General features: G+C 29.5%; 4 protein-coding genes across 17 annotated transcripts; 2 read left to right on the top strand and 2 right to left on the bottom strand.

The window, feature by feature from the left end:
* The first annotated feature begins 17,320 nt into the window (after positions 1-17,320).
* Positions 17,321-19,762, top strand: LOC108338305 (protein LATERAL ORGAN BOUNDARIES). Of its 4 annotated transcripts, none has more exons than XM_017575103.2 (2): positions 17,321-17,702; positions 18,751-19,762. In XM_017575103.2, the coding sequence occupies exon 2, from the start codon at positions 18,760-18,762 to the stop codon at positions 19,318-19,320; it is 561 nt and encodes a 186-aa protein (XP_017430592.1). In that variant the 5' UTR covers positions 17,321-17,702; positions 18,751-18,759; the 3' UTR covers positions 19,321-19,762. The 4 variants fall into 4 exon arrangements, with proteins under 4 accessions (XP_017430592.1, XP_052726424.1, XP_052726419.1 ...); XM_052870464.1 differs by having other exon boundaries at positions 17,321-17,753; positions 18,756-19,762; XM_052870459.1 differs by having other exon boundaries at positions 17,321-17,753.
* Positions 19,763-29,138: 9,376 nt separating this feature from the next.
* On the bottom strand, positions 29,139-35,412 carry LOC108333707 (tryptophan aminotransferase-related protein 2). 6 transcript variants are annotated; one of them, XM_017569198.2, is made up of 7 exons: positions 35,331-35,412; positions 34,841-34,899; positions 34,557-34,703; positions 31,394-31,697; positions 30,072-30,352; positions 29,499-29,800; positions 29,139-29,403 (listed from the first exon to the last, which is right to left on the bottom strand). In XM_017569198.2, exons 3-7 carry the CDS (start codon positions 34,643-34,645, stop codon positions 29,213-29,215), a joined length of 1,167 nt encoding a protein of 388 aa, XP_017424687.1. In that variant the 5' UTR covers positions 34,646-34,703; positions 34,841-34,899; positions 35,331-35,412; the 3' UTR covers positions 29,139-29,212. The 6 variants fall into 6 exon arrangements, with proteins under 6 accessions (XP_017424687.1, XP_017424681.1, XP_017424674.1 ...); XM_017569192.2 differs by having other exon boundaries at positions 34,557-34,899; positions 35,331-35,397; XM_017569185.2 differs by having other exon boundaries at positions 34,557-35,391.
* Positions 35,413-55,351: 19,939 nt separating this feature from the next.
* Positions 55,352-57,810, top strand: LOC108338424 (short-chain dehydrogenase TIC 32 B, chloroplastic). Of its 2 annotated transcripts, none has more exons than XM_017575303.2 (8): positions 55,352-55,593; positions 56,082-56,313; positions 56,397-56,476; positions 56,645-56,798; positions 56,909-56,987; positions 57,148-57,235; positions 57,313-57,359; positions 57,454-57,810. In XM_017575303.2, the coding sequence occupies exons 1-8, from the start codon at positions 55,464-55,466 to the stop codon at positions 57,634-57,636; spliced, it is 993 nt and encodes a 330-aa protein (XP_017430792.1). In that variant the 5' UTR covers positions 55,352-55,463; the 3' UTR covers positions 57,637-57,810. The 2 variants fall into 2 exon arrangements, with proteins under 2 accessions (XP_017430792.1, XP_017430800.1); XM_017575311.2 differs by having other exon boundaries at positions 55,568-55,657.
* Positions 57,811-59,599: 1,789 nt separating this feature from the next.
* LOC108324656 (kinetochore protein SPC25 homolog) lies at positions 59,600-63,874 on the bottom strand. Of its 5 annotated transcripts, none has more exons than XM_017557605.2 (8): positions 63,550-63,874; positions 63,345-63,410; positions 63,094-63,240; positions 62,271-62,366; positions 62,097-62,186; positions 61,888-62,010; positions 60,830-61,062; positions 59,600-59,962 (listed from the first exon to the last, which is right to left on the bottom strand). In XM_017557605.2, exons 1-8 carry the CDS (start codon positions 63,680-63,682, stop codon positions 59,945-59,947), a joined length of 906 nt encoding a protein of 301 aa, XP_017413094.1. In that variant the 5' UTR covers positions 63,683-63,874; the 3' UTR covers positions 59,600-59,944. The 5 variants fall into 5 exon arrangements, with proteins under 5 accessions (XP_017413094.1, XP_017413088.1, XP_017413100.1 ...); XM_017557599.2 differs by having other exon boundaries at positions 62,271-62,384; positions 63,550-63,872; XM_017557611.2 differs by lacking the exon at positions 61,888-62,010 and having other exon boundaries at positions 62,271-62,384; positions 63,550-63,873.
* Positions 63,875-72,089: the final 8,215 nt, after the last annotated feature.

Here is a 72,089-nt window from a genome sequence, read left to right as displayed (position 1 = left end):
TTATCAAGAAAAAAAGTCGATCAAGAATGAAAGGAAGGAGAAGAAAATAAAAAATAAAATTATTTGGATTAAGAAAAATAGTGAAAAATAGATTAATTCATCTAATCAAATAATTTTTTTTTATATTTATTAAGTTTTTAAAACCTATTTTTACAAATAATTTAATTTAAAAGTAATTTTAAAACATAAATTATAAATAAAAATAAAAAATTATTATAAAACAATAATTTTAAATAATAATATATTCAAATAAATTATTTTATAGATTATTACAACTTGAATTATTTTATTTCATCATTTTAATTAATTAATTATTTAATTATAATTATTTATAAATTGTTAACATATATAGTTACTTATTATTTATTTATAGTCTAGTATATATGTAGGTTTGTTATGTTCTCTCTATATTCTATACACAATTACCATTCAAGAGTTTTATATAATAGTTTTCTCTTCTCATTCTCTCTTGTTATCTACATCCTTCTTTCTTTTCACCTCTGTTTCATTGGTTACCTTCTTCATGAAAACCAATATCCTATAACACTACACTGTTTAGATAATCCTTTGCTGATGATCGAGATGTTTTAAAGGAGTGATAGCTTGACCCGCCAAGCTAAAGCATTCAGGAGATCTTTAATGTGAACAAGATATTCATTTATTGATTTATTTTCAAGAACAGTGAAATGAAGCTCCTCTCGTAAGTTTCTTTGTGAAATAATCATTAACTTTTTTCCACAAACTTGATAGACATATTTGCTTCCAAGAACGCGCAAAAGAAATGAAGATAGAGTAGAAAATGTCGTTACTTCCAAGAGATATACACAAGATTCATTGCTTCTCATGCTCAGTATTGAAGTTGGTAATTTTGTGCCCGAGAACATGTCTTATTGTAATATTGCAACTTTACATATCACTTTATATTCAGTACACTGAGGACGTATCAACAATGACATCATAGAGTGGAGATTCCAGAGTTCGAAGATAAACTCGAACAATGAATTTGTGTACTGGTTCCAAGTTGTATTCGACTAAAGGGTTAGTTTTTTTAACCCGTGAACAGTGATAAAGGATTAAAGGGTGAGTTTTTTTTAACCCGTGAACAGTGATAAAGGATGATGAGTACTGATGAAACCTTAAAACCACCTATTATTACAGTAGTGGCAAATCATTAATGCACTATAAAATGACTGTTTTATAGCCTCTTTTTGTTGTCAAAATCTTTAATGTCTTTTTTTGAAGAAAATAATCCTGTAAAACTAATATAAATAGGGTATTTTATGGATGATTTTCATCTAAGAATGGAATGAAATTGATTTTCTTAGCGTTTTGTCTTTAACTGTATTGAGTTTTGAGGGAATTCATTCTCACGAGGGGACAGCCGGAACAGAAAACGACAATAAGAAAGGTGGAAGAGTTCGTAAATGGTTTAATTATTGTATTTGCAGGGACGAATGAAGACTACGGTTGATAGGGGTGCCCGTCTTCGACATGTCGGAGATTCTAGAAACACTTTTTCCACAATACTGTTAAATGTTACTTCTCCTTGGTCTTTCCTTCTTCTACTCAATTTCTGTCCCTCTTCTTTTTAAATATTTCTCTACCTTCTCTTTCCCTCCTTTCCATTTTTCATAGATTGAGATGAAATTATAAACCTAAGATAGTTCTTTAACTTTGTTGTATGAATACATTCCCACAGAATAACTGTATTCTCTGCTTTGTAGGCTGAGTTCCCATTTGTTCACAAGAGTTGTGTGCATGTGCTTACTGCATATTTAGCAATTTTGTGAATCGATAGATAGCCTCCATGTCCCTTCACATGATTAGATCTTCCAAGTTTCACTACGGTATCCCTCAAATACGTCGTGTTTTACAGCGATTCAGCTGGCCTCACGTGTCCTCTATCGAAAAATGCCCAGGATCGGCTTGTCGTGCTCTATTTGCAAGCTACACAGAGATTCTGTGGACCTGCTAAGCTTGTAAAAGTTAAACACTTCATTATTTTACTCTACATTTTTTCTTTTTACTTTTACGACTCCTCGTTACTATTTATAGTTTCCTACTTTATGTAAACTTGATTTACATTAGCTGTATGATAAAACATGATCAATTCTTTTCTTGATTATAGCAGAAGCCACATGACAGAGGAAAACTAACGTTAGTAGATCAATCGATTCAAAATCTTAGTACTTCAAATTTATAGATTCTTCTCACATATATATGTTACTCACTTTTCTATTTTACACAGCATCAAACTTTATATTTACAATTGTACTTTGTCAAGTGTTTCAAGGGAACACGTTCCGAACGTTATCTTCCAGTCCCACACAACATCCTTATGATTTCCAACAATTATTCATATTTCTACAAATAAGGGAGATTGTGTTGCCAATTTAAAATTTCTTTAATTTCTCCGTATGGAGAATGCAATGCCACCGAGCAAGTTAATTTCAAGAGGAATCTACTAATGCTTTCTGTCCTGTATTATTGGGTAAAGGATGTTATAGGTTCAATTTATTTTCTTAGGATAAGTTGTGACTTATAGTTTAATCTTAAATCAATTATATTAAATATATTCGTTTATATATATATATATATATATATATATATATATATATATATATATATATATATATATATATATATATATATATATATATATATATATATTTATAAATCTTAAGTGATAAATCTTCGCTTTTAATTATATTTCATATAAGTGTACAAATTTATCCTTGAAAAGAAATACGATCTATCACTTAAGAATATAAACATTTCACTTTTTAAAAAATGGAATAGTAATGATTTTTAAAGAATACAAATTGAATGTAATATTTTACCATATTTAAATTAACATTTTCAGAGAAAAAAATTACACGGTAATGCCTTTTTTTTTTACGAAAATGTCTTAAAAGTAGAAGGGAAAAAACTAAAAAATTAAAACGCCTTACATTGAATAGTTAAGTATTTTATTTTCTTTTTTATCAAAGTGTAATAACTTTTTTTAAACTTATTTTTGTAGCAATTTAGTCTCGCCATGGCTGAACATAAATCTGACTATAGAAAGTCACAATAAACTACTAAGTGGTTTTCAACTAGCAAACATTGTGATAGTAATACCATGAAAGTAATAATAAATTATAATGATAAGCTATATTTTTTATTTCCTTAAAAGATAAATTCAATGTACTAAATTTAAATTAATTAGTCAATGATTCAAATTTATTGTCATGATCAATGTTTTAGGTACACATTAACTTTATTCTCTCAAATACTAAGGAAATGATGCAAGAAATTATTAGGTGCTAATGTGATCTAGTTGATCTAATAAGTCACCTAATTAGTACTATTATCATTTTTTTCTTAAATTGAAAATCCTAAATACCATTTACATAAAAATTGATAAATATTATGAACAAATGGTGGTGATAATAGATGTCAGGCCTCATTAAAACGCACCCAAAATCTCTCTTGTTAGACTCATTTAAAATGCACCCAAAACCCTCTACGCGGACGCCAGGTGTCAAGCAACAAAGATTCGAAAATCAGATAGTGGAAGGCAGGTGTCAGCGAGTGAGCGGACGTTCGTTTTAACGAGAGAAGCAAAATCTGATTTTTCTGAAATTCTCGTTTCACTCACTCTGCATGCACCCTTCTTCCCCAAAACTCTGAACTTTTCATCTTCTCCTACTTCTCTCTAAAAACTTCCCCTTCTCTCTACCAAAACTCACATTTTCTCTACTCTGATCTCTGTTTAGGCACTGTGGAAGCACTCCCGGCGTCCCGAGCTTCATCTTGATCCGAACAAGTTTCAAGTTTGAACGGGTAAGTGTATTTGTCTTTAGTCGTTCGTCTTCTGTTACATGCAAACCAAGTTCTGGTTGCATGCGGGCGTGTAGTCTAAGTTATTTTTGGTTTCATGATGTTTGGTTTAGTTTGAAGAGTTGTTGATCGTTGAGAGTAGAAAAATTATAGTCGGGCGAACCAAAACCTACCCTTAGGACGTTCAATCACGTATTCAGGTAAGGGAAGCTTATCTAATTTAATTTTATGACATTTTCACGTTCGTTGATATTGAATGCATGTTGCTGAGTGATGAATGATTTGAAGTATGATTGTTGATATGTGTGATTATATGTAGTATGATTAAATTGGTATGATATGGATTTATAAAGTTATGGAATTTTATATTAAGAAATGAGTTGAAGATAAGTGAGTTCTGAATATGATTTCCCTAAGAAAATGTACGTACGTTACTAAACGGTCCTGGACCGTTCGGTCTAGCGAAACTGGGTAGTAGTGGATTCTTTCATTTGGGAAGAATCCTATTTGAGGACAAGCGTCTATATTTCGAATCACTATGCTTGAGCGGTCGGCCAAGTATAGTTGTGTCTTGATATTTTGTTATGAATTTTAGTATATATGTATATATATGAAATCTTATACTGTAGTAATTCATAAACACTATCCCCGTAGTATCTAAATATAATTATCAAGCCTCTTCCTTTCCATTTTAGTAACATCTGGTCTTATACCAAGTGTTCGTCCCAAGCAAGTGGTTGATATTATATCAAGCACTCGTTCTACCCCTTTAAGTTAAATTTCTCCAGACGAGCGTTCGTTCAAAGCCCTATAGGGTTCGCTCACTATAGTGTTTAGTCTTTGACTGTCACTTGGATTCTTGATACTAAACTCAATTAAACTAAGTATTCACAAGCGTTCGGTTTCTTCCTATGAGGCAATTCTAAGTATTATTTTTCGTGCATTGAAATATTATTATTCATTGGTTTCAATCTGGAGTCCCCGTTCTTAGTCTGGTCTTTTGATGTTCAGATAGAGTTCCCAAGAGTCGGTTCCTCTAACTGGCTCAACGTTGAAATCGACGTTCATTCCATTCGTTCTTGGAATATATTATTGTGCTCGCTATCTTTTCTTAAAACCCGATGTCCACCCTTGGTCTTAATCCATTCTCAAATTTGAAGGTCTCTCGGTCTCGCTCAATGTGTTCAGTCCCGTTTTAAGTTCGGGTTGAACGTTCGTTATTTGTAATCCTCATGAATCTTTATACGAGGTGATTAAATGAGATATGTATTAGTGAAAGATGAAGAAAATGTGATATGGAAAGGTTGTGATTTATGGACGAGCGTTCCGGGGAAGAACGACTCATGTATGGATATTTGAATGGGTAAAGTATGACTGTGGGCATGCTAAGCTGGTTGTTCATCCTGATGTTTCGTGAGTACTCGTCTTTACGTAGAGGAGGCTAGGTCATGTGTGGGAACGACAGGAGGTCCTAGTCCTTAGGGGTACTTTGGACAGATAGGGCTAACCTCGGGTGGCAGCTGTTGAGGGCATCCCAGTTACTACATCACCCGGGTGCACGAACGCTTGTAGCTACATAGATTTCATACAGTCCGGACAGTCAGTCTAGTAATAGGCTTTGTATGATTCGTATGTTGAAAATTCTCTTGTGTGATTGGATTGTTTGAAATATATGTTTATTTGTGAAATTAAATTACATAAGCTTACCCTGTATTTCTGTCGTGTCTCGTTTTGTACGTCTGTCTTGTTGTTGCAATGATCATCCGTGTGGATGTGAGCAGAAGCGGACGCGCTGTTGGAAGATGCGCTGGAAGAAGAAAATTTGGAGGAAGAAAACCTCGTCGATGTTGAAGTCAAGGCTGAACCGTAGTACGTTCGGTTAGTAGTATAGTTTAAATAGTGTAAGGTGGTCGTTCGATCACCTTTCCTTTTGTTAGGAATGACCGTTCGGTAATCCCTTTTATAAATCGTTCGGTCAGATTTATAATAATGTATAGTTAAATTTGAAACTCTTTCTGTTTATGTCGTTCGGCCAAAACCGAATGTTTTCTTTAGTGTAAGACTGAACTGATATTTTAATTTATGTAATTATTTTATTATATAGTTTATTACTGTATTTTTGGGATGTTATAATAGATTAACTAATTATTTATCCTAAAGTGCATATTACATTTTAAAGAACTCCATTTCGGATTTTCATAGTCAAAAGTAAAAAAAAGAAATGCACTTCAGAAAATAAAATCCATTTACAATCATTGGTTAAAAATAAGTAATGGATAAAAATATATAAAAACAAAAAATATATAATCAAACTTAAAATTAGTTATAATTTTATTTTCATTTAATAATTTAAAAAATGCAACCTGGAACAATCTTTTTCACAATAATTATTTCATTAAAAATTAAGTTTTTGAATTGTGATTTCACTTGCTTAAATTAAAGTCACAAGATAATTATACAATTTACAATAAAAAATTTCTAAAATTTAATGCCAAATTTTTTAAAAGTTTATACTTTTAATTGTCCAAAAATGAAGTAAGGATGTTGGAGTACTTAACCAAAACATAGAATAACGGAGAGGTGATAGCGACATATCCTTGAACATGATATTTTTAATATACGATATATCTTAGTGTTGATCTAGAAGATATATATATATATATATATATATATATATATATACTATTTATTAATTGAAAGTTATTAAAAATTAAAATAAATATTATTAAATTAAAATGAAATTGATATAGATTTTAATTATAACTAAAAGACATTTTAAAAAATTATTAGAAAACTTATTTTTATCATTTCTCACTAGTATGCCTTTTATTTTATCTACTGGAGCGAGGCACATAGGTGTGGGTGGCAATTAGATTCCATATGTAGGGTGGGACATGCTCCAACCATATGATGAATATTTAGATACATTTTCTGTGACATATTTTTCTTTCTCCGAATATCTTCAATTATTTAATACATCTAGAATCAGTGACGATGGAGATAGATGCTACTGGAACTTCAGAAAAGGTGCACAGTGTGTGTAGGAAGTGTTTAGAAAAGTTTTTAAGGTGAGCTTATTTCAATATGTTTTTCTTTATAAATAATCAAAATAAACTCTTTTTAATTTATTTTAATAAAAACTTTTGTGAAATTTATAATATTATCTAACGTGATAGGATATTATTAATACATGGTTAACTGAATTGTTACACCTTAAACTTAAGTGTTAAATGCTAAGTGAAGTTGTGATTGGAGTGGCTGGAGTTGTTGACACTGCAATGAATGGGACGCATGGGATTCTTCTCTGAAAACAGGAATCAGAATCTTGTTCAATTGAAAACTTCGCAGCCTAGTTGAAGACATTTTACACCTTCTTGTTGGCTTAGGCTACCCTAAGCTACAAATATAGAAGCTATCTAGCTAGAACTAATCATTCCGCCAAATTATCTATGTCCCTAATTAGTGGGATCTGTTTTAATTAATCGCACATTAAGGCACCAACATTCATTTTTAACCATCACAGCACACCCATAACAAGCTTTCTCTACACTTGCAAAACATAGGTTCTACGCTAGGCTTTTAGATTAATTAATCAACAACCAATTTAAAATATGGTTACATTTTTATATTAAATGAAAACCTTTAAAATCATTTTGAAATTTAACTATTATAGAAAAGTGCTTTTTGGATCACTTATCTTAGACATTGAGCATGCATTTTTTGTATGTCAAATAAGTCTTATAAGGTGAAGGAGTGGGATATAAGAATGTAACAGCGTAGGAAGCTATGAATTATCCATGGGATGCATGGTTGGCTGGGTTCAGTCACATGTTTGTATAGTAAGGAGTTAACAGTGTGTTGGTGAAAAAGGAGGAATATTAATAGTATTCCGAAGCTATATAAAGATAACGTGTTCCTATTCTTAAGTCTACACAAACCCTCTTTTTGTTACATAGAAGATGTTCATCTAAAGTCATAATCTCTCCCAGGAATATACGAAAAGGAAACAACAGTGAGATATGTCGTATCGTGCAATCTCATAATTCCTTTGAACTTCACAGCAACACGTTCCAGAGGATCAAATGAAATTGCTATGCACGTACAGGGTTTCAGCACAAAATTATAGGATAGTATTATTTCTCTGTGATGAAGAGACTTGTAAAAGATTTATGGTAAACTGGTGAAACGGTTTGACTAAAATATCTCTAGAAGGTCAATGGCGGGGAAACAGAGTTTTGAATCTTAAAAAATTATATTTTAAGGATGGCTGCAACATCCTCTATATCTATATCAAAGATTGATGAAGTTTTTGACCTGAGAGATGGGAAGGATAATCTTTGGGAATTGAAATTTATATTGAGAATGAAGTTAAATGAGAAAAATTACTATTAAACAAGTTAATTGCAAAAATTCGTTGAATGAGTATAAAGTTAAATATGAAAGATGAGTGGATCAAAAAGGAAAAGAACAGAAGAGAGTATTGTACATATCTACACGTTAAAAATTGGTAATCAAATGGACAAGTTCTAAAAAGTATGCGAAATTCTTCCAAAAATTATATTTTTATGTGATACTATTTTATATTAGATTACCCACTAATCACTTAGTTAGAAAAATAAACATTAACAATAAATTATGTTTGTTCTTGTGGGTCTTCATTAAAGTGAAGCGAAGAGATTTCTCTATTTCTTTGTAGTTTTACATTCTCACTTTAATATAAGATAATCTTTTTCTTTTAGGTTGGTTACTTGATCAAGGGTCAATTTTTGCATCATCTTAGAAGACTCACTATTTTCTTATAAGAATATTGTTATATTGTATTCTTTTAGAAAAACTAGAGTTATGGAGGGTGAAAAATAATCAAGTCAAACAATTCTTGTAATAAATAATAATAACATAAAAGTAAAAATTTATTAACAAATAAATTATTAGAAAGAGTACAAATTTATATATACATAATGTTGTTTACCGTAGATAAATAAGTTAGCCTATCCCGTTTTGATGTGTCTTATTGTTGGTTTTGTCTAATAACGATGACAAGTTGAAAATCCTGCCCGGTTTAAGGCGAGCTGATGTTCCAACTTTTTTTTTTCTGTGTGTATGTATATATTAAAAGTACAACGTAAATTTTTAAGTATTAATTTGATTAATTAATACATTTAATCCAATAAATTAAAATAACTATACCTTAATTTATAAATATTAAAAATTTGAATTATAATATTATTGTATATTTGTATCATTTAAATAATATAATATAAAACATTAATTTTTTTAAAATTAATCTTTATTTTTATTTTTATATTTTAAAAAATCAACAAGTTAAACACTCCAACCCAAGCACTCTTCTTGGTGATAAAATACTCCTAGAACACACAACAATATATAACAAGCTATCATGAAATATCTCTAAACATTATAAATATCAATATTTTGAAAGATAATATAAATCTAGAAATTTTATGAACCCATTTTAAAAACATAATATAAATAAAAGATTGAAAATAATTCTATATAAATTGGTGTGGTTTTTGTTATTGTATTTATAGATAAAAAAAAGTAATTAAATCGTAATAAATCTAATTAGAACAACATAAATGTAATAAAGTTAAAAAATGTTCACCTATAAACAATATTTACATGTAAAATTAATAATCCATAAAATTATTAATAATCATAAGTTAAACTTATTATATATTTGTTTTTAAAACTAAAAAGTTCTCAATTAATATTAAATAAAATTGTCCAAAAAATATTATAGTATGAGTTATAATAACATGTAATCAATTAAAAAGTACTTTCTATTAATGTAGATAATATTTATAAGATTATTAATTCAATTACATAATTTATAGGATAAGACCTAAAAATTTACTTACTGACTTGATCTTGTTTATTACAAGGAGATATACCATTTTATATGTAATTTTTATTTATCATTCTTTCTTGCTTACATATTAGTTTGAGTTAAAAAAGACATTCATAGATAAATCTTAATTTAATGTTGTTCGCAATTTTGAATATTAAGACATAAATTTTAGATAATAAACATTGAAAAATATCAATGTCTTAGAAAAAAATTGAATAAAAAAACGTCTAAACTTTTAATTAAAACTCTTGAATATCTTTAATTCGACTTCGTGTTTGATAATATATTTATTTCAACTTAATGTTTAAACTTTTTAGGTTGACTTCTTTGAGCATTTCTAGCTTCTCTCTCCCAAAATATATATCTATAAATATAGTTATTACAAATATTTATTCAGATATTATTAGTTTATTTATAAAAAGCTGTAATTTGGATCTCATTTTTAAATAACAGGTTCAATTAAGTAACATGATAATTATTAAAAGTTTAATTTTATAAAGTAAAAATAAAAGTAATTGTGTTGAAATATTTTCCTTTGTACTACTATAAAATAATAAGCTGAGTCAATTTACTTTGATTATATTATAATAATTATGTAAAATAAATTAAAAGAGCAAAACATTTTTAAGTGAGTTAACTTACTGATCCACCAACCTCGTATAGATTGAGTTATGTTACAAAAAAATTGACTTACCATAGTGTAAGCTGAGTTAAATTTATTCTTTTTTAACTCAACGTAAGTAAGATTAACTCACATTTACACTCGTATTTGTGTTAACTTTTCATCTTTCTTCTCTGACAACGAAAAAAAAACACTGAATTGTGGAGAAAAAACTTTAATCAAAAGAGTGTATGCTCCTGTAAACAATGAATAAGAGCGAGTTTTATATTCAAGACTCATTCTTCACTAATTCATTATGATTTTTTTTTTCATTTCATGATGCTTTATTATACTTTATTGCTATATTTTTCGGGAAATAGCAAAATTAATTTAAAATTAAAAGTCGAAGCAATATTAGAATAAAAAAAGGTGTTCGCTCTATTTCTTTATAGCCCACAAAACTATTATTGTAGCATCCTAGCATATTAAATAATTAAAATAGAAGCAGCGGATTGAGTTTTTCCATATAATAATGAAAGTATGGTCTTAAACAAGTGGAAGTTTTTACGTATGGGGCTTTAAATAGATAGAGCATATCGAAAAGGAAAAGTCTCCTCACAATGCTTAATTGGAATTTGTGGAGGTTCTCTACTGCCTATTTCTTTTATTCAAACACGTTTTCTGTGTTTTTTTTAAGGTTAGAATTATAAGTTTAATTTTATCTACAAAATTGATTTATAAAATAAACTTGGTATCCATTTATATATTATATTTTATTTTAGTTGATAATAAATCTTTGACATATTTTTATAATGCTGAAACATATTTTTTTTAAAATATTTAATTAAATATTTTCATGTAATTTGATAAATGAAATAATAAATTTAATAAACAATAAATTTTACTTGTAACTTAACCTTATATAATTGATTTTAAAAAAATTACACATAATTATATATTATAATTTGAATTTATATTTAATAAGTATGTGAGCTCAAATCATTTTCATAATATTCAGTCGCACTGTCACGAAAATTTTAAATTCCTCTAGAAATATAAAAGATACCAATATTTTATGCTAAAAAATTTCCTCTTTTTTTTCGTAAAAGGGATTATTGTAGGACATATAAGTTTTGTAATCAACATTTATGTTTTTTATTATCAATTTTATATTGACATATAATATCATGTGTTGGAGGATAAGTCTACTACAAAAAAAAAAAAAAAACTATGATCGCATTTATTTAAAAGTACACATGTTATAATCCTACAATTTCTAATGCATTTTTTATAACAATCTTTTGCGATATAATTAACTTTCATAATAATTATATGTAGAAACAAAATAAAAATGAATTTTACAAATTTGAGTGTTCTGCCATAAATATTTATAGAATATGTAATATATTAATGAGTTAAATATGTTTTAGAAATTAAAATTTATTTTTGTCTTAAATTTTATATAACTTGATTTTCAAATTCTAAAAATACATTAATATAGTTTTTCTAATTTAATTACGTTAAATTTTTTTTATGTGTTGAATAATAATTAAATTAATATTTAAATTATTTACATTATTTAATATATTTTAATTCAAATATCAATTTAGAATATAGTTTAACATTAAAAAAATAACATATTTAAATTAAAGTAATTCGTTTTATTTTTAACGTATTTTATTTTTAATGTGTTTTATTTTTAACGTATGAAAACTAAAATATATGCGAAAAGCGAATTTTAAATTTATGTACAAATTTAAGAACTCAACATATTTAATTTTATATTAATTTACTTTCACATGTTATATTAATTATATTTGTTTTTGTGATATGATTTCTTATGTTGCAATGATGTGAAGACATGATCTGTTAGTGGTGGCAAAGTGCCAATCTGTTAAAATTTAGTGAGTTACTTTGGAGCCAATCTGTTATGATGTAAAATACTAACCTTTTAAATTATGATATAAAGTGCCAATCTGTTAAAATTTAGTGAGTTACTTTGGAGCTTTAAATCATATTAGTTTATTATGACTAGTTGCTCTATTTTTAAATTAAAAATTAAAATAACAAATAATTTAAAAGGTTAATATTTTATATATCATAATTTAATTAATTAATATTTATAAATCAAATTGAAATTGTTAATTATATTAAAATATTTCAATATTTATATAAGTAATAATTTTAATTTATCTGAATTGAGAAACTAATTAATTAAAATTTTAAAAAATATTTATATAATTAAATATATTTGTATTATATATATATATATATATTTTAAAATAAAAATTAAAAAATTATGAGAGTTTGTCTATTGACTAGAAATATCAAGATTTTTAACTTGTTTTAATATTGGGAACAGTCATTTCAATAAGGCAAATCAGTTCCTTTAGTACAGTGTATCAGCTCATCCTATATTTGATGGGTCAAGATAGAGCAGACTCATTTTATCATTTCTAAGATGTATTTTTCATAGTTCTATTATTAATAAGGATTATTGAATATATATATATATATATATAGAATATGAATGTTTTGAATTTTAAATATGAATAGAAAATTTATTGAAGTTTCTATAACCTTTATTTAAGAATTTAATTAAATTGAGCATTTTAATATATTGTGTATTTTTCAACTTAAAAATAAAGATTTTGGGTTGCGAAATGAATGCGGTGCATTTAAGAGAGATGTGCATTTAAGAGAGATTGAGGAAAAGAAAATTGAAAACAAGAATTAAATGTTCATTCAAGTGTCGTAAACAAAATAAATAGCATGGCTCACTTAACAAATATCAAATGCCGGCTTAAGTAAGAAGTTTTGTATCAAAATCCTAATTTTTCTTAGTTTATTATTGGGAGTAGATGTAAGTAGACTTAAAATCATGTAACTAATTTCTGGTTTCAGTTTAAGTTTTATTTAGTTATATTGTTCTTTTCTACAAGTGACGCTTATATGAGATGTGTTATATTTTACTCATTCTATTCGACTTTATTGAAATTAATATTTTTAAAGCTAAAATAAATGAATAACACCTCATGAAATTCATACTAGAGATAAATTAATTTTATTTATACATTTTTAAATCTTTCATCAATAAAATTGATATAGAATTGAAATTACAACTTTAATTATTAGTAATATAATTTGAATGTAAATTGTTTCTACCACTCTACCTCATTAGCATGATTACACTAATTGTATTGTATGAATACCTGTCATGTTAATGAATTCAGCAATTAATAATTCGGTAACCGGTTGGTTAAGACAGTTGTTGATGTAAATAAAGGAATAATAATAACACTAGTTGACAATTAATTAAATAATGAAAGTCGTTTATTGGTGATGACTCAGACCTAAGGGTAAGCCTATTTTAATATATATATATGTTTGACAGGAAAGTAAGATAACAAATTTTGAGTATTCATTTTCTATTAAACATTGTTACACAAAATCACTAAATTGAGCGTTGGAGTGTCTTTGACATGTATCCTTCCACACGGTTTAGACAAGGAGAAGAGGGAGCGAATAACACAATTTAATGAAGGATCATTAGGAAGTCCATCGAGTTTTCAGAATAACTTAGAGTGCTTTGAGTAAAGAATCTCACACAGTTTAGACAAGGAGAAGAGGGAGCGAATAACACAATTTAATGAAGGATCATTAGGAAGTCCATCGAGTTTTCAGAATAATTTAGAGTGCTCTGAGTAAAGAATCTCACCATCTTACCCGAAACAATAAATGTTTCTATTTTGCTTTATATATATAGACACACAAAGTTATTATTTGTATCACGTTAATTTAATGTTTTCTTTAAAACAAAATAATTAAAAAAAAACATGTGTAAGTTCACTCTAGTTGCTGACAGAGTTACTTAACGCGACACATGTCTTAAAGGATGTTAGATAACAATTAGGACCAAAATGTAAAATTATTATCGAAACAAAAGTTATCTTATTGAGAAGAAAAGCAAAATCCATTAGTTTATTGGAACCAAAAACCTACTTAAATTTAAAAAAATAAAAAAATACATGCATAAAATGCCTTTCGATAGTTGATGCAGTTATTTAATAAATAATTGATTACTTAAAATAAAAATAAGAATAAAAGTACAAATAATTTTGTATAAAAGACTAAAAGATAATATTAAGATCAAAAGTATATTTACAAAATTTAGTTAGAGTAAAAAATCTTTTTAAATTAATCATTATGGAAAACCATTATTATTTTACGCGAGTATTATACTAATTCTTCAAGATTTGATATTTTGATTGATATTCATTCAATTACTTGTAAAATCGGTATACTTGTTAAAAAATTTCCCAAGAGCTACAATTAAGAAAATCCTAGTTAAGAAGATAATGGAATAAATGCGGTAGAAAACATACCTTTTTTAAAATAAATATGTAGGAGATAGACTGTTGAATTTGTTTAGCATAATTGATATTATTTTAGCTCGATGTGGTTTGTTTAGGATAATTTGTTTTTAATTATTAAATTTATATATGTTTACTTCAAATTTGGGTAGTTTACAAATTACAATGGTTAGAATTAGTTTATAATTGTTAAGGACCTTTTAAAATGTAATTATGTTTTCATGCATGGAATAATATCTATTAATCTTATTTCAAATTTATCACAATATGTGCAGCCTCAACCAATTATAGAAAGACATTATTCGCATAATCATGGTTTCTGAAAGCGTAAATATTATTACTTTTTGCATCAAATGTTAATTCAATCAATGTAAAAAATAATTTTCTTACATTCATTCTAGTTACAATGTAAAGAACCTCTAACTTTCTATATACATAAATAAGAATTGGAGAAAGGAAATCCTTCAATTACTAGGTGAATAACCAAAAATATCAAACCACAAGCTGGAAATTTGCACATCATCTCTAATATTATGGGAGATTTATATCTCATTTCTTGCTCTATTTTCTAAGTTTACTTACATTAAGGAATAAATTCATCAAGAGACAACGATATGCTAATAAAATTGTGTGATGACATCTATAAATAAATAAAAAAATGCAATATTTGTGGATTAGCTATACACAGCAAACAATATATATATATATATATATATATATATATATATATATATATATATATATATATATATATATATATATATATATATATATATATATATATATATATATATATATATATATATATATATATATATATATATATAAAGTTTGCTATAACAAATGCGCGGCTAATATTTTATAAAATACTTTTTAGCAAAGAAAATAATTTTACTAAAACAGAGTATCCTTCTCTCTCTCTATATATAGAAACAGATTAAGAAAAATCACTAAATTAAATTTAAGTATTCAATAACTTTTAATGAACTAATTTTAATTACTGAATTGAAAATTTCTTTTATATAAATCATGTCTGTAAATATAAACTCAAAATTAATTATATACACGCAAAAATGGCCTAATAACTTTTAAGATATAAAAAGTTCATGATTTTCGTGTTATGGTTTAATTTTCATAAAATTTGACAAAAACAATACAAGGTATAGTCATAATTTGCTATTACGTACTCGTGTTTTTAGAAGAAAAAAAAGTGCATCGGCAAGTGACATTCTGGGTGCATTTTTCTATGATTGCGATTAGAGTAAGTTACTAAAATAGTCATTTATTGTCAACAAATTAAGTGTATATGGTTATAACTTCCTAAAAGAATTATTCTAAGAAAATTAAGAGAGACCAGGCTAACGAATTTCGTTACACAATAAATATAAACAGTTCAGATCATAGTAAAATGATAAAAGTTAATAGAGATGTGACATCGACTTAATTTATACATATATTATAATGGCATTGTATTTAAATATAAATATATAAAATAATTAATAAGGTATAACTTGTATGGGTTGTAATAAAGGTATAACAATTTGATTCTATATATATATATATATATATATATATATATATATAGACGGTAAACGTTACATCCGTAGATAAGACAGAAGATTGAAACTGGTAGCCGCAGTCAATGCAATTTGACCTAGAGCTTCAACTCCGGCAGCATTTATTAACGTATATACGAAATGATTCATCACTCTCATGGAAACATATTTTCTGGCTCCATTACACTGCCTTAAATTCACACCATCACCTTCTTTCAATATTCTTCCGTCAACGTAAACATAAGACGTACTTCAATATCAAATTTAATTCCATTTTCCCTATTCACTCCTAAGTACTGTTAATGAACCTCGTATGATATATTAATTCATTGAAACGTTTTCTTAATTAATTGACTTATCTTAATTTCAACTAAAACAACCATCGATGGCTTCTGTTTCTTTCTATACAATCTTTTATTATCAAACTTAGCATAACACATATATAGACAAAGCTCTTATAAGAGTGGAAACGAAGGAAATTATCTAGCATATATTCTGAAATTTTATCCTGGGTCAATCTTCCCAGCTACTGTAGTAATCTGTAAAAATAAGCTACTTCTGTCATTACATAATTAAATACTGAGGGCAGTTGGGTGCAGTGTACTCAAAATATCACCATGTATACAATGCTGATTTTTGCAAATATAATAACAAGCACATCATCATTGTTTAGAGTCTAGGGAGGATTATGATCTATTGAAACACAAAAGTCCAACCATCTCTGCTCCTGGTATGAAAATGATCGTACACACACGCATTGTTGTTACCCTTTGTGTCCTTATACAACAAGATGCTAAAGCAAACCACTAAGTATTTCCGACAGCCTTCAAAATTTATTAGTCACCGTGTTAATTATTATTATCAATTTGATATTATGTGACACCACTTCCATCTATTTTACTATTTTGTGTGGTGTCAGTTAATTTATCTGTGTCTGTAATAATCTATTAACCCTCCTATTCATTTTATTTTCAGAATAGCATTTACTGGCTTTTTCTTACATGTGTTGTGGTTTGATGTTTTCTAAAAAAATATAAATCTGTTTCAGTGCATGAGTTGGAGTAGGATGGAGAATGTAAGACATCCCCACCCACATTCCTGATAGATATTATTATTGGATACAAGGTCATAGTTATTCTTTCTAGTCTACCTCCATTTATTACCTTTGTCTTTTGCATCCATTCCTTCTCCATCCACTCAATGCTGTTTGCCTTCCCCCCTCTACTATCACCTTTTACCACTTAATTAACAGCTTTTCATCGTTCACTCTCTCTCTCTCTCTCTCTCTCTTTCTCTCTTTCTCTCTCACTATATCTGTTTGTCGTTCTCCCCTTGTTCCTCTTTTTAATTAGGGTTTCCTCTTTAGGAGTGCTTCATCCTTTAGCAATTCTGAGGCTTATACCTCTCCTTGGCTTAGGCTACTTTGTCTCGGGAGGAAAAAAGAGAACAGCTTCCGAAGGACCTCCAACAAGGGAAAAAAGGTACTTCCCTTTTAGTTCATCTATTACCAAAGAAACCTACATCAAAAACAGGTAAAATCATGTTTGTGTCTTGCTTTCTTCTCTGCCTGCTCCCTTTCTTTATGCATATATAGTTCTTTCTCTGTTTTGTTTTCTTTCAAGTAAATTAACGGTTGATACAACAAAACGATGCTTTTCTAGGGCTTTTCTATTTTTATGTTTTTTTTTTCTATGTAGTCATGAAATAATAATCATGGTTTGTTGCAGAAGCCAGATCTCTTGCTGGCTTAACTTATTTAATATTTTCAGAAGGAAATTATGACTGACTGCCTTGTCATGCAGCTGAGTTAATTCTTCAGCAGAAGAAAGATTTATACAGATAAAGTGTTCTTATCTCCACCAGTGTAAGAACATTAAATATAATGTTTGTTCAGATAAGGAAATGAAGCAGAAGAGGAAAACATACCATGAACTTCAGGAGGAATTCAGATCAAGATTTTACAGATAACAGGCTTAAAACCAAGAGTTCTTTACTGTATTTTTTTAGTCATGAACAGAAAAAGAAAAGAAAAAGAGGAAAGAAGGAAAACACATCTTTTTCAGAAAAGGAAACAAGAAAGGAAAAAGATAATCATATTAATATTATAATTGAAAGTTACAAAGAATCTTTGAATTTATGCCAGTCAGCACATATGATCTCGTTGCATGTATGTATGTGTATGTAAAGGAAGAGGGGAAGTTAAGGGTTGTTTGTCTGGGGGAGATTTATAGAGGACTTAAGGGTCTATCATAGGACTTGTACTATTGCGATTGTAAGTACTTAGAAAAGCTTTTTCTATATGTATTCTGTAACCATGATAATAATATCAGAGAACAAATCAAGGCTTGTTAAAATAAGTGGAATACATATTAAGAGTGCAACTGGGCGAACTTGCATCAGATCCAGTTTTCGGATCATTCATTTACTTCGTCTTTGATAAGAAGTTTGAATCTAAAACTGCCTCATGGAAGAACTTAACAAGGAGTTTGATAAGAAGTTTGTTAATTGGTTTCATGCTCATCTTTCTAGTGCAGGCAAATGGCATCATCCAGCTCCTACAATTCTCCATGTGCTGCCTGCAAATTCTTGAGGAGGAAATGCATGCCAGGATGCATCTTTGCGCCTTACTTCCCACCCGAAGAGCCTCAGAAATTCGCCAACGTCCACAAAATTTTTGGTGCTAGCAATGTGACGAAACTCCTGAACGAACTTCTCCCTCAGCAGAGGGAGGATGCAGTGAACTCACTCGCATATGAAGCAGAGGCACGCGTGAGGGACCCAGTTTATGGCTGCGTAGGAGCCATCTCTTTCCTGCAGAGACAAGTTCAAAGGCTCCAAAAGGAGCTTGATGCTGCAAACGCTGATCTGCTACGCTACTCTTACACTGACATCCCTCCAGCATCTCTTTCTGTGCCACCAGGACTTGCTGCATTTCAACATGTGCCCCAAAGGCAGTTTACTGCAAGATTTGGTAACGAAGGAACTGGGTTCTATCGGCAAGCTACTGCTACTGCTTATTCCTTTCCTTATGCCCTTCCTTGGACTGATACCTCTTCGGAGGACATCAGTGAGGGAGGAGGTGGAGGAGGTAATTTGTGAATTAAGATTGCAGTATTAACCCTTCTAGGGTTTATACTTTTTGAGGCGTGGCCTGCAATATTCTGATGGCGTGGTGATATTATATGTGTCTATTATGGACTCTTGGCTATGTAGCCTTAGTTGGACTCTTCTAGCTAGGTGACTCTGAACCTCTACCGTGTCTCTTAATTTTATTTGTTGCCTTTTCTTTCCTAGATGATGACCGTGTATTGTTTTAAACTTATATCCAGAGACTTAGGTAGTCTTTTCTTTAGAGCCTAAATAAGTTGGTAGAACATGCATACTAATGTATGTGCCTACTAGACCTCTTATTGGGTATTGATGCAACTCTAGGCATGTGCAATGTGAAGCGGAATTGACATCTTTCTCGCTCATTATTTCTCATTCACAATAAGTAAGCATTAACATTAGTAGGTTATAAAGCCTAATAACTCTACATTCCAGCCTGTTTTCTCACTTTATAATTTTCTCTTATTTGTGGACCACCTTTTTAATAGGTTTTTTTACTCTAATTAGTAATTAACCCAGTTTGTATAGGTAAAACTACTCACTTATTCGAATATTGTTTTCCTTTCTTTTACTATCCTCTTTGAGTTTTTACTTCACCAGCCTAGTTCTCATAATAAAATTATTATTCCTTGCCATATTCAAGTCAATGACACTGAGGGAATGGAATTAATTAGATGTCACAGTCAAAGACACAAAGACAAGATATTAAGCTTCAGTTCGGCTATCATGTAGTGTTGTTGTATGTAGTTTTCATGTAAAAGGATGTCCCTGATCGTAATCCAACACATCTTTTTGTTAGCCCGCCATATCTTCTTAAATTTTGCTGAGATATACGTTGGGCATTGGGTATGGTGTTTGATGAACTCAACTAACAGGAAAAACGAGCAGTGTTTTTCAGAACTCGTGTCTCTGCTGTAATCTAAACTAGTTTGAATTGTAGTTTTCATCATGTACTGAAAAAAAGGTAAGATAATGAATAGCTCGGTCTAAAACATTGTCTTCCCGTGAGACTGAGGCTTAGCTCCATCTCCACTTTTCTTTAATCATAAAATATCTGAAATAGTGAGCCACAGTCGCTGTCCTTGTTGGATCCCATACATAAAGTAATAGTAGTAGTTCATTCATCCTTAGGTTTTCAGCTTTTCTTTCTCTCTCTCTTTCATCTATATCCTTCGAAGTGTACCCTGCAGGCTTGCCCTACGAAACTGTTGCTATCAACCACCAACACCTCCTCCACCTCCAGACAATACTGGGAAACAGTATGAATGACCCCGTCTTCCTCTCTCTCATAGACTGCAGCTACATTGACAACAATTTGCATGCATTCCAACTTATATAAATTATTTTAGATGCTAACTATACAGACACAGAAGTTTATTTATGTAGCTTTTTATGCTGATAAAAAAAATGTCTGTAGCTTCATTGAATGGAATTGGTAAACATTAATAGCCTCTATACATCTTCTTCATTGGATTGTTTCTATCTAGGCAAATGTTAGTTTGCAATTTGGCAGGTAAAATTCTGATCCGATCCTGGTGAGATCAGAACCACAGAAGTTGCAGCATTTAAAAAAAAAAAAAAAAAAGTCTTAATCCGAGGAAATATCATGGATAGGGTTAGGGTTTTTTTCCACGGTCAATTCATTTCCCTGAAGACAAGGCCTTTCTTACCCAAATAAAGCAAGCGGACATCCATGTTATCTCATATACGAGTAAATATAAATAATAACGTTAAAAAGGAAGCCTAAATGTATATTTTTTATGAATATAAAGTTGAATTTGAAATCATGAAAATTGAGACAATCCTTATATTATTCATCTATCTATCTAAATTGTGAAATGATAATATTGAGGTGTTTGCAGAGTGAGTGTAAGTACTGAGCTAAATGCTGAAAACATGTTCTGTTTCTCCCTTCAGTTTTGTCAGTCACTTTATTAGTCCATCTCTCAGGACACAGCACACAGACACTGTTACACTCATTAAAATCAAGAAAAGTCAGAAGGGTCACAGCCCTCCCCCCCTCTCCCCCTCTCCTCAAAGAATATGAATGTGTATGAGGGACACGAGGGCGTTGGCAGCGAGAGAGTCACGTCCATATTAAGACCTCCAATTCATAACCTTCTCTTTCTCACTTTATATATGATAATATGACTGTGAGAGTCACCATGACCCCGCTTTCATCCTCGAGATCACCAAAGGCCTCAACCTTTTCTTTCTTGGAATTTTTGGTGAACCAAATCTAATCCCTGATCAACTTTCCCTCAGAATATCTCCCTTACAACGTCAAGTCCCTTTTAACGAGTATAAATACGATTAGATTATAGCATTGGAGATGTTCGCGTTGGAACTAACAAAACTAAATAATTTGTAGCGAATAAATAACCAAAGGAAATTAGGGGTGTGATATATACACTGTTGTGGCTCAGAGAAAAAGTGAGTATGGCTTTCTGAACTTGTTGTTTCTCTGAATGAATGCAATAGTTATAATTTCAGAATCCATCAAACCCATCAATCTTCTTCACTCTGCACTAAGACGTGGAAAAGAAGCAAAGAGCAGGTGAAATTGGCAGGGTGAAGTTATTAGAAAGGACAAGCATGTGGGGGGTCCTATCCCTATTTAAGCCCCCACATCAAATTCTTTATGTCCTCGTGCACCTAATAAAAGCCCACAATGGGTCCAGGGACTTGTATCTTTCGCGTTATGTGGTTTAATTTCCATTCTCTCTCTCTCTTTCTACATACACTCACAGACCCAAACATGTACTAATGTACTTTCGTCATTCGTCACATTATGGTCAAGAGAGACAAACAAGTCTATTGTCACCCTAATAGTATTTACAGGCAGTCGTTGAGACAAGTATACGTGCACATATGATGTGTCCCCTTCAATTGTGTGTACCAAAAATATTCCAAGTCTGAAAAGCATAACTCAAACTGCTAATGAACTTGGTCATCATTCATAACTCAAACTGCTAACAAACAAGTCTATTATCACCACTCAATTATATTTCTCTTCCTATCTTCATTTCACCATCATCTGTCATTGTCAAGTTCTTCATACCCTTGCAATCCATTTCAAATATCTCAATTATAAACTCCACTTCATTAATCTCTACCTTCTTCAACCTGCCCTTCTCCCACTTTCATTTCCTAGTCAAGTCCAACCTGCGTCTAACATATTTTCTAAGCCCTGTCTGAATGTTTATTCATCGTACTATTAGTTATTTTACTTCTTTATCCTTAAAAGAGTGCTAAAATTTGGTTAAACAGAGTTATAATGAAAACGAAGTACACCCTAAGTCTTTCAATAAACTTTAGAACACTCATGCATTAAAATATAACTTGCATACATATATATATTGATGACAATAAGGAATGTCAAGTAGAAAGTTTAGGATTTGAAGCCCACACGAAAGTGTAGTATTTGAAACGTGCACAAAAATGGAGTGAAACGAGAACGAAAGTCTAGAGTTTGAAATATAAAGAAGAGTACCTCAAAGATTTGTAAGTATGAAATCGACTTTAAAAGATAAAAGATCATTGTAGGTGAATATTTATCGTGCGTGTTTGAGTTTATATTTCGTTTTCTTAGACTGTTTTCATGTATGATTTTTGAGTTAATTACACCAATTCAGAAGAACCATTTTCTTTTTTGGCGTTGTAAATAGTGGGGATCGTTTTTTGTATTATTTGTTGTTGTGAAACCATATAGAAATATAACTTAATTTGTGATGAACTTTATGGACATACACCACTTTAATATCGAAATACATGTTTAATGTCTATACTAGTCCTATTTTTTAATTTTTATTGCATGATAATATAATGAATGAGTCATGTAGACAATTTTATATACTTCAATGAAATTAATGTATGAGCAAATAAGATAAGAAATGTGGATCTTGATTATTTTGGAATGCATGCACGTGATGCATTTAACGAGTTTGCTAATGTAGAAGGACTTACACCTTGTTTTTCTTTTTTCTTTTTTCTTTTAGTTCTTAAGTACTGGTAGTGGTCAACTTCTATCTCTAGTGAGAGAAATATATGTCGGTGTTTTAAAAATGTTTGGCAACAAAAAAAGATGAAGTTTACATTCCTACGTATGTGAGAAGCCTATAGAAGTAATGTCGAGAGCAACATGTTAGTAATGCTTATATTATATAGTTTTGAAGGTTAATGTAATTTTTAATTTTCTTTTATAATTTTTATTATATTTTAAATTAAGAGAATCAAATGTTATATTTGGAAGAATCGAAATACTAGATTTGTGTGATAAGTCTATTAAAATATATCAACTAATGTTACTATTTTTTATATGTTGATGGAGACATGAATCTAATATAAAGATAACATATGAAGTTCAAATAGACAGATCTAGATAAAGATTTATGGGATGGAGTTTAATTCAGTACTTGACCTAAATAATTCTTTAATTCCATTTTTATCATTTTAAAAGTAATTTTCGTATTTCTTTTTATTTAAATATTTCATGTATTTTAAAATATATAGGTAAGTTTTTTAATATTCTTAAATTTCCTTAACAAGTGAAAAATTATGAGAACATAGAGCATCTTACATAATATAAAAAATATAATAAAAATTATAAAAAAAATCAAAATTACATTGATTCCTCTAAATTATATTAAGTATGTGTTCGTTCCAAACTACATTGATATTCATGCTTTAACTTCACTATAAGAGATCTTTTACATTTTTAAATATATATCTATTCACTTAGTTTCAATAATAAGAATATCAACAACAATTACAATCGTGAAAATCATCACAAATTATTTTAACCATTTAATAAAATTAACTTTCACGAGTTTCACAGTTGTCTTAAATTTATCAACTCGTTTTTTTAAATCTTTAATTTTCCATCTTCAACTTGTCATATATTCATCTTTCACATTATACTTTGTGGATTCCTATAATAAATAAAATTGTCTTTTCTTTCCACTTTTCAATTGTCAAATTATTATTTACTTATAAATTAAAAATTTATCTTATTTCTAGTTGATGTGAGATAATATCGAAACATATACATATTAAGTATAGAAACTAAACACTAACGGGTAATTTGATATCAAGTTGATTCAACAAAAATTATTATTGATATGAATTTTAAGATACTAGTATAAAAGTCAACAAAATTACTACGATTATTTGTTATGAAATAATAATGTAAAACAATTTAAAATTGTTAGCTTATGTTCTATATAAACTCCCCAACTTATGGAAAATGAAATGAATATATATTATTAGTTCATTTGTGTAGACCCATAATATTCATATACATACAATTTATTTCTTTTAAACAAAAAAACAAAGCTAAAATCAATTACAAGTATGAGAATTTCATTTTAGGGAGAAAATAGAAGTGTATATAAGGAAGTATAATAGTTCTAATACTATGCATAGTTTCTATTCTGTTGCATTTGTGGTATTTTTACCGCTAAAGCTAGAGCAATTATTCAACTTTATTTTTAAAATGTACACGATTGTTACTGAAATTTATAAGTTTAATTTGATACAAAGAAACACATATATGTTTTGTGATTATTTTTCTCTTAAAACGACTGAACTATTTAAGGGAACTCCTATTTGGTATAAGTGAAAAGGGAATACATGTATTGTGCCCATGAAGGAGGAAAGGGAGAAAGAGAGCATTCGTGCAGTTCTTATCACACTTGTTTAGTCAAACTTTTTTCTTTTTCTTCACTTGACGGCTTACAATGTTTTTTTGGTTTATGAAAGAAAGACACAAAGTACAAAAACAAAAAGTGAAAATTGACCTAATTATTTGCTAAGTAGTTTTGGTAGAAGTGGTAAAGAAAATGGTATATTTATAGAATGAAATATCAGTAAATAAAAAGAAGATGTAATAATTGTGTGTGTGTAAACATTAAAGTTACAATGATACTTTTCAAATTATGTTCCCTTTTAATATAGTTTTCTGTCTAAATTGAAATCAACCTATTTTTGTGTCGCGTTTGCATTGTCTGTCTATAGAGTAGTCCAAAAATCTTATATTGGTTCATGGAAGAAGTCTAAAAATATATTAGCTTTAATATTTAAGAAAGTTGCGTTTTTATTAAAAAAATTACTTTTATTGTGTCAAAATTAAAATATCCGTCCGTAGTATTATTATTTTAAAAATTGAAAAAAGATAGCTTTTACATTTAAAATGTAATGTTTACATACTAAAACTAAAATTTGTATATACAATAATCTTTATTACCGTTTTGTCATGCGCATACAAATATTTAAACCGCTCTTTGGCGCTCTCTACTTCGTTTTCCTTTTCTCCTCTTCTACACACAAAATTAGGTATTTTATAATTTTATTTTAAAAAAGAGTCCTTACATATTACACTTTTTTTAAATCCTATCACTTAATAATTTCTTATTAATATAATAATAATAAAAATAAACGTAAATAAAAAAATATAAGATTTTATATTATTATAATATTCTTAAAAGGAGTTGTTAAAGGGTTCTAACTATTTTGGAAATAGGGTTCAAAATATATTTTACCTTTTAAAAGCGAGGGCGATTTTAAATAACAAAGGCCACCATGTTACTGTAATGTGGTCCATTTGAATTGGGCCTACAAAGAAAACGCGGTTTGACAATACGGGATCTGCAGCCCATCAATTTCTTCGCACACCACCTCAATATTTATTTAAATAAATATTTTATTCTATTTAAAAGTGACTTCCGAAACACAAGTTCGGTTAAATTTTCGTAATAAATTGTCCAGAATTTACGAAATAAAATTTTTGAAACGGAATTTTTTGAAATTTTTTTCGAAATATAATTTTTAAAATTGAGATTTCCAGAATAAATATTCCAAAATGCATATAATAGTTTCCAAAATACTCTTATACAAAATATGTTTCGGAAGTTTTTGGCCGAACTAAACAGAATATATTAAATATGTTTCCGAAAAGATTCTCCCAAACGATTTGTTTTTTCACAATTTCCCCTCTTCTTCTGGAATAAAACTGAGGTTTAATATAGTAACTGGGCAGATATAAATAAAGGATTAGGTGCGCTAAAATATTCAATACTCTTATTCAAATGTTGGCCTAGACCGTCTTTATCTTTACAGGGCCTTTTCATCCTGCACCCTAATTTTTTTTCCTGCACTCATATCAAAGTTGTAATCTAGAAACTATCCCTATTAAAATTTTAATAAAATTCTCTACACCTCCTTATATTTTATTTTATCATTGTTTGTTTTGGAAAGTATTTCTAAATCCAAAAAATATCTTCTAAAACTAATATTCAAGTTTTCTTGTTTTTTCAACGGTTTAACAATACATTCCTATTAACAAATATCATAATCAGGAAGCTAATGCATAAATGAGCAGCGTATCTTTTGAAGATATGAAGTTAGGTTACAATAGTTTACTTTTAATTCTTTTTGTTTTGATATTGATAACTTTAGTTTTTAGATTTATTTATCATAGCTTTAGTTGTAGTTTGAATTATAAATAGATAAATTCTAGATATATCAAATGCAAAATTTGATTTTCTGATTTTTAGGTATGGTAAAGTTGAAAAATCAAAACTTTTATAAAGAAATGCACTAAAATGATGTCAGAAGTTATACTTCTAGGAGTTAATTGATGTTAATTAATGTTAATTAATGTCAGAAATGTTAAATTTTGATGAGAAAGTACAAAGTTCCACGTCAAATTCTTTGTAGTTCCATAGAGAAAATTTTGCTGAGCAAGAAGGTGTGGCTCAGCTATATTGACGTCATTGTGATCCCAATTTCAGACATCAAATATTCCTTTTCCACTAACCACATACCACCATCTGGATCTTTCGCTAAACATGAAGGGATTGCGCTGGACATCATAGGACGTCGATTTATATAGTTTTTCAACGTACTTTGATGTTGGTGATATAATCTGACGTGAAATTAACGTTTTCCAATATGATACCGGTCTGATTTTGGACATCAAAAACTAAAAAACATCAAAGTCGTAATTTTTTTAACTAGTGTGAAAATCTGAGTAAAACTAAACAAAGTTTCACTGCAAATATATAACAACAATAATTACATTGATGTTTCTGAAACTGTGTAGAGAGATAAATAATAGATAATATTATTGAAGTTTATTGGGAAAGATAAGAGTCAATACACTTTGCATTATTTACATAACCATTACAAAAAATAAACCAAATGTTGGAATTAACTTTAGGTATACCTAGTAGAATTGATGAAATCAATACAGCATACCAAGAACAGTTGCGTGAATTATCTATATGTTATTCCTTGCATCATAGCCAAAAGCAATTCAAAGAAGGTACACTAACTGCGTTATTTACAAGGAACCTGATCCATTTGTTAATAATCTCCAGGCTACGTACTTTCTCACTTATGAATTGGAATAAGCAAAAGACATTGAAGTAAAAAAAAATATTAAAAAAACAAAAAAGATGTTGAATAAGCAAAAAAGCAAGTACCTCTAATCCACTTTTTAAGCCAATGTCAGGTAAAGTAACCCCAAGTCCAATTTACAGGACATCTTTCCTTGTATATCCAAATGGTGTCTTCTGTAACATGAGAAAGAGAATAACCATCAGGTGCCTCATTTTCTTAAATGTTTGAGATGGCAAGGCTGATAAAGCAAGCAGAAGTCTAGTTACATATAAATCAGACAAATACCACAAGCAGTCTTTCTACTCTGCATTTATTGAACCTATTTCCACAACCAAATCTTCATAAAATATCATAACCTCATTAAAATTATGCTATCAATGGTGCACTCGATGCCTTAGGTATTCATAAAGCTTATGATTCAATTCAAATCAATCAAGAATTGAAAAAGTAAATAACATCAAAGAAAAAAGATAATGTTTATAATTAAAAGACCAGTGTGATGAAATTATGTAATGCATGCGCACAAGAATGTTCCAATCAGCAGGGGAGTGTATTCGATGGTAATCTCCTGGCTTCAAGTAAAGCACACAGTAAAAAATTCCTCTCTCTGGGTTGAAATGGAAAATTTAATGACGTATGAATTGTGATGACACACATTCAGTCTCTCCGACAATAAAAGTATAGCAGGTACATTCAGGGCCAGAGTTCAATCAAGAAAAAATAAAACAATCACCATTTATTTGTGAAAAGGTCACATTCTTGGTAATAGACAAGATATGTCAATACGGACTGCATGTTCCTTAACCATGAAAGGAATTCAAACTACTCTTAAGTTTGCTTTATAATGGTAAAAATAATAACCATACTGCGATAGAAGCAGGAATCATTTATTGAAAAGTTGACGAAAAATACTTTTATCTTGAATTCTCCTTTTTTCTGATTAAGAGTGCTGCTCTACCTCTCGTCCTTTATTATTTACTTTCGGTTCTTTCCTTCTAAAAATATTGTTGTTTTTCACGTATTAAAAATCAACTTTATTTCTTTATCAGGTCTCTTACGCTAAAATTACTCATAAATTGTAAATATTGTTTCTATTTCCAAATACTTACTACCAGTAGCAACACCCGTTGTGTAACTACTCTGATTTCTGAAGCCTGTTATAAGAAGAATTGAGTGTTTTGTTTTTTTGTATGCTTCAGCAAATAATTAGACCCAAATAGGGTTTAAATTCAGTGTAATGTTTTACGAATTGAATTTATGTTGGCGTCTTATAAGATCAATCTTACGGTATTTAAGGTAAACTTATTAGTCTAGTTTACTGGACTTCGTTTTGAATGAGCCCCAAGACCGATATTGCGTTTAAGAAAACACTGTTATGCATGGATCAGCAAAAATTGCACTCACGAATATTACATATGAACTATCACCTTTTATTTGTTGTGCATATATATATTTACATATGATATACACAAGGGGTAAATTTTCATTCTCGCTCCTGTATGGCTGATAGTCTCTCTATAAACTGTATAAAAGTTTCATCTGTATCCAACATGCTAATTCTTACATATTTTGGGCTAGCCCCAAACTGTGTGCCACTTCTGGTTATAATTTTGTGTCCTCGAAGGAAGGTCTCGCAGTCCTCAACATCTCCCTCGCACTTCAACCACACGAAAGCTGCAACATAGGTACAATATAACAAAGGGGTAAAAAATCATATCCATCCATACATGAAAATCTAATAATGTACAATTTGTTAATCAGTAATTTACCAGGCTGAGGCTCCGTCTCTTTACCAAAGAAGGTGCAGAATGCGGGAGAAAATTGGGGGATTGTGAACATATCACCGGCATCAACTACTTCCCTCAGTTGCTTCCACCTTTGTGCCATGAGGTTGTAGCTGTACTTGAAAAATGATTCCCCGTTTTTGTGGTTTTCTTCTCCACAGCTCTCAGAGACAGCCTTTAAAACCTTGGCAGCTCTCAGTTGAGAATCCTTCGAGACACCAATTGTATTCAGCTCTATGAATTTAGTCATTTTCTTCGCTACCTCTTTATCTTTCACAAGAGCCCACCTACAATTATGAGAAGAAAATTTCTAAGAAAATTATTTATATGATCACTTGATATCAGTATAATTCACAAGCATTATCACATGTTCTTCATTTGATATAATTTCAGAAGGTTTTAGCAGAGAAGTTTTTAAATGGTATAACACACGATTGAATAATTGTTTAAAACTACATCGTTATAAAGTGGAGAACTTTTCATTAATCAACACCCTCATTTCCACCAAATAAAAAACTATGCCCAGTTGAGGCAGGTCAAGCATTGTTATGAACTTACCCTATGCGCATTCCAGCATGACCAGTGGTTTTTGAGGCAGTAAAAAGCGTGAGATCATGATCTGAAGGGGATGATATTGGAGTGTATTGTGGCCAATAATAGGCAAGGTCATGAATCAATAGTCCCTGGTTTCTGTTCACCATTGATTTCCTTCTATATCCATCAGGGTTATTGGGAGAAGTAACCAGCTCAATGTAAGGACCTTCTTTGTCAAAATTCTCTGCATCACCAGCCCATTGGTAAAGGCCTGATTTCTGGTAATCTGCCATTGAGGGGTACGACTGCAAGTACATAATTCCTCAATTCAACATTTAAGCATGAACTGCTCAAACTAAAAACAAGCCAACAGTATTTCTTTGCTACATCTTCCTATCTCACAACTGTTCCACCATGGAATTATTCAATTGAGAAGTTAAAAGCATTACAATATTAAAATGTTAGGAAAGTTTAGAATTCTTCTTCTGTGAGTGCACGTCCAACTAGAAAGAATAACTTTAAATATTCAAAATCAATATTATAGCCGCTCCCCTGATAATAAATAAAAGAAATATCCAACACTCTTTCTGATGTCCCCAGATAATTAATGAGCCTGAGTTTGCCAATCACGTAAACTTTTTCATAAAAAATATGCAAGGGGTGCATAGCTTGATTCTTTCTTTCTAAATAAATACTTAATTAGCCAGATCCCTTTTTCCCTTGCGTACTTTATAAATTGCAAGTCTGGAACCTAAATTTTAGTCCTTTTCAGTTTGGCACATGCGACTGTTCACCACAAGTCTTCATGTGATCGGGTTCAGGCCCATCAGAGAGAGAGACATTGATGAAGACAAACACGAGAAGAACTAAATGAGGAGGCAGATTCGGTAATGGCCACATGAGATAATTCCTTTACAAAACAACTTCAAAATATCGAAATACTAAATTCTCTCGAATACTTTCGTGTTTTCTGAACACAGTATCTTCACCGGAAGTGAGATACTAATCTCTCTAAATCCAAATATTTCTTTAAATAACTGATATCTTTTAATATGTATTAAACATCTAACCACTTGTTTAAAAATCATTAAATCAACTTGTCCACCGACCATGTGACTGTAATTAATAAGTCTCAGGAGACACTTCATACTAGCTACAGAAACACGAGAAAGAAAGAAATAAGTTTTTACCCTTTTGAAATATTAAATTATGTGTCCTTTTTCATTGCATGTTATGAGTTTAGTTATTGAGCACATTATTCCTCTAAGATAAAAAAGAAAAAAGAAAAAGTTAAAGTGTAGAAATATTATATTTATGAAACTTATGGATGATCATGCATGACTGACCGAATAATAGGGCACGGCAGATACAACACTGATTGGTTCAGCAGCATCAGGCGAGGACAGAGCATAAAGGGCAGCCAGAATTAGCTGAGAGGAACCTGTCCCAACAACAACATGGCGACCTTCTGTCACAGCATTGCCCACCACTTTGTGCAACCTCACCACTTCCGTTGCAAACTCAGCCTCCAAAAACCAGCAAATGTTTGAGCCATCAGATAAATAACTCATTGATTGCCATCCTGGAATTGTGATTGTAGTCTTGTCACCCATTTGTCGCCAGAATCTTTCATACATTATTGGGTCACCACTGCATATCATCAACATTGTAAACTTAATTACCATCTCCAATCTAGCTAAACAAAATAATCATTAATCACACTTAAAATAATGAAAGTATAAAATAGATATGCATGCATACTAAAAGATCTAGTAAAATTTTCCATTATTATACTCTGCTCATCATTTTCTATAATTACAAATAAAGTTGAAATATGATTGCACCGCGTTTTGTTTTATCCCATCGTCATGTAGCATGGTGTATCTGTGTCATTTTCTTCTTGTAAAGTGCCTAATATAATATAACCGACCCATGTAGATGTAGGGCATGATCTGATATCTGAAATCTGAAACAACGTGATGCTATGAATGGCCTAGAACAGTCTTTACTTTGCCCTAGAAAAGTGTATGTGAAATAAGCAGGGTAGATTGCGAAAACAGTGAAACAGTGGGGCAGGTAAGAAAAGAAAGGAAATGAGATGGATGGAGAAACAGATAGCGTTAAGTTAATGGCTGCATGGATTATGGATGGATAAGGTAATAAGAAAAATGTTTGGTCCAAGGGTCTATGATATAGGATTAGATAGATAGAATGATAGATAATAATAGTAGATTAGATTATATATATAGATAGATAGATAGATAGATGATTGGAAATGGCATCTGCATATTATAGATGAGATGAATGGGGTGTGGCATGCTAAGGTGAGGAAAGACAAAATACGTTAGACATGGAGTTCCATTCAGGGAGGGCCCACGAAGCAGTTGATCCAGACGACCCATAAGGAAACGGAGAAAAGAAAAAGAAACAAGAAAAAGAAGACACATATAAAGTTAAACAGCAACATTTGAGTGTTTCACAATTGGGGCGGCCAAAAGTTGTAAAGATCTTTCTCATCGCAATTCACAACCCCAGGCGCACTTTCATTCACATCATAAGTCTTTTGCTCACAGTAATGCCCACCAAAAGGGTGCCCTCCTATTGCTGTCCGCGCATCAGGCACATGGCCCCCACCGACTTCTTTGGTAATACCAATTGCTCTACCTTCTGCTCTTAACAATGTCCAGGTTTCTAATACTTTCAGCTCCACCACTACCTTAACAAACATCATAACAACAGCAACACTAATTATTAATTATTATTATTATTATTATTATTATTACTCTTGGTCAAGTAAAAATATGGACCTCCCATGGTGCTACGTTAGACTCCTTGTACAACAGCCCTACTGTTCTGTCTAGTGCTGCTAAGACTCTATCGGCACCACCCTGTTTATAGGTAGATTAGGTATTTAATTTGCTTCACCTGTCAATAACTTATTAATATCACTTTCATCCTGGATAAAATTTAATTTTTAATAAAATAAATAAACCTTTTGTTACAAATTAACAATTTAAGATAAAAATTTGTTTGTTTTGTATTTTATTTTAATTAATAAAATTCTCAGTGCTATAAAATATTTGAAGTAATGATAGAGTGATTGATATTTATATTTATTTGACACATATTATAAAAATAAAATAATTAATTTTTATATTTAAAAATAATAATAATTATTAAAAAAATAATTATATAAAAATTTGTATGTGTCAAATTTGTTAATTATTTATGTTAAAAAAGTTCTGACGCTCCAAACTTGGAAACAGAGAGATGACCAATATCATGGTTAAACACTATGCTTGGCGTGCTCCGATCAGGTCCCAACATGCACACCAAATATGGATGTCTATCACATGGATTGGTAAAAATTTATAATAAAGCTAAATTAATTGATTTAGTTTAGATTTTGAAAATTATAGTGATTAATTCAAATTAAATGACTGAATAAAAAACTATGTTGTTTTGTTACAGTTCAGATTATCTAATTGTCACAATAAAACAAAATATTACTTGTGATCCCTAATTATTGTATATTTTATATAAACTTATTTTATACACGCTAACCTTTTACTGGACTCCATTTCCAGTCATGTTTGTTGCTTATATTTCTATCGTAAAATTAAAAAACTTGAAATAAAAAATATTTTGTTTGAAATATAAATCATTTAACAGTTTTCAATAACTAAAAAAAATGCATTTATTGCAAAATGAAAAATATCTTTGAAATAAATTTGTTAAAACTAAATAAGAATATATTTATGGTTGATTTAATGGCACGAATTTATGATGCATATTCATTTAGATTAATCTGACTATACAAGCATCCCATTAATTCATTTATGGAATAAATGGATTGGACCAGAGCATGGTCTTAAATGCAACTTAATGGAGGAGGTTCTCTAATAAGATATTTTATTTATTTTTGTATATGTCATAATGTCACTGACATGTTTTAAAAATAAAAAATCATTCCCAGGACTCTGACTTGTCCCTGTCCTTCCCAGGAACTAGTGCAGGAAGCAAAGCACAGACGCACAACGTAAGCAATGCTGTAACAGTAACAGAAGCAGCAAATCCTCTCACAACAAGACGACAAGCCTTTGAATTTTATATAAAATGGAACCCTTGTCTAATAAGAACTATTCAGAAACATCTAATAAATTTTTCCAAAATAAGAAATACTTTTGCTGTATAAAAATAACCAGTATTTTATACTTTCAACATTAAACTCGATGGTTTTAGCTAAGGTGTAGCGGGAGATTCTGAAAAAAAAAAAAAAAGTGACATAATCTAACCTTACTTCTCTGTGCTTTTCTTACCGGGAAATTAATTCCCACTCCCTCCAAAAGGAATTCTTAAAAGGGTAACGAAACGATACTAAAAAATCTTGAAAAGTTGTTTGCACACCCAAACAACACTAAAATTAGCTACCTTGGCAGCCGTAATGCAGACATGTTGACAAAATTAAGGAAACAAGATAGAAACAATACTAGATTAGCTTTCACTTACTGATCCAAGTCGATGACTTTTTCACGAGTAGAATTGTGGAGAGACGCGGTTGAAGATGTAGTGAAACATGATTCTGCATCTTCCATCATTTTCTTCTTGAAGCAAAACCACCACTTGTTGTCTTCTCCCCTCTCGTGATATAGAGCTCTAAGGATAAGACTAACATTCAGGGCAAGAGACAGCACCAGCAAGTGCCTCAAGGAAAACAGAGATGGAACTGCAACCATTTTCCAGCAAAACACAAAGCACTAGAAAACTGAAATGAAAACAGAATAGAGGAAGACCTTGGAGAGAACAGTGTCTGGTATGGTCCACGTTTTATAGTGCTTGAAATCACTGAGACCTATTAAAAAAATGGTAGCAATTAAAGAGCTAGAGTGACAAGTGTTTGGTAGAGATGTTAAAAGTTAGACGTTTGGGTCGGTGGTAATACAAAAGTATCTGTATGAAACGGAAAAGATTGAACTAAGAAACCGGGAAATGGAGAATCAGTGTGAGAGGGGGAGACTTAGAAATGAAATCCGAATTTCAAAATCTTCAAAAACCTTTTCCGGGATTTAATAGAGAAAGTGGCAATAGACAGAGAAGATGATATTGGAGACAGCAGAGCCGAAGCAAAGTAGGGAATAAAGGGGAGTTGGTAATAATAACACATTTCCTAAAAATTAAATGAGGAGATTGTGATTGTGGTATTGAAGTGAGAACCAAGGGAAGAAGATAGTTTATGAGACAGTATATTATCACAGTAACCCAAAAATTCTGAGTTGGCTGTACCAGAAAATTCACAGTTTTCCGATGCTGGATCTTGAAAACAGTAACGCCATGCTTGTCTTCAATGATCTGTGTGCTGCCAACATATTACTAATAGGTTCGGTGGGGGTGTGGGTGTCGTAGTAATTACCTCTTATTATTTCCTCTAAAAAAAATACATTTCCCTATTTATGGATATACCGTAAAAGTATATTTTCAATGATTTTTTATACTTATTCACATTCATAAATATTTCCACATATACTTCTATATTTTATTTTTTAAATTTTATATAAAATTATTTTAAATAAATCTTTAAAATATAAACTTAAATAAAAGGTTATTTTTAAATCTAATTCAAATAAATTAATTAAATAAAATATTAATATAAATAAATTTGATTTTAAAAAAATAAATTTAAATTAGTTACACCAATATAAATTTTAGAAACTTAATCTTTTACAAGATAATTTCAATTCATAGGCTAAAAATATAAAAATATATAAACTCAAATTCTAAATAATTACTATTTCTTTTACTAATATTTTCATTTTGATTACTCAAATTTTAAAAAAATAAATACTCAAAAAATTACCATGATACTCGCATTCATTTATCCATAAATAAATAATTAAATATTTATATTTATTATCTACTTATATTCTTTTATCTATTAATATTCATCACAATATTTACACATGTAGATTTTCGTTGGCATATCAAATAGTGTGTTCATATAATTGACATCAATATAATAATTAGGAAGTAAAAATGATTTTGAAATATGGTTAATTGATATCATTTTTATTAAAACTTTCATTATCACAAGTGATTAAAACTTTCACCTCCTTACATATAATCCTAATGTATATTATTTTTATACTAATTACTTTTAAAATTGTAACAAATATTTAATGTCTTTAAATAATTTTTTTCTATTCATGATAACAAAAACAAATATTATTATTATAATTATAAAAATAAATAATTTTTACAATTTTATTATAGATAATTTTCATATATTTTGAAAATAATAATTTATTATAAATAGTTATTTTAGTTTAAAAAATAGTTAAATTTGAAAAAAAAACAATCAAATTGAAAACAAAAACGGTTAAATTTATAAAAAAAAGTCTCTTAAAGGTAAAACAATCATTTTATTTAAAAAAAATACGTAAAGGATAAAATTAGAAATATATAAAAAATAATAATCTCTTTTATATAATAGTATAGATAACATATATTTAATGTCTTTAAAGATTTTTCTTTTTTCTATTTGTACTTTAAAGATTGAGTAACTAGAAAGCATCTTAGATATATTCTTACAACCTCACTTTAATTTCTTCTTAAAATTCATAAAAAGACCAAAAATAATAATTAGAATATCATATACTTTTTTTTTATGTGATTTACCATCTGTAATGAAAGGAAAAATAAGAAAAAAAGTGTGTGACTAGATGTGAAAATAATTTTACATAATTATTACTTTTGAGGGACTTTCTAATTTGTAACAAAAGAGGAATAAAAGTAACATGACGTTGATAATGTACGTTGATAATACATTATAAGTGTATTTCTGTACTTTTTATATTTTGATGTATAATTGAAATTTATAATTATTAATAATTTTGATATATTTAGTTTTTAAATTTTAAAAATACATAAATATAGTTTTTTTAACTTAATAATACCTATTATTATTGTTTTATAGGCTACCTTGGGTTAACATATATACCTAACTCAAACATTAATCTAAAATATAATTTGATACATAAAAAAATTAGCACTATTAAATTAACAAAATTGCATGATTTTTGAAGATTAGAACCAAATAACATTAAGTCAAAATTTAAAAATTAAAAATAGATTAATTCTTAATATTTTACTTTCAATAGCAAACTTAATAAATTTTGGTAAGTGTATTGTGTGAGGTATGAAAGAAGTGAGCTTTCAATATGTTCTACTTACTTTAAGGGATCTTTTCCTTTAATTGTGTTTGTTTTCAGCTATGAAAACACACTCAGTAAAATATGTGATTTTTTTTTCCAGAAAACAAGACACAATATAACATAAAACAAAAAAAAAGTTAAATAAAAATAATAAAATAGTTTTAATATATTTTTATTCAAACATAATAAATAATACTTGAATATTTATAAACATATTTTGTTGGTATTGTTATTATTAAAATAATAAATTTAATTTTCTTAAATATACATTTTATATTAAAAAACATTTTTTTATTATTCACATTAATTAATTCATTAATAAACCTTTATAAACCTTTTTTATCATCTTTCTCTTAATTAAAACAATGCCAAATTCAGTTTTCATTTTTTTCAAATACATTCAGTTTTAATCCGTTAAATTTATCGGTCAATTCAAACACAACCAAAGTGAAAATAAAAAATAAAAAATCACAATTCTCAGGTTTTCAGAATATAATCCATGACGGATAACAACATTATCCATTATGTAAAAGAATAAAACATCTTTATATACATAATTTACTTTACGTTTTGAAGTAACATAATTAATAAAATCATTAAATAATAAAAATAAAATAATAATAATAAAATCATTAAATAATAAAATATATAAATAGAAATAGTCATAAAATAATAAAAATAAATAAAATAATAATAATAACAATTCAACTGTTAATAATAATATAATAATAATGTTTAATATTAGGTAAAATTAAGCTACAATAATTTAGTCATTATAAATATATCATTTTACAATTTCTTTTAAATTTATTATATTAATTAAATTATTTATAAATGTTTTCTTTCTTTGTTTTTCATTCTGCTTTTATTAATTCAAACAACATAGTCTTTTCCTTTCTTTTTCTTTTTCCTTCCACATATTTTCCTTATGACTTTTAATTATTATTCAGGCAAACCTTTTGATGATATTTTGGTTAAAGAGATTGTCTTTTCTCTTTTGCATCTAATCCTAGCTGTTATTTTAATCCTTTTCCAAAGAAAACAAAACATTATTATTTTTAAAATAAAATATTTTATTCATTCATTAATTTTCTTAGACAATGCTAGCTATGGTTAATCAACATTTTTGTCTAAAATATATAAATTAATATATATTTCCACAAATACCAGAGGTGCTACGAGGATTGCTTGATGAGGTTTCATGGCGTCGCGGTGAAGCCCTCTGCTGAAGTTGATGGTGGCGGGGAAGGGGGAATACTATTGTTACCATGTGTTGCTCACGTATCTTGTTGGAGAACAACATATATAGCTTTGGTAATGAGGAGAATGGGATGCGAAAGAGGTTGATGGTTAAAACAATGGCTAATAGGACTAGAACAAAAGGGTTTGTTCATGCCTTTGCTGACTCTGATTCAGACAGGGAGGAGAAATATGAAGGGAGATAGTGTGGGGTTCTTGGCCACAAATTTTGGAAAATCCTCGAAAGGATCTTGGTTGGGTTGGTAATGGTTGGTCTTTAGTGTATGTATGGTTTTTCTCACAAATTTTAGGAAAACCTGAAAGGAGAATCTTTTGTAGGTACCCATCATGTTATCTTGGTTTTGTAGGAAGAGACATCATCATGCATTGTTTCTATTTTGTTGTCTTGAAATGTTGTTTCTGCCAGATACATGATGAATTCTTCAATTTGGGTTAGTTTTGCTGTGTGAAGGATGAAAATGGAGGTCGATAGTAGATAGTAGATAGGTTGACATAGTCGCCAGCGACAACACCGTCGACAAGTCTGGTTGATGATATGGAAGCTACGGTTAGCAATGACATCTCATGGAAGAGGTTGGATGGATGGTGAAGAAAAATAACTTTTATTTTATTTTTTCAAACATGTGCAAGAGTACGAAATAAAAAATATAAAAATGGTTCCTTACATCTTAAAATAATACAATTTTAAAAGTTATTCCTTGCCGTCTGTAGTTCATTTCAGCTATTTTTTAAGATGTAAATGTTTTAATATAAAAATATAAAAATGGTTCCTTACATCTTATTGTTCATTAATGAAAAGTGTTATGTATAGATTTTTCTAATACTATCTTGGTGGAAATTGAATTCAAATAGATTTTTATATACTGTTAATATAAAAATTTAGTTTATCATGCTTTAATTCTCTACCTAATATTGTCGTATTCATTGGATGTTGTTGAAAGATGTAGATATATAACTATAGCTCCTGAAAAGTAAGAGATAGAAATGACAGGGTGCACACTCAATACATTGATCTTTCGGAAAAGAGTTAAATGTATGTATCATGTTCATGCCGTGAAGATGTGTTGTGATGATTGATGTGGCGGGAATTATGCTCTGAGAAACATTTGTTTCTTGTTATTAGGTATTGATTGAGTTGTGGAGATTATGCTTGATGATTAAGCTGTGAGGAGATTATACTTGATGATTAAGCTGTGAGGATTGTGTCTTGATATATATGTTTTGAATATTAAAGATTATGTAAGATATGCTTAAATGAATTATGACAATGATTGTTATAATTCTAATAACTTACTTTTTTTTTTTTATTGAATGTGAATTTCACTTACAATTATCTTATATTTGTATCGATATACGAGAATAGAGATCACGCAGACGGTTGGTAAATAACAACAGTGTATATACATTTATATCCTCATGTATTATGAATTTCTTCTCCCTTATATAAAGCTTTATATTTTTCAAAAAAAATTCTTATAATTGTGAGACAGTGAAGACTTCTTATACAGATTTACATTTATTTACTCTTCTATTTTAATAACGATTTAAATTAATATATGTATAGGGTGATTTAGATTGTTACATAAATGGTTTGAATAAAAAATTAAATATTAAACATTATTAAAAGTTTTATTAAAAATATTAATTGATAAAAGATAAAATTAATTTCAAATATATAAATTTATCTCTGTAGTATATTGAATAAGAAGATTAAAAGGTAAAGGGTAAAAAGAAGTTAATGTTGACGCAAGAGGGTTGTGGAAGTTGGATAAGTGGTGCAGTGGTTTTGAGAGGCCTTCTTGACCTTTCCGGATTCAGGGTCCACGAAATCAGCCCTCTGTATGGAGGCGCACAGCACAAGGGACCAATTTCATTATGGCCACGGAACACCAGTAGAACAAAGCTCATGCTCACAATTTCAATTTCTTTCGACTCATTTTTCCTGCAATCAATACGTTATTTTTTATATTATTTTCTTTCCTTTTTCTTCAAGGATATCATGAGAAATTTAAGTTTGAATTCTAAACTAGATAATAATTCTAATAATTAATATTTAACAAAATTTTAACAGAGGAAAGAATATCTTCTTATCTTATGTCTTTTATTCCAGTAAAATATAATAGGGATAGATAGTCAAATTCTACTTTTAAATATTTAACATAGTTTTGTACTTTAGATATTATCAAGATAATCTATGTAAAAGCATTGGTGTATAATTTTTAACAAATACTTATTAATCATATCACTAATCTTATTAACCATGTCACTAATCTAGACTTTCAATTTAATAAAAAATTTCCCTTTATAATTGTTTTATCCTTTTCTTATGTGTATTTTAATACATGAAATTCGAATCATCTATCCCACTTAGGTCCCATTAACCTTTTATTTTAAATTGGTTGATATAAATGTCATGTGTTATTGAGGAGTCTTATAGTCTTTCTCCTACTTATATTAAATTATATATGAATTTATCTGTCGTTTACAAAATCAAATATTTTAAACTTATTTAAATTTTGTAATATAATATACTAGTTAAGTCGAACCTTCCTTGATTCTCTTGAACATATATTCATATTGTATCCAATATTTCATATCCTTCATGTACAAAACTAGTTTTAAAGTTCAGAGATTAAAAAATGAAAAAAAAAATCAGAAATCAACAATAAAAAATTAATAGGATAAAAATATCAATCCACATATTAAAAAATCAAACAATTTCTCTCATCATAATTTTTTAAAATTCACATTCAAGTTTGAACAATTAACTAATTCAATTAGTGAGTTTTAATTAAGTCTACAAATCCATTTACAAAAATTTAATCTAACAAAAAAATATAACTAGCTCCCACATGTTGTTTATAAAATTTCAGCAAATATGCTTCAATTTCAAAAAAAAATCATAAAAGATAACAAATAACATAACAAGTATTAGAAAGTATATGTCGATTTTGATAACATTGGTATAATTTACACCAAATATTACATGGATAATAATTTTATATAAAAAAATTGTTTCAATGTAACAGTGAAATTACAGTTTATATCATTATTATTTAAGTGAATTTTTACTAAAACTAAAATACTGGAGAGCAAAACATAAACATGCATACTAAGCCCTTGGATTTGGTGTATGATGATGGTCCTTTTCAACTTGCTCATGCCTTGATTACGAGTATACGTTTCCTATTCCTAATCACACGTTGAGACCCAACATTGAGAGTTGATCAATGATAGCGGGTCCCAAAATTTATTTGGGTTTGAAAAGGCATTTTGAACATAGCAATCATATATTAAATGTTTATACGCGAAATTCGTGTTAAATTGTCATATAACGTAAATGTGACTTGTCATGGGTTTATTTGTTTTATATATATATATATATATATATATATATATATATATATATATATATATATATATATATATATATATATATATATATATATATATATATATATATATATATATATATATATATATATATATATATATATATATATATATATATATATATATATATATATATATATATATATATATATATATATATATATATATATATATATATATATATATATATATATATATATTAGAAGCTGACAAGTCTTCCAAAAATCTTCTACATATAAGGCAAAGTAATGATGGCCACGAAACACATAATAGTGGAGATGCATAGAAGAAAAGAAGGAATATTAGTTTTAATGAGTATAAATCTCACGTGCCATATATTTAAAGTGAAGTTGAGTTGTTGAAGTTGTGTTTGGGAAACTTAAAAATATCATTGGAATATTCTTCTTCCAGAACTACCTTCTCTTTCTTTTTGAGTGGAAGGTGCATTAGTTAGACTTTGCATCATGAGATTCTGTGTAGCCACTTATTGGGAAGACATTGAAAAGATAATTCGAAATTGCTAATATTTCATCCACCACTACGTGTGTTCATCATGCGTTTTTCATTCCAACAATTATACCAACAAACAACACAATCCACTTTTGTCACCATTTAGAGCATGTTCCAACTCATTAGGGGAACACACACTATTCATAATAGACGTACATACAAGCATTATCTAACCCGCATTATAAACATACATATATATTTATATATCTCCGTGCTGCTATTGACAACTACAAGCATGTTTAGTAATGATAATGATTAAGATTTTTAAGTGGTAATTTTATCAGAAATGTATATTTAGCATTGCGGTGAGCCTTAAGGTAAGAAACAGGTCAATTAGGTAAAGTGAAACGAGAGTATAAAACGACTTAAAACTTACAATTGCCTAATTTATACATGGATCCCCATCATATAAATGCATCATAATAATGACGTGTCACACTCATTTTTATGCCAAGTGTTATGCAAATGAGTGATCGTGATCCCACCACTATTTTATGGTCAAAGAAGTAATGATAGAAAGTGGACTTCCAAAATAGGTGACAAAGGATCCTAGTTTGGTCATTCATCGTTTATTTGTTGCCACTTCAAAATTTGATGAATCCCATCATTAACAAGGGATTAGCACACTTTACGAAGGAACAAAGGTTGGCTTATATCCACTTATGTCCAATGCTTGCAACTCACGTGTCCACCAACGGTGCTATTTTATAAATAAGTTTTAAGGCTAACTCAACCCATAAAATTAGTTTGTAAGATGAGATTTGCATTTTACTTATATATTATAATTTGATCTTAGTTTAACCATGACTTTGATACCATATTAGAAAGTAGTTTTAGGCCTAACACATCCCCACAAAACCGGCTTGTAAGGTGAGGTATGCACCTCACTTATATATTATAATTTGGTCTTATCTCTAATGGATGTGAGACTTCTAACACACCCCCTTCACGCCGAGATATAGACATCTCGAGCGTCATAGTAGAAATTGGATGGTCCGATAGCGGCCCAACAACGGGTGAAACAGAAATACCCAAGAAAAAAGAAATATCACTAGGATAAGCTCTAACTTGGCTCTGATACTATATTAGAAAGCTGGTTTTTAAGCCTAACTCAACCCCACAAAACCGGTTTGTAAGGTGAGATTTACACTTTACTTATAATAATAGAAATTAATGAATGGTCTAATAGCAAGTGGAAAGGAATACTTACATAGATTTCACTAGAATAAGTTTTATTCGTAACTCTGATAATATATTAAAAAATGAATTTTAAACTTAACTCAATCTCACAAACCAGCTTGTAAAGTGAGATTTGAACTCATATATATTATAAATTTGGCATGAGAGACTTCCAACACTAATATCCCACCACTTATCCATCATGCATCCACCGGCAGTGGTGGGGATTACAACACCGCCAACGCCGTAACCTTCAAATTTGTTAGATTTTTGTGCATAGGAATGAAATTAGGAAAACTTTTAACTTATTTTACGTTTCACGTGGGATTAAGGTCTAGGTGTTATGGGCAGTTCAAAGGTTGTCCGGGGAATTATTTCCAAATGATATTTATATAACATACTCCCATATCAAAATTAGGTTAGGTTAACGTTTGATAAATAATTATTAATGTATATAATTTATCCTTTTACTTCAAATATTTTATTTAAAGACCTTTTCGTTAGTTTTGTTTCCTCCTTTCGATAATTTAAATGCTTATATAGACGTGTGGTGAATAAAGGATTACGTGTTTGATAAAGAGCGTAAGTGTTCTCTAGCCTGCCACGTCAAGAGCTATCTACGTGAGTGGATGAGCAAAATTCCGAGCTCACTGTTATATTATTTTAAATATTTTGTTTTACAAAATTGTTTAATTATTTCGGCATTAAGAAAACTCGTTATAAACAGTACTTTATATTTGTACAACTATTTGCCTTTTAAATCGTATTTATATCTTAAAATATTATTTTAAAAATTAAATTAGTGATTATCTTACTTAAATGTTTTCTCTCGTATCCTAAAATTTGTCCATTATTGTGGTGGACTTGCCGACATGGGATAAGGTACTTTTAATCTTACATAAAATTCATGTAAAAATTTAATGACTCAATTTTAAAAAATTACTTTTTTATTAATAAAAAAAAATCTGTAACACAAACTACATTTCACTAAATACTAATGGTAAACAAATTTATTAACATTGTTTCTCGTATAAAATAAATATTTAACTTTTTTTACTTGAATGAATTTGGAAGAGAAGGATTAAAAGAACTTGAGAGAATTTGAAAATTAATCTTTTGTTGTTTATTTAAGTGAATTTGGAGGTAAGCAAGAATAAATTTGGAAGTAAAATTTGTGTGAATTAGTGTAGGATTCGATTGATGTGACAAATTAAAAAATTTACTTCCAAATTCATTCTCACTTACCTTCAAATTCATTCAAATAAACAACAAAAAAATTTACCTTTAAATCCTCTTAAATCTATTCAATCACTTTCTTCCAAATTTATTCAAATGAATAAAGTTTTAAGGATGATGTAACTAAAATGGTCGTATCAACATCGACTTAACTAACATTTTTTGAATCAAAAATTTATTTTTGTAACTCAAATATATTTCAATTTGAATAAATAAAGGTGATTTATAATCGATTTACTTATAAATAAAATTCTAATATTATAATTAAGAATATAGAACTTATTTTAATGTAAAGATAATCATAATCTTTAATTATAGAAAGATTGTGATAATTTTTTATCTTCGATAAAAGACACTTAGTTTTTTACCGAAATATTTATTAATATTAAATAGATATTACATTAATTTTAATTTAATCGGGTAAGAAATGATAAATTACACTGTAGTACAAAAAAAATGTAATAGTATGACTGAAAAAGATACTTTAAAAAAATTATTTTATATTAGATATAATATTAGTTGGGCTTAACAAACATATGATATAATAGGGTGTTTTTTAACACTATTGAGCTCTACGTTCGCTTTTCTTTTATATTGATGCTTATGTGTTTCTGGTCTCATTCATTATTGCGTTTTCCGTTCGTTCTGATTCGTGTTTCCGTTGTGTCTCGCCGGTGGTGATCATCCGGTAACCAAAACCCTTTGCCATTGCTGTTGTTGGGTCGTCGTCGTTGCTCCTTTCCATCGCCGCTGCTCCTTTCTGCTGCCACCGCTTAGAAGCTCTCCAGCTGCTCTCTAGCGACTCCTATGCTGGTCCGTCTCCATGCGCTTCTCTGGGTCCCACAAGGCCAGTTTTACCTTTGTCGATCCTTATCCTCTCCAAAAGGAAACCCCCATCATGAGTCACTGCGCCGCCACAACATTCCCTAAGAGGAACCGTACCACATGTTACTTTTATTTTCATTTTTTATGTATTTTTACAACTTGTAATTTTAATATTAATATTAAGATTATATTATAAAATAAATTCAACTTTTTATTACAATTTAAGATTTAAATTAAAAATCAGATTTTTAATTTATCTAGAAAATTAATATTTAAATTTAATATTAATAGTGAATTACAGATAAATTTGTTAATGTTTAACTGTTGGTGTTGAGTCTCGGATTATTTGACTCTGGACACTGATTATTTTTAATTTTAGAGATCCGTATTTTAAGTTTAGTGCAATAATTATGATTAGTTTACATGTAAATTACTCTGTGTCAATTTTGATATACTCATAAACATTAATGTTTATATAAAATTTTAGTATTTATTAGATTGATTAATATTGAATTTTATTTTTTCGTAATCAAATATAGAGTGTTGGTATTTGTTTGAAATGGTAGATTGTCATACTACATCAGTCATATCATTGAAAGAAACATATTATATCGATTCTTTCAATGAAGCAATCAATTTAATACTAATGAATATTTTTTTAATAAAATTGATATGATGTGTTTTTCCTGTAAATATTTTTATTGATTTTGCATGACACTTATTTCATTAATCATTAGTTTTTAGTTATGTGGTGGTAGGTTTAATATTGGATTATTAGGTGTTTCGATTTAGGGTTTTTAGGTTTTTTTGAACTGTTTGATTAGATCCTTATATTACTTTTAATAAACACTTCAATTTTAAAGTTAACATTTACGTAAATGTTACAGTAATCAATGGGTAATAAAAGATAATTAACTGTTTAGATGTCAAATCTTATTTTATAGATTGTGAGATACACTTTTAAATAATGTTGACCTTATTATGATTTAAATAATAATGATCTCTTTTAGGATTAGTATAATTATTTTTAGTGTTAACTTTGTATAAAGTCTGAATGATTAGTCTATCGATAGTTTTATATGAAACGGATAAACTTGTTGACCGTTTAGTCCGACCGTTCAGTCCTTCACTGATCGAACAATCATATCATATATTAAGTAAAATATTAATCTAATAAGAAAGATTTTAATGTTATTAAGTTAATAATCTTTAAAAATATGAGAAGATTCACAAAATAAATGAAGAAAATTTTAGATATGATATTGGAGCTAATTTTTTGAATAATGAAAGTTGAAGAAAATTTAACAAGAAAAATTAATATAAAAGGATCCTGAGAAGTAGAAAAAAGACAGGATGTTTTGGTTGAGGGTCATATAATTCATGTCCAGAACAACTTGTAACTCATATAATATTGTTGATTTACTTAAAACTTGAAATTAATTTACGTAGAATATTGTTAAATTAGACTGATCGGTGAAATTAAAATTTTTAATAAATCGACAAAATATTCAACTCAATCCAAGTAACTCAACTAAATTGACCCAAGTTAATCCACTACAAGAATAATTGATATTACCGACGGTTCTAGTTCATCGGTAATGTCTCAAATCCGTCGGTAATTGTTGTTTACCGACGGTCAAAATACCGTCGGTAAAAACGTTGTCGGTAATCTTTACCGATGGATATTTCGGCCGTCGGTAATTACCGAAGGCTTATGGCCTTCAGTAAATCCGTCGGTAATTATCACGATCTGGTTCTTCTTCTTCTTCTTCCTTCCTCCTCTGTGTCATTTTTTTTTCGTTTTCATGAACTCCGCCACCAAAAAAGCATCACGCTAGTAACAAACTAATTTCCAAAGAATCAAACAACCAATTTATTTTCAATAGTTAAAATCATAGGGAATCATGGAGGGTTTCTCTGCAATTCTCAGATTTGTAACAGAAATGTTCCTAATCGCAAAAATCAACTTTGAAATGGATCGACGGTGGTGGAGAGCGACGGTGGTGGAGAGCAACGGTGGTGGAGGGCAACGGTGGTGGAGGGCAGTGGTGGTGGAGGGCAGCGGTGGTGGAGGGTAGCGGCGATGGAGAGTAGCGGTGGTAGAGAGCAACAGTGATGGAGAGGAGCGGCGGTGGAGAGGAGTGGCGATGGAGAAGGAAGAAGTATTACACTGAGATTGGAGAGAAATGAGAGGAGACCACATATATTGGCACTGGATGCAAAACTGGGGCCGAAAAATTTCCGCTTTTTTATCGACGGTCAGAAGTCTTCGGTAAATCTGTCGGTAATGTCATCAAGCGAAATAATGGGCGGGAAAATTCCCGCTCTTTGTGCATGTCACTTATCGACGGCTAAAAGCCTTCGATAAATCCGTCGGTAATGTCATCAAGCGAAATAATGGGCGGGAAAATTTCCGCTCTTTGGGCATGTCACTTATCGACGGCTAAAAGCCTTCGGTAAATCCGCCGGTAATGTGCATGTCACTTACCGACGGCCTTACCGAAGACTTTTGGTCGTCGGTAAAAAAGAGTAAAAAACCATCGATAATTTCGTCGGAAATTAAAATATATCGACAAATATTTATCCGTCGGTAAAAATCCGTCAGTAATATTAATATTTTTTTAGTGATCCAAGTGACTCAACTGTCAATTGAATTTAATATTAACAAAAATCAGAAGTCTAATTACCTTAACTAATCCCATATTTATATAACGGATTAAGTAATCGGTTTGCTTAAATCCTACCGAGTGCAATTCGCAAACAAACACACGTAAATTATGGAGTCATAATTGGATAAGTTTGATAACTAAAAAAAATATCTTTGACTTATTGTAATTTGAATTTATTTGTTAAAATAAATAGTTTAACTAAAAATAGATAATTTGAATACCGTATCTAATATTAATAATTTTAATACTATATTTAATACAAATAACTCACCATTAAATGATTATATAGAAAAACTTTTCCCTGTCATTGACTGAAAGCAAAGTTATAAAACATTTTGCTACAGAATGGTTAATGTTTTTTTAGTCATTTTTGTTACCAATATATAAAAAAGAAACGGGTTATATCACAAATTAACCTAATTATTGTTCATCACTTATCAATTTCTTTAAGTATTTATTTAACATAATCTAAAATCCAAACAATGGGTTCAAAAAACCATCTAAGCTCTCATCCAACACTAATGTGGGAATAATGGAATGGGTACACAATAAAAGAAAGAAATCAAGCAGTGTATGCAGTAAAATGGGAGGTGTAAACATAAGAAGCGTTCTGTTGTATTTGCCCAAATAACTTTATTCAAGGAGCCTTCGCTTGCTGTGCTTAGCATTGAGACAGACGTTTTACCGAAACCACTAATTACTATATGTACCCCCAAATACATCCACCCACATAATTTATAAAATCATCATTCTACCTTTCATCAACATGAGATGCTTTTAAGACTAGGATTTCTGAAACAAAATATCCTGAATAAGTGTTTTACAACAAGAATTATGGAATAGGCATTCCAAAACATGGATGCCTTTCAGTATAATCTTTCTTAAACAAGCTTCCACCAAACTCAACGTTTTCTGTTTCTCTTTCAAAGAGTGCAATGAAAAACGAGAGTGCAGTAGGAGGTGCAGTAGAGAAGAAGAAGAACCGTTGAGAGCAGCTACATGGTACAGCGAAGAAGAGTAATTTAGTTCCTTTCTTGTTAAAATGGTAGCGCAAGTAGTAATCATGGGTGCAGGAAGAAAAAAGGATAAAGAACTTATTTTCCTCATAGACAGCAAAACCCACTTGGACAATGGCAAACACATATAATATTGTCCCCGAAAATATTGTTTGCAATTCACATGCCTCCTTTACCCACCATTCAATCTTCATATAGAACAACTCACGTAATCATAGGGTTTTTAAGAACTATTTCTTATTCTTTAATTATTATTATTTTATTATTGTGTTGCTAACATGCCATTATCCTCAATCAACTACAATCAACAGTTTAATCTTCTCCTTGGATTGTGCTAACATGCTCTTTTTGTTTACACTCGGTGCAAGACGATAAAGACAAACAACCTTTTCTTCAAATCTTAGCACGTAAGCGTCCCCAACAGTAGGAAACATCTCTCGTATTATAGATTATTAAGTTAACAATAACAATAATAATACACATTGTAGCACTTAATTAACAATCCATTCTTGGGGTGCCCACCACATCCATATGTTCCGTGATTGACTCGTGTGACATGGGTCCATCTTCTCAAAGTCTCATTGGTGTATCACACGTGAGGCTACCACAAATCAAAATGATGCATAACGTGCACAATCTCTCTATTTTCAGTAATCTTATCTTTGATGTTCATATGGATGAAAAGAAAACACGAGCAGTTATGTATTATGATTGATGGGAGGGAAAGTTTTAGGGTTTGTCGGCATTCTTAAATTTCAACTTTCTTGAAGGCGTATCCATATTCAGGTATCAAATTTTGACTATTATTCTAGCGGACAAGGTTGTGATGCTGGGCCCTATGGTCGTTTAGAGCTACTGTGTTGTTTTTTTTTCGTCAAAGGTAACCTACACGTCACTTGTATTTTGTAAACATTTTTTCATCCCATTGGTGTTCCTATCGTTATCATTGAAAATACTCACCTAAGGTTAATAATGTATATATTTTTGTATAAGAAAAATACCATCTTCTATGGCTAGATTAGGTATTGTGCGATTCTACTACGTAAGGTCCTACTTTTAAATGTTTAGTATCTATAAAGTGGAGCTGTTGGTGCTTTGATACCAGTAATAATCAACACAATTAGGACCTTAATATGTTGATATATAGTTCTATAATCATAGAAGAAGACAAGACATCCCTATAGGGTGGTGGATTTACTATTTCTTTCTATCCTTTCAGAAAGAGAAAGGCTATGATAGCTGAAATGCTAAAACCTCAAATGTGAAACGACTTACGCTTTCTATAGATAAAGTAGGTTATACACTCTAGGAAACTAATTATATAACACGCTTACAACCAATAATGGAAATAATCCATATCAGCTTAATTTGACCACTAGATAAACTGCTTTCTTATTTTTTTCTGATTTTTATTTATATTGTTTCGGGTATACGAAATTCATTGTTCATTTCTAATAGTTTTTTTTATTCTTTAACTCTTTTTCTTGTTATTTGTGCTTTTCATTCAATTTGGTGTATTTGCTAAAGATACTCTTATACTTAAATTAATTCGAAATTTGAACGATTTAATAATTAATAATTTAATGAATGTATCGCAAAAGTCTCAATAATCATACATTTAATCTATATTTATAAATTTCTTCATAGGTTTTATTTATTAGGTATACCTAATCATCATGACCCGTTTTTTTAAACCTTATTATTAACCTTTTTAGCTTAGTGGAATAGTTGATTAAATCTAATAAATATCGATCGATTTCATTCTAATGTAGACAATAAATTTAATGTGATTTGGTCGATTTATACATGATGGTACATATATAGTTCAATACATATGATATTACAATAAATTTGTCTTTCATTAATTTAAAATCAAATTAACTTGAATGTGATATGTTAATACACTTCTAATTATAAATTACCAGGATTTTAATTTATAAATATTCGTGATATTAAAATTAAACTCACACGATATTGAGTAAACGTTATTCAATAGTGTTTTTAAACTAAGCGTACGGTCTCCGTTTTTTAGTTATGCTACTTTACGTATTAACAATAAGCTTAGCAACATAAATTTGTGGTGTGTAGTGGATAAGACAAACTAATTTATTACACAGAGTACTATGGAATGATTAACAATATTGCCATGTGTAATTATTTGATGAATGATGAAAGTAATTAGACTGCTCATTGCGTTTAATTAAAAGAGTGGAGAAGGAAGAGGCAAAACTTAGTTTAATAAAAACATTAGAAAGTGACAAATTAGACAACACATTGAAGCGTTTAATTGCGAATTTATGATACGTCATTGTATTTTAATAGAAAGAAGCACCTTTTGAACTAACGAGTTGGAGTATTGTGTTAATCAGGTGCGTGAGATAAATTTTAAAACTAATTGCGTTGCGAGTTAGTCATAATTTTGTAGGTGACATGTCTTTAAGGTTAATTAATTAGCTTGAAGTTTAAGACACACAATTAATAAAGAAGTTTATATGAGCACTACAATGATACTTTTGGAAGAGCTAATTAAATTTTATTTTATTATTATTTAGCTTTTATCTGGGAAATTTTCTATGGTAGGATTTGTACAATCCTAATTCAAGGACACGCGTGATTTTGATGTCAAATCACTTTCCTTTTAAATTGTTACATTTTTTTTTTTCAATTAAAAAAACCATCCAACTTTTCTTGATTATAAATCGGTAAACTTTGTAGTACTGTTGGATATGTTTATTTTTTAAGGAAATTTATTGGTGGAGATTCATTATCTTTAATCTAAAAGTTGAAAATAATAGTTTTATACGACATTTACTTAAATAATGTTTCAACTCGATTCTAAAAAATCTATGATTTTCATCTCATAATAAATTTTAATTATTTATCTTTATTTTTACACGTAAATATTTTTTATATTAAAACATTTGTTTTTCAAACACAAGTATTTTAGTAATAGCCCTTTTCTTTGTCACCTTTTTCAAAATGGAAGACTCCTTTTCTAAAAGTAATCATAAACTTTAAAAATTTTCACTTTATTTAATATCATACTTGTAATTAGCAAAATGAACTCGATTCTACTATCATTAGTGGATATTTTGAAAAAAATATAATTGGGAAGACTTAACAAAAATGAAACATTAACTCCACTTACAAAATCGACATCGTCTTCAACCTTCAACCTCTATGTTTTTATATTTTATTTTTTATAAGATAATTAACTTTAAACTATATTGAGATTTTGTCAATCGTCAAACCAAATTTTCTTAATCTATAAAATCCTTGAGTTGGAGTATAACTATCCCTAGTAACAATTAACGTGTGGATATCTCTTTTTATTGTTAACATAGTCTAAAAGTATATATTTCGTAAAATTTGGATCCAACTTTATTCTTTTTTTTAAAATCGTACATTACAATCAAATACATGTAAAATAGAATAATAAAGTGATTTGATATTGAAAATCTTATAAAAAATGAGTTATAAGTTGGGGTTTTGATGCTTAGGTGAAGCTAAAGGGTAGAAGAAGTAGTGGAGGTATTTTGTTAAGAAAAGAAGGCATAATGAGGGTTGAATGTATGAGAGGTTTGGTATATATGCGTGGATTTGGAACAGTACAAGTGTCTGTGATGATTGATATTTGGAAGATGTGTTGGCGCATGGAGTGAAGGAATGAAGGAAGGAAGGAATGAAAGAATGAAGATGACGTGTGAAACTGAGTGGTGGTTGAAAGAGGTGTGGGAAGTGATAAGATGGTGTTGGGAAATAGGGAAACAGAATGGGACCCTTATGCACTTCAAAGGTCGCTCTCAATGCCTTCCTTTTAGCCCGTCAAACCTCCAACACCACCCATCATTCTCTCACACCCTTCCATCCATAAAGTGAAAAACGTCACTCCCACGCTCTCCTTTCATACTAACTCTTCCACCACTTTAACAAAATCTCTTCTTCTACTTAACTACTATTAATATTTGAATATCTGTAGGGGTCATTCTAAATAAACGTTCAAGAAAGAAAATCACGTGCATGTATTTTGCAACTTCATTTCTATCGTTTATTCATTGTCAATTCAGGTATTAAAAAAAGCGACAAATTCATTCCCTTTTTCTGAAAAGTTGCACCATTTTTTCTACGAATCATTCATAGTGTTGGCGAACGATTAGATACCTTGGCGGATCCAAAACATTTCGGTGACTGTCACGATTCACTTTTTCTATATTATATTCGGGCCATGGTAAAAATAAATAAAATTCATTTGGTTGAAAAAATCGAAAGATACATAAAGTTTTAACTATATACTGTGAACAGAATTAATCTGCAACTAATATAATACGTAGGAACCGTTTTAATATATCTATAATCAGTGACGTTAAATTAATACAGTGAATATACAATAAGAATACGTTTATTTAGCAAGACGTGCACTCGAGTTAGAAAGCAAGAAAGGAAAAGTACTTTTAGATAAAGCCTCAATTAATGTGGTTACTTAATTATTTCTAACCATCATTAATACAAAGTCAAAAAGATATTTAAGAAAAAACATAATAGATTATAAATTAATTACGTAAGTTTTTTTGTTTATATTTTTTATTTCTTTCAAATATTATCATTACAAATGCAAAGCAATAACAGGGACTGTACGTTCTGAGATGAGTTGATGATTAGACCAATAAGCTCGCTTCTTTATTGCTTAAGCAATGATAAATCAGTTTTTTAATATTATAAAATGTTTATATTATATTACTTAAATATATTCGGATGCTAAGTTTAGGTATATAACATAAATAGATTTTTTATTACATTGAAAAAGTAAGAAAGAGATAATCTAACATAGATATTTGAAGGTAAAGATGAGTGTGTGGAAAAGAGATTTTTGTAGCTTTTGTTTTTTCTCCGTATTTCTTGACGTTAACGTATCGTAAGAAGTAGAATATATAATTAGCTCGTGCAGAGGGACGTGACTTTTGGTGCAACAAGCTATGTTTATGTCGCACCCAGCGCACACTGGATATATATATAGCAACAGTATCTTTTGGTTGAAACTTGGAAATAATAGTTGTAACCCAAAATAAGAAAAAGAGTGAGAAAAAGGAAGTTTAGTGGAATATGTGAATGTGACAGTGATATTTTCGATTTTGCTGAACTAAATAAAACCTATTGCTGTAATAATATAGAGGGACTTTCAAAAGGAAGTTAGGCAAAGCAGATCGCGTATCTTGCTGAGCAATTGAGACTGGATCTTGTTGTCTAGTGCTACTCTTTGTCCTTTCTATTGCATACAGCATCACATGATAAAATATATTAGAAGAAACAAAATAAACTTAAAGAGAGTCATATATATATTGTTCATGAATCATGGATTAAATGGCAACCCTTTTAACTGTTAATAATCAGTAGTACTGCGGAAAGATGGCAAAGAGGGTGAGATGATTCATATATTAAGAAATTGATTACCATAAGAAATCCTTGTGCACAGGTACCAAACATCATTCATTTGCACGTAAGAATTGGGTTTTACTTGAGAAATAATCTTAACATAATTAATGATTCATTGTTACTCTTAATTATTCATTATTACCTAGTCGAAAGTTTTAGCAAAAAAACACCAAAGTCCACGAGCCACTTAATAAGGACAGCAGTAATTATGAGAAATGAAAACCGGAAAAGTAAAGGGGGAAATGTCCAAAGGAATTGCGAATAGAGATGATGGATGGAATGCCTGGTGATATAATTAATTAATGTCTACCGTATTGGTAGGTTCAAATCACATAGTTTGTGGACCATCCGACATGGGTGGTCTCAACTCTCAATCAAAATTAGTGGGTATCACTAATAGGAAGAAACTGATGCACTAACTCAACTACGTTTCACTGACCATCGTAGAAAAGTCTGAGCTCAGCTGCTGCTATAAACAACTTCATTAATATATTAATAATTGCTGATCATTTTCGCTTGGTCCAAGTCCACGAGTACTTAAAAATAAACACATAATAGTCTTACGTTATGTTAAAAATAAGAAATGATCAAACAACCTAGGTATGGGTTACCTTATATATAAGGTATGTGGCTTTTAGTTGCAGACACGAGTGCTTTGTCCTTGTGTGAGATTCCAAAGCAGGGCAATCCATGAAGGCAACACTGCGATACTTAGCAGGCATTGCTGGCCCAAGTGGTTTCGGCTCAAATTCAACAGCTGAACAAGTCACTCAAGATTTCTCTTCCTTGCTCCCTTCAAATCTAACCGCTCTCATCACTGGTAACTCACCATACAACAACAACAACAACAACATATGTATCACCAAAAATGCTTACATATCACGGTTCAGTTCCATTCATATTTTTGTCACCGTTTCTAGTTTATAATTAAGAATAAAAAACGGTTATTCCGATCTTCCAATCTGTTTTTCAAGAATTTTATCAGAACGATGGTGTTGTCCATCACTTAACTCTGAATATTCGTGAAAACTTTCTACTGGCCACTTTCTTTGTGATATTATATATATATGTAGCCATAAGCTGTCACAGTGTCACTTACATTTTCATTTGTACTTGCTTAATCTACGTTTGTTTTGTCTGTGTCAGACATCTCTATCCATCTTTTTGTTTTACCTAGGATTATGTTAAATGTGTAGGAATTTACCACCTACCCTTTCACCTAAACAAAAATGTTGTTGTTTTCAAAGTATGCGCGATTAGCTTAATTAATGAAGTTGTTGTAATGTTCGGTTGAATTTTGAATTGAAGGTGCGACTTCTGGAATCGGAGCTGAAACAGCAAGAGTGTTGGCAAAAAGAGGAGTGAGAGTGGTGATTGGTGCGAGGGACTTGAAAAAGGCGAGGGAAGTGAGAGAGAAAATTCAAAAGGAGAGTCCTGGTGCTGAGGTTATTCTGCTGGAGATCGATCTTAGCTCTTTTGCTTCTGTACAGAGATTTTGCTCAGAGTTTTTAGCTTTAGAATTGCCCCTTAATATTCTCATGTAAGTTTTACTTTTTTCATGTTTTTTCCTTCATTTCGTTAGATAAGAACTAAACGTCGGAATGGAATACATTTATTTCACAGAAACAATGCAGGAATGTACTCTCAGAACTTGGAATTCTCGGAAGACAAAATCGAAATGACATTTGCTACAAATTACTTAGGTACTTGTCCATTCTCACCTTTCTCTTGCACACCATTTAAAGAAGCAAAGTCGAGCATGGTTGAAAATACTCTCAATGATGCTTTGTTGTCGATTCCAACAAATTACCAACAGAATTGCAGAAGAAAATAGATGAAAAAATAATTCTATATTATTTGTTAAATTGCAGGACATTTTTTGTTAACGAAAATGCTGGTAGAGAAAATGATAGATACGGCAAAGAAGTCAGGTATTGAAGGAAGAATAATAAACGTTTCTTCTGTGATTCATAGCTGGGTGAAAAGATCCACGTTTTGTTTCAACGACATGCTCTGCGGAAAAAAGTACAATCACCATACCATTTCGTCCCTTTCTCTTGCAAAATTTTGATCAAATTTGATTTCCTTAAATTTAGATACCAATCATCTTAATTAATTTTAAATAACAAATGCAGTTATAATGGCACACGCGCATATGCTCAGTCAAAACTGGCAACAATTCTGCATGTGAAGGAAGTGGCAAGACAACTGAAGGTTAGATCATGACACGTAACTTAATTATTCCTTTATTTTATTGTATTATTTGTGTGGAATCGTGAACACCACGCCCATTAAATTAAACTATTAAATATCATAAAAGTTTTGAGAGAAAACGTTTTATAAATTTCTAATTAATTTTTGGGTGTGATCATAGGAAAGGAATGCAAAGGTAACCATTAACGCAGTGCATCCAGGAATTGTGAAGACGGGAATTATCAGGGCGCATAAGGGCTTGATAACGGGTAATTAATTAAATAAGTTGTATTAAGTCATTTTCATAAGGTTAAAGCAACTAAATACTAATAAAATTTCCATGCAGATTCCCTGTTTTTCATTGCATCCAAGTTACTGAAATCGATATCACAGGTTTGTAAATATTTTAGTGCTTAATTAATTATGAGTTTCCATTATGAGTATGATTGATTAATTAATTAATAAGTACATGATTGCACGTTGGTAGGGAGCATCAACGACGTGTTATGTTGCGCTAAGTGGAAAAACGGAAGGAGTGAGTGGAAAATATTTTACAGATTGTAACGAGAGTAACTGCTCGAGTCTTGCAAACGAGGAATCAGAAGCAAAAAAGCTATGGAATGATACCTATGCATTGCTTCACAAACGGTTACGTCAAGCAACAAATTGAAACAGTTTTTTACCATTTTCTATACTTCATGCTCTTTCACACCGTGTGAATATTTGTAATTAATTATCTTTTCACGTTAAATAGCACCCATTACAGAGTTCTAAAAGAGTAGCCCAAAACGACATATATTGTACAAATTAGTTACCAAATAAATTGCCACAATTTTTAGTAAAACTACCAAAAAAAATGTGGCATTGCTTGAGGGATGGCTGAAGAATTCCTAAAAGGTGCTATGTTTAGGAGAGAGTAAAGAGTAGAACTTCAGATGATTAAGTTATTTGTAAATTAGTCGACCTAATGCTTATCATACTCGTTTATCTAACATAACATACATATTTTGCGCCAATTTAAGTTCAATTATTTTAATGTTTTCAAGTAAGTTTTAGTTTAGTGTTAATAGCTTTTTTATACGTATTTACTATCTTGATATCATTTATTTAATTTAAAATTTCAAAATACCACTTTTGATATGACACTCACAAACTATTTTGTGGAAAAAAAATCTATATATTTTTTTCATTATTGAAGACTTTATTTAAATCTATTTTTTCCTTGGTTTCTAGAAATTCGATTGGAGATGCGCGCTAATAAAATATTAATAAACAAAGTATATCAATGAAAATTTAAAAGAAGAATAATTAAATCATAAATGAATTACAGGAGTCAAAATTCAAACTTCATTTTTTTTTGTTAAAATAAAGTCAGGATTTAAATTTTATTTACTTACATAAAGAGTTAAAATTCTATTTTTCATTCTTTGTTGTTCCAAAAATTTGGGCTGTCTAGGACTCAACTTCACTCTCCACACGTGCAACAAACAATTTATTTATTATTAAATAGAGGAGCCTTAAATTTAGAATGTGTCAGTCTAATAAGATACTTAAAAATTTTACATGAAGTTGGTGTAATCAATTTTCTAAACCGACAATAATCTTTTGGCGTGACTTGATCCTAAATCAAGCCAATCATTTTTATCCTTTTTTTTAATAATACAAATTTAAATAAAATAACAACAAAAATATATTTTTAAAACTTAAGTCATATTATTGAATTTAAATTTTAGCTTAATTATTTAAAATATAAATTATATTAGGTGTTTTAAAACAATGATATTCGTTTTATTTTATTGAATATAATTATTATTTTATAAAAAGGCTTCGTATATAAATTAATTAAGATAACAATCTTATAAGATTAAATATCCAGTAGTGTTTGATTAAAATTTTCGCGGCTTATAAATTTTGATAGATTTTTTTCGATAAATTTCACTTGACGTTTTGGTAAGACATAAATATCACACTAATTAAACAATTACATTTCAAAACTTTGAAATTTTAAGATTCTCTTTTGTGTTGTTAAACTTCTTTTTTTTCTTTCGTCGTATATTATCCTTTTTTTTAATTCATTGAAAGTGATTTAGATATTCTTGTGCAATACCTTCTAATTTTTTTCATGAATAATGTTCTTTATTTTCAATTGAATCAGTTTCTAATCTTGGGCAACACCTTCTAATCTTTGTTTGATTGATTTTGTCCTTGTTTTATCTACTTAGCCATAAAGATAAAAACACGAACAAATGAATCAAACAACCAGGGTTCACCAAAATTCTTCCCTTTAAAACCATATTTACGTTGCAAAGAAATGGTTTACAATCCACCCGCAACACTCTTTGAATTCAAATCCAACAATAACATTTTCTCGACATTAAAACTAAGAATCTGAGAGAACAAAAGGCGCGTTGTTGTTTGTCCCTTCTTCCACCAGGCAAAAAGTGCAAGAAAAGTTCTGATCTTGTAGTTGAATGTTACGTTTCCTCAAGTTGTGCCCCGTGCGTATGGTTATTTCGTTCAACAATTCATAATTATTTCTACTAAACTTTAATATGGACGAGCCCGGGCTTGAAACAATCTTACCTAGAATCAATCTCAAAAGTTCAATACAATAAATGGTTAAATTGAAATTCTTGAACACTAGAGGCAAACGAAAGATCATAAGAACCATTCGAATACATTGCTTCACTTACCTAGTTTAGCAACAAGCTAAACAATCTAAAGAAAAATGGATATTACAAGATGTCGACAACTTTTAAACTACAACAAATCTCCTGTCTCCCAACATAGTTTAACGTTTGACCCGTTTAGTGAAGATCATCTGATTAATATGTACAGATTGAGACATCTAGAATGCAGAAATGTCTGGAATTGTGTCAATTTGTTAGCACTTGACAACCTGAGTCATGAGTTATGGCCTACAAGAGAATTTCAGAGACCTCGGTCTGTATCAACAAATGACGAGGTCAGCACCCCCCTCAACTTTCTTTCCTAGCCTGTAATATATAAACGAGACAGGTATTGGCTGTTGTTGTATGCATACATAGACATATACAAGAATTATATCAATTTATTCTCAATTAAATGATGTCAAAATAGATATTACAGCAAACCCCTACATCCAATCTATGCACCGCAGGGCCCAAAAATGCATTAAAGATAAAAAGGAACAGTTGGATACTACTGAAGAAGGGCCAATGTACATAAAACAGTAGGCCGTAGCAATTATTCCAAGAATGATAATTATATTTCAGATCCAGAAAAAAGACCTACAAAAGAGGGGAATCCAATTAAGTGGAACTATTAAACCTAAAGATGTAATTGAGGATCAGTGTCAGATAAAAAAGGAAAAAGTCAGCCACATAACGAAGGGGAAAAATCACCCTTCCTCGTACACTTTTCCATCTGACCAGAAATTTGAGTGAGAGAGAACAAAGTTCATAAGAATTTCCTCTTTTCAGTCCTTGTTATAACTTACAAGTTATAGGCAAAACCAATTCAGTTCCAATCTAAAAAACTAATGGGGCCAAAGTTAATTCCACTCAATTAAGCTAATTCAAAACATAACAATTCAATTACTAATATAAAACTCTCAGCATCTACAGCGCATATATCAAAAATAAAATTTGATATTCTGAGTCAGGTAAGCATTGTCATCTTTCTCTAAGCTAAGATTGATTAATGACACCAAGAATAGATAAGAAAAGATATAAAGGGACTGACTTCTTAACCATTCATTTTGATGGTCAATGGTCAACTACAACGGGAGAGATTATTCTGTGAAGAGAATGATCTTGAATGACAATGCTGTATGGCGAGACAGGAATTTTAAGTCAACAAATACAGAATTTGAGAACTCATACCTTCAAACGAGGAGACTGGCGAACAGATGATGCAGATCCAGGAGATAAAACTGCTTTTAGCCTTCTATTAACATGTTTTTTTCCAACTTTTGTATTACCTTCTGTAGGCTCAACTTGATGCTCATTTTCCTTGCCCGGAAAATCACTTCTAACAGATGACATTGACAAAACTGGAGCAGATGTAGAGTTAAAAGCAGACTCTTCATGTTCACCAGCTGTCTCGACTAAACTCCCTGTTTTTATGTAATTTTAAAAAATAACATTCATAATAAGCAGTGTTTTCACCAATGTTCCAAAAACTAGAAAAGTTGTTCAAATGATTAAAAGTGTCTTAGCATAACATAATATAAGCTCATTCCCTTGAGTGTGAACATAGGCACATAATATTCTCATGTTTGCCATGGCTTTTTCAAAATTATCCTTGACTGTTGATTCCTAAGAAAGTTGCATGTGTTTTTTCTTGCACTTTTTTTATTCCCAGTGAGAGGTGTTAAACGTACCCTGAGAATATGCAAAGTTATATTCTAGAATTCTTGTAACTTCAATTTTCACTTATTTTTTTATTTAAATCATTTGAACCTCGAGTAAGTATTCCTCAGAATATTAAGACTGTAACCAAACATGTTTTTAGAAAATCCAAGAAAAGAGTCTTAGCTACAATATTCTCAGGAATGTGATTACTGGAAGTGTAATATGATACCTTAAAACAAATGCCAACTAAGGAGATGATCACAAATATAGATAGATCAATCCTTCCTAATGACTATGCACGACATCCAAGTAAAATCCTTTCTCCAAACATTGGTTGCATTGTCTACAACAATGGCTATGGATAAACTATCAGAATTGGCCAAGGCCTATTTGTTTGGCAGATAACTAGCAAGCTGATTCACCTGGTTTTCAGTAATCATGGTTTTAATTTTAAAAAATTAATCAGACTGGACAAAAGCCCAATAAACTTAATTTGCAATTAAGTGCTAAATTCATCTGCCAACATACAGAACTCTCCAATCTCATGACTGCACTCGTGTAAAAGAATGAAAGAACCATTGTTGTACCTTGTGCCACTGCTTCTTGGAACTTTTTCCTCATTACTCTGACAAATTTAAATAAATCATTTGTGTTGTTTAATTCGTGGATCAACTCTTTGGTTTTACCGAGGGAAGGTTCACAACTTAATACTGAAAGATGAAGGACAAAATTCAGACTTCCAGAAGTATATCCATATACTTTTAAGATCATAAACAAAATCAGATACTATGCTTACATGAATATGTATCCTTTCCATGGAGGATAGTAAAAAAGTACTCCTCATGTGGATTGTTCATATTTATATTCTTGAATGTGAATTTTACCCCTGAAGAGCAGAAGAACTAATTAGGGCATCAATTTGCAGAAGAAAAAACAATTCTTATACATAAAATTAATGCCAACCAATTACCACGTCCGCCTTTTACATGAAAACCAAGGACCGTATTGTACCAGGAAATGACCTCTTGTGTTTCATCTTTCTGTTCAACGCTTTCATTTAGTTCCCCTTCAGATACAGTCAGATCTTTTTATAGTAGCAAAGAGAAGAGGGGTGAGGAAAAATTAGCTTAGAATTGTTTATAATATATCTCCCGATGCAGATATCCAATAGTAAGCAGAACATTGCAAATACATACAAGGTCAAAGATACAAACACAATTCCAAAAGGCAAGAGGGCACAAATGACAAAACCATCATAGAACTTCTTTTACAACAGTTGAAACTTAATACATTAAAAATTATATTAAAGATTGAATGATAATTCCTGTCCTAAAAAGTTCTTTGCTTCCAGAAAACGAAACAGAAGATAGACTGCATGTTGAAGTAGCTATTAGAAAAAAATGTCAGTAATTGGGTGTGACAACCTCAACAAAATGTAATTTGAATCCAATGCAAGACGGCACTTGGCTACGTTAATGCCACAATGATTCTAAGCAATCACAGAGACATATCGTGTTCATATTTACATATAATTTCGTCATCACAAAAGATGAGCCCTGCAAACAAAATAGACATCTGACCGTGATGACTATAGTAAACTACCAACAAAGTTAACTGTTTAGTTCTTGCACAACATTATATAATAAGGGAATGTTAAGAACGTTCACTTTTCCACAATGATTAGATATATAACAAAACAGTATAAATAAGCATCCAGAAGAAAAGATAAATACATATAAAGTATAAGCATCCCAGCAAGAAAGTTGCATAAGGTAGAGACGGAGGTGCATTACCAAGAGATTGCTGAGATATAATTGCAGCATATGCTTGTTTTTTGGTACGCTGCTCCCGAAAACTTGCATCGAGTTCTTCAACTCTAGCCTTTGTAGAAGCAATAGCATCCACCAAAGCCATTCGCTTGGCCTCTCTGCGAGTCTTGACTGCAAGTAAAAATAGAAGCAATTATTTGAAGGTCGAAAGGAATTAAACTGAAAATTGAAACGGAAATGCGAAATTAAAATTGAATAGAAAAAGTTGGAGTCACCAGCAAGTGCTTTGACGAAATCATCCTCTGTGTCTCTCAGTTTAGCTTTTGCCTCGTCTAGTTGAACTGGGAAGAAAGAAGAGAGACAGAGAGAGAGTGAGAACGGAAACCCTAAGACGAAGGTAGTGAAGTAAAGAAGGTTTGGAGTGGAAACCCTAATGTGTAAGAAGAAAGCGTGTGAGATAATTGAATGGAAGTGAAGGACCTTGACAGCGAGCGGTTTCTTGCACTGTGTGTAGGAGAGAGTGGAGGGATTCGGAAAAAGAAGCGGTGAAAGCGTTGATTTTCTGCGTTTGAAGAGAGATCTCTGCGTCGCAAATTGAGATTGTGGACTCCATCTTTCTTCACTCCCAACACCAATCTTGAGCTCGATCCCTCACTTTTGAATCCGTCGATTTCTTTGCTTTTTCTCCAGAGATTGTTTTTTCTTTTGTCTTTTTTCCCTCTTCCAACGTAAAAACACGATTCCGTTTTTAAATTGGCAAAGATTCAATTAGTCGTTAGGTTTCGTTGGTGCGGGAATAAGATTTTTTTTTTCTTTTCTTTTTTAAACGCACTGGAAGAGGATATAAAGACTGAAAAATGAAAGTAAAGTAGAATTTAATTCGCGGATTTAGCGCGTAGGTAAATACAATATGCTTAAATTATAATGTTTTTTTTCTGAATTATATAGATTTTTCTAAAATTAATATAATATCTCTTTGAATGTAGTAAATGTTAACACAAAGTATCTTTATGATTTAATTGTTTTTTATATGTGGAAAAACATTCTGAAGATAATAAACTAATTCAAATGATTGAAGGTTCAAATTAGATGCGAGTCAATCGGGTGGCAGAAGATCGTTTGAACTACATGTCTCAATCAAGTTATAATAAGAAAAAAATTGATAAGTGTTAGTCAATAAATTGGATATCATATATAAAAATAAAAATAAAAATAACAGAAAAAACACTCTTCCTTTTATTGCTTCCCAGTAAAAGACACTTTGTACAGATGAACTTTTGTTGTAAAAGATATGTACTTTTAAAATTGAAGGTAAATCAAATTATATTATCAAGTATTTATTTAATAATTTTGGAAATATTCTAGAGTTCAATGACTCAACATTTGATTTTAACACTAGTAATGTTTGATCTTTAATATATCATCAAATTGTATATAAGACAAGATGTTTTCATGCTCATGCTAATTTTCTGTAGTTCTGAATTTTTCACTCAAACTACATCTTTCCAAGAGAATAGTCTATATTAGTATGTGATTGAATAATTGACACCAGGGTTGCTCATATAGATATGTTACCATTACTGGTCATCTTAGTTTCGTAAGAGTAAATTTTTTTATAATTAAGAACAAACATTTTTTAAAAAAGGTCATATATACTTAAGGACATTGTCTCGACTTAGTCATGTTACCATATTTTAACATTTGTTACTTGTTTTATAAAAAAAAGCTAAACTTTTCATTTATTTTCTATAATTATGAAAAATGAAAACCAAATATAACCGTATTTAAATTATAAAAATTCACATTTTATTTATGCTTCAAAATGTTTTTAATTATTGACAAATTTACAAATTTCGTATTTAGTTTCTAATATTTTATTTTGTTTTTTTAAATATTTACAAAATTGTGTATATGGCCCCTAAAAACATATTTATTTATATTTTACTTTTACCATTCTGTTTAGTTTTTTTAAAACAGTTCCTAAAATATTTCTAATTTATTCGGTTCGTTCCTGAAATTTTATATCATAATAAATAATGTGAATTTTTATTATTTGATGTATACATCAATAAAAATAATATATTGGGAGGGGAAAAAATACAAAACAAAAAAAAAAAGTTTTAGAGCTAAAAAGTAAAAAAATAAAAAAGAAAACTAAATGAAAAGTTTATAAATTTTCACAGGATTAAAACTTACTTATACCTTTTATATAGATAGATACATTTAACTACTAATTTGTGAGTTGTGTTTTATTTAGGTATATCTAGAAATAACTAAGGATTTGTTAATCTCTACAGGTTCTTTTTTTGTGATATCTAATGGTCTGTGCCCAATAAGGTTGATCGGGCTATGTTGCCTACCTTAAAAGAAGAGTTATTTCTTTTTGCACCACCACACGTTTCATGTGCAACCGATACAGTAGCTAAAAGACTAAATTACCCCTTCCTGCAATCACCCTTTCCCATCGTCACCTCTTTGTCTCTTGCCCGCTGCCATTGTTATCTATATATTGTGTCATAAATATATTCAAGACAAAAAGGTGTTTCAAATTGCACATAATTTAAAAGTCAAAATAGGTTTCGTATTATAAAATTTGAAAGCTTCCTTTTATGTCAAATACTGAATATGAAATTTTTTTTTTTAAGAATAAAGTGGAGATTTTCGTATTTACGGGGAGGAAAATATGGGATGCAAAAAGAAATTCCTCAAGAATAACAACTGCTTCCAAAAGGTAAGACCCAGCCCATTCAGAGTTAAACGGTATTGAATGGCAACTAGCAAAAATCTAAAAATAAAGCCCTCGTATAGTGAGCTTTTGATATTTACATCGTCCGTATTAATTAGTATACCTCCTCTTTTCCTATACTTTTATTACCAAAATTCTCTTCTTCTGTTTTCCATTTTTACCCCCCACCAACACTGTTTTCTCAACCTCACATTCATTATTCCTTAAACTCTATCTTTGCATCTCATCTTCATTATTCTTTAAATCTTATACACATTTTTCTTTATTAAAAATATTATAAATTTATCATCAAAATTAAGTTCGATATTTTCATCAGTATAGTACAATATACTGTAAAATTTTCTTCAAAACGATACTTTGCAATTGGCATAAGACCTTATTATACATGATATTGGACTTTAGTATTTTTTTTTTTGCCTTTTTGTTTTTTTGGGCTTAAATACAGAGATATACTTATTAATTAAGGTGGTGTAAATATCAAAATCCCACAACCACGTATGGGTTCTCATTTATTTTGGCATTAGCCATATTAGTCTTATAGTTGTTTAAGCTTAAAAGTCTTCAGTTACATGGTGTTTCATAATCTATGTTTTATATTGTTACTCATTTCACTCGAGGTCTAAGTTAACATTTTGATGGGGATGAATAATTTCAAAGAAAATATTTATCAAGAAAAATCTTTTTAAACAATTATTTCTAAATAATTATATCGTAGTCACAATGCTTATAATTAATTTTTTTTTACCAAATGTAATTCTAATTAGGTAAACTAAATAAAATATATCGGTGCAATTTAAACAATATATATATATATATATATATATATATATATATATATATATATATATATATATATATATATATATATATATATATATATATAAATTGACTATGCTCATTAGATTTATAAGTAAAAGTAAGTTTGTAAAACTAGATATATCAAACATAAAATTAAATATTTGTCGGTAGTACGTATAGTGGTACAATAATAAATGATATAAGATATTAAACGAATTTAAAAACTGTGTAAGAAGTGAGCTGTAGTAGGGATCTCTAACTTAAGGTAAGATAAACCAATTATTTAGTTATATATTTTATTATATTTATAATTTTATGAATTGAAATTTATGATGAATATAAATTGAATGTGAATTTTGGATTGAATTGGGACTGAAATTAATGTAGTGGAAGTATGCAAAATTGTTTTAAAAAAGAGATTGATAAATAAAATCTTAAAAGTTAGAATTGTGAAATCGTTTAATGAAGCACTTGTCTCAAACTTAGTTTGATACATAATTTTTTTTAACACAATTAAGTTAAAAAATTATATTTATATTTTAATTTTAATCTTGTGCTTTATCCGTCATTTTTACGAGACATTAAATTTCACTGAGCAATCGCCATCTGCCTTCTGCACGTTAGTCTTCCCTCCTTTTGTCTGTTGCTTATGTAATACTCTTTTCTACTTCTAATTTCTAAACCCAATTGCCGATAATGATTCACCACCATATAAAAGAAAACTAAATCAATTCAAAACATTTTTAATTTTATAATATCAATTTCTGAATGCCGTGGAATTTGGACACCTGTGTGGGTCTAATTTCTGCACTTTTTCGAGAACTGCGAAAGTATTAGCTAGTAGTAACCTAGTATGACTGATTGGGATGAGTGCTATACTTTTATTTCCATTTTAAACCTATACCCTTCAATTACTATAATATCGTTCATGATTTTTAAATAACTAAAATTGAAATTAATTTGACTTAATTCCTTCGGTTTTGATTAAACATTAATTTGGTTCCTTAAGTTTAACTGAAAATTGGATTTAGTTTTTCTTTGAAATTTTGGACCAATTTAGTTCCCAAACTTTAAAAATGTACAAACTTTAGTTTTTTTAACTAAATTTTATTAACTTTATTTATTGTTTCAAACTCATTTCTTAGTTAACATTAAAGCAAAAATTTGTCAAACGGTGTAAATAATTCAAATGTTATCATGAAACACACTTGAAACATCAAATAAACCTAACAAAATTTAGTTAAAAAGACTAAATTCACACATTTCTAAAGTTTGAGGACTAAATTAGTCCAAAATTTTAAGAAGAGATTAATTTCAATTTTCACTTAAAGTTAAGGGACAAAAACATATTTAACCCTTGAGGTTTTATATAAAGATATCATCTTTAATATTATTAACTAATATTAATTAATTTTAAACATTTTATCGGGACGAAGAATTATATATCTTTTGAATTGAGATTGAAAAAAAAATAGATATTGATATTATAATATAATATTTTATTCTTAATTATGTAAAACTAATATTAAAATCGGACGTTAGTTAAATTCTTGAAATATATAGAAATCATGGCTATTATTGTAAGATAAGAATATTATGTTGAACAAACATGACAATATCAAACTTATTAAAATATAATAAAACGTTATAAAATAAAAGCAACTTATTCACAGTATTCAATATATATTTGTACAAGTAATACTGCAATTAAACTTATTAATCTGTCGTGATACTTAATAAATATAACAATTAATATCAATTATTAATTTGCTGTGGTTTAACTATACGAGCTAGTTAAATGATTTGAAGCTTATAAAGTTGTCAGATATCGATAACAAGCTACTGATTAAAATACCTTGAACTTTAATTATATAGAGCGTTCGCAATATTGTTATTGACATTTTCTGTTGTGTAGAATCTATAACTATACTTATGTTTGATTGCTATAATGTGAAGAAAGTACTTGTATTTACTAAGATGTCTTCTTAGGATGCCTTATCTCCCTTCATTATATCTTGAATAAGCCATTACTATTGTTCGTAAGGCTGTTTTCACGCTAAATATCATTTTGTAATATTTTAATTTAATTCAATTTAAAATATTCATTTTAAAATGTATATTATTATATCGATTTATTCACTCAACGTGTGAAAGATTGGATTAAAATGTTAAGTATGAAAGAATTTTATCTCTACACTGTTCAGGCAACGTAAAATAAACAGTTTCAAAGCCTTCAAGAATGGCTAGTGAATTTGTCAATTTTTGGTCAATAACATACATTATCTTGTCACATGCATCCTTAAAAATAAGCTAAAAAACCCAACATATGATATAACTTACCGTGAACGTTTGCTTTGAAGTCACATACATGTCATGGTGAAGGAAGAATCGACCTTCAAATGCAGTGCAGGCCATGCATAAACAATTTTATATGGTCTCGTAATTCCTTTTGTCTCGTCAATCTTTTTAGTTAATCAATGATCCACTTAATACTTTACAGCCGAAAGACGAAAAGGGTGATGCATTAAGTCATTGATCTTGAAGCAAGAGAAGAACATTCCAAAAAATGACCCTGGCATTTAATAAGCTTAACAAAAGAGAAAATGGCTTTCATAAAGTACTAAGTTGTGGGAATAATTTTCTTAAAATACATAAAATATTAGTACTAGTATTCCACTAGCTACATATAGCTGAGTGGTGAGTCAGTTAATTTGGGATATATACCATTCATTGGATCTTTTCCCCGTCTGGTTTAAAGTTTGAAGACTCAATTATTGTCCTAAAGTATGTCTATTCTACCACCTTCATTTGTCCTTTACATGAACAGTCAACACATTTTATATGCAAAAGCAAAATGGACGATAGTAGTATCAGTCAATTACAACCCATATGTTTGGAAAAACGTGAAAAATAATAATAATTTTATTATTCGTATTTTCCCTCTTCAAATTCATTTGCTCTGACTCATTTCTCTTGCAATCCTTATCTTCTACCAGTCTCATTTTTCACACCCAAGTTCTTGGAACATACGAATGACCCACAATTTCCGGGTTTGATATGTTCCTAATACAAATATCTCGTTTTCACAATGTAAGCTTTTATTTTACAAATTTAGTCTCTTTTTGTGTTTTTTTTATCAGGTTTTATTACATGTAAATGCAGTTCTTTAGCCTTGTTAAGACTAATGATGGTATTGAATTGATTTTGCACAAGTTTAAAAAACTTTAGTGTACCGTACGGTCTTCTAAGGCACCACTAGGTCGACCAACTAGGTCGACTACCCAGGCCGACCATATAGTTAGATTATAAATGATAATAACTCATTAAAATCCTAATACAAATTAAGGTGTGATTAAACCGTCATTAGGTAAGTGAAAAGTAAAAGTTTATTACAGCTAGTATAAATAAAGGTCTCAGGTGTGACTTTAGGATCATGATGCACATTATACGCATCACTTACTTATCTAACCTCGATTATATCACTAACTTGAACGTTGAAGTGTATTTGACAGGTATTCGCCTGCACAACTTCGATGAGAAGGAGGAAGAACGTAACTTGAAGGATCGAAGACCACTAAGAGCTCATCCGGTCTTCAAGACAACTTGAAATACTTTGATTAAGGGACTTCAACTTATACCCGAAACATTTAGAATAAAAATTAAACCGTCATATTTATGTTTGAGGAAATACATCCACTGTAAAACACTTTTATCATCAATCAAAGTTAAGAAAAAAATTAAAAAGTAGGATGTCTAAACTGTCTCCATACATAGGCACGAACAGTATCAAAACAGTGTATACTAAAATTTATATTATCAGTGAAAGGCAAATGAGTTTTAGCCAAAAAAATAAACACTACAAATGATGTTTTCTAGCTGCAATTTTGTAGTGTAATCAATTGTCTTTGCTTCTACACTAATATATAAAAAGGATTCAATATTTTTTATACACATTTCTTTTCAAATTTAATTGTTTTTTTTCTAATTTAACAATATCTTTTTAAAATTTAATCATTTTCTAAAACTAAAATAAGTTTTTATAATAGAAAAATTACGTACAAAATAAATAAAAAATTATCTATAATATTATAAAATTTATTTATATTTATTTTTATAATGAAAATAATTATAATTCTTTTTATTATAAAAAAAATAACACACACGCCCGCTTGTTTTCATTAATATTACATCTTTAGCTAGAAGTTAGGAAATTAGATGAGTGAAAATAGAGAAAATAGAAATAGAAATTTTGGTTTACAACAAATAAAAAAAATATCAAATATGAAAAATATCAAATATTTTTCACTAAAATAATTAATTATATAAAATTAATAATTAATTATATGAATACAATATAAATATTAATGGTAAATTATATTTAAACGATTATTTATTGAAAAAGTAAAATGATTTGATAAGAATTTTTTACCATTAATAAATTTTTAGAAAGAGAAAATTTTACTATTGAATTTCTACACTAATTTTAGAAAGACTCAATTCATTTTTATTGATGATAGTGCTACTTGTGGTGGCCTGATTGATGATGGTGGTAAATCTTATATTATTGGTTATGTTTGTTAGTTAGCAGAGCGCTTAATTTCTTTAAATAGAATGTTGGAAAATTTGTATATGATAAAGGTTTGCTTGATTAGGAGTTTCAAAAGTGTCACAATTGACTCTGATTCTCAATGGGCTATTTCCTTTTTTTCATTAAAGTTACTCCTTCTTACATTTTGGTCCCTGTTTGATTAGCAAAATTTGAGTTTTTTTTTTTCAAGAAAAAAAAAATTATGCATCCAAAAAGAATAATCCATCTATTAATCCTTGGGTTATTTACAACTTATCTATTCATCTAGATAAAAAATGTTTCATTTTCCTTCATAATTTGTTTTAAGTGTTTTAGTAACATAAGTATGGTTTCCTTTTTAGAAAGACAAGTTGATTTGTGAGAATTTTCGTCTTTTTAGTTTTAAAAACTAATTTAGACATTGATAATACAAATATTAGTGATTAATTTAAAGATAAATTTATAATAAAAATTATTTTAATTACCAAATTAATTATATCTTTTTATTTATAGTAGAAATTATTTTAATTATAAATAATTTTTAGTTTATAAATTAATATGTAAATTTGTTATTATAATGATTAATTATTTTTAATCATTAAAATTGATTATTATTTATAAATTTTGTTACAGTGTAACGTGTAACATCCCAATATCTCACGTCGGATAATTCATAATTTATATATTGTAACATTACATTTACGGTAATATCCCGTAATCTCACACTTATAAATTCATAATTAATATATGTCTACACATGTTTTAAACTCAGATTTCAACTATAAACTCATAAATATAATTCGAATTCTTCTAACTTATTCTTCTGTCTCTCTCTTCATTGGCATTGGATCAGACGACAATCCTTCATCTGCTCCCGTATAACGAATTATACGATCATCGCACATACCC

The sequence above is a fragment of the Vigna angularis genome, chromosome 1 (assembly GCF_016808095.1).
Source record: "Vigna angularis cultivar LongXiaoDou No.4 chromosome 1, ASM1680809v1, whole genome shotgun sequence".
In the NCBI taxonomy this organism is placed as follows: Eukaryota; Viridiplantae; Streptophyta; class Magnoliopsida; order Fabales; family Fabaceae; genus Vigna; species Vigna angularis.
Note: the sequence above shows the minus strand (reverse complement) of the source record. Positions and strands in the feature narration are given on the sequence as shown.

What these genes read in the sequence shown, in the direction of transcription:
- LOC108333707 (XM_017569192.2), bottom strand. Translation starts at nt 34,783, where the DNA reads ATGGTTGCAGTTCCATCTCTGTTTTCCTTGAGGCACTTGCTGGTGCTG. An exon ending in AAAGTCATCGACTTGGATCA is followed by an intron (nt 31,698 to 34,556) that starts GTAAGTGAAAGC and finishes GATGATATGCAG; the next exon opens with TGGTGACCCAATAATGTATG. An exon ending in CTGCCGTGCCCTATTATTCG is followed by an intron (nt 30,353 to 31,393) that starts GTCAGTCATGCA and finishes ATGTACTTGCAG; the next exon opens with TCGTACCCCTCAATGGCAGA.
- LOC108324656 (XM_017557599.2), bottom strand. Translation starts at nt 63,682, where the DNA reads ATGGAGTCCACAATCTCAATTTGCGACGCAGAGATCTCTCTTCAAACG. An exon ending in TATATCTCAGCAATCTCTTG is followed by an intron (nt 62,385 to 63,093) that starts GTAATGCACCTC and finishes TACTATAAAAAG; the next exon opens with ATCTGACTGTATCTGAAGGG. An exon ending in CCAAGAAGCAGTGGCACAAG is followed by an intron (nt 61,063 to 61,887) that starts GTACAACAATGG and finishes ACATAAAAACAG; the next exon opens with GGAGTTTAGTCGAGACAGCT.
- LOC108338305 (XM_017575103.2), top strand. Translation starts at nt 18,760, where the DNA reads ATGGCATCATCCAGCTCCTACAATTCTCCATGTGCTGCCTGCAAATTC.
- LOC108338424 (XM_017575303.2), top strand. Translation starts at nt 55,464, where the DNA reads ATGAAGGCAACACTGCGATACTTAGCAGGCATTGCTGGCCCAAGTGGT. An exon ending in TCTAACCGCTCTCATCACTG is followed by an intron (nt 55,594 to 56,081) that starts GTAACTCACCAT and finishes TTTGAATTGAAG; the next exon opens with GTGCGACTTCTGGAATCGGA. An exon ending in GACATGCTCTGCGGAAAAAA is followed by an intron (nt 56,799 to 56,908) that starts GTACAATCACCA and finishes TAACAAATGCAG; the next exon opens with TTATAATGGCACACGCGCAT.